Consider the following 71,721-nt stretch of genomic DNA (forward strand, 5'->3'; position numbering starts at 1 on the left):
TTAATAGTTGATCTGTCTTTGATCAAATATTTGGTAAAAAACTTTTGAATTTAAAAAATATTGATTCCTCAAACAATATTATTTAAATTCACCAACACCTCAAACACCGTGAATTTTGCATGCCACGTTAGTGTGGACGTATACAAATTCAACATTTGTAAAAGGAGGGTTTTAACCCATTAATTTTATTATCTTGTCAACCTAACTTTTTGACAAATAAAATTAATAGTTGATATCATTTGGTCACACAAATAATAGCAGTGACTCCGATGGGGAGGATACTATTAGATGTGTCTAAGTGTATACCATTACTTGACACTAAGTCCATTAATAAGATTATGCCCCTTCCGTTGGGGAAGATCACACGCTCTTAATTAACTTCCTATAGTCATCCAAAAATGGAAGTCTGTTCTAGTGATCCACAAACAAGCTCATCCGTTATGGAGGAAGGCACTCAGAGCCAACGCGCAAGCTTGTTTGTATCACTTACAAACCAAAGAATGGAGACCATGGGATTTACTTAAAATCCTCTCCCACTTAGTTATTTATAAATGAGGAATTTTAACTATGCTAGCCTACTAAATATGTAAACTAACATGCACACACAGCACAATATAAAAGCAATAAATAGAAAATCTAATTTTCAACTATTATGGCTTTTATCTCTTGTTGTCCTCCGTGTGTTGTCATCCCAAGCTGCTGCCATATTTGGCCACAGAAGGTTCTACGTTTGATCCATCTTGCTCCTAGTTCCGCTGCGCCTCTGGTCCTTAGAAGGTTCCACGTTTTGCAAGATTCGATCCGCGACATAAATAGAATTTTACATTTTGATCCTATATTCCTCGAAGGAATGTACATGTAAACTAGATCGAACATAAAATAAAATTTACATCCATCGATCCTATATTCCATAAAAGGAATGTACATGTAACTAGATCAAAAATAAAATCATAATAAAACTAAAAACAGCTCCTGCTGTATTTTATAATATAATCATACACACACAATAAAATGCCCTTGACATGTCCAATGGTCCAATCACACACATAATAACTATAAGCCATAATAGTTGGATCCTGCATCCACAAAGTTAGCACATCCTACTATTAACCTGCCTAAATTATGTATGACATGTGCATAATTAAACTAATACCAAATACACAGAGGCAAAACCCTAGCTCTGATACCAATTGTTGATTGCTACTCGGAAAACCTAGAGGTTCCACTGTATAAAAATTTGTACAAAGGTCTGAACCTTTTCCTAGCTACCATGTGTTCTTTTAAATTAAATTTTGGATCGCCTGCGGAACTTAACACGTTTGATCCAAAGTTTAATCTATTTGTTCTTTTAGGTTTTGACTTGGATCTCCTGCGGAACTTAACACGTTCGATCCAAATCACCTAAGTTATTAATTCCATTAAATATTAATTTCCATAATTGGTTCCCAGTACTGACGTGGCGAGGCACATGACCTTCTTGGATATGGGAGCAACCACCACCGACTAGACAAAACCTTTTAAGGAAAGCTAATATTTAATTTCCTAAAATAACTTTAGGTTAACCGAAAGGAACAATCAAATCACAAGGAAAAGAAAAAAAAAACAAAGAACACAACATCGAAAACAAATTCGAAATACTAGAATCGCATGTCTCTTGTATTTGGTATTATTTCCAAAAATAACTAGTATGATGCGGAAAGGAAAAATACTAGTTATACCTTTTAGAAAGACCTCTTGATCTTCTACCGTATTCCTCTTCTAACCTCGGACGTTGTGTGGGCAACGATCTTCCGAGATGAGAACCACCAAGCACCTTCTTCTTCCTTACAAGTTTCGGCCATCAAAACTTCTCCTAGGATGAAGAGGTTCGGCCACCACCACCATGCTCCAAGGGATGCTAGAAAAGAGGCTTCTTTTCTCTCCTTCTTCTCCTTCTTAGATCCGGCCACCAAAGCTATCTCCACCATGAGAAGATTTCGGACACACAAAGGAGAGGATAGGAAAGAAAGGGCCGGCCACACCCAAGGAGAAAAGAGAAGGAAAAATAGAATAGAGATGATCCCTATGAAGCCTCCTCTACCCCCTCTTTTATAATCCTTGGTCTTGGCAAATAAGGAAAATTTAATAAAAACTTTCTTAATTCTTTTGCCATTGAAAAAGAAAATTTATTTAATTAAAAATAATTTTCTTCTCATCAATTCATATGGTCGGCCATATTAAAGCTACAAACAAGGAGAGTTTTAATTAATTAAAACTTCCTAATTTGTCTCTAGAAATTTATAAAAAAATTCTCCAATAATTTTCATCCCTTCATGATTGGTTAATAAAAAAGAAATTTTATAAATTAAAATCTTTCTTTTAAACATGTGGATAAAAAGAAAGTTATCTCTAAAAATTAAAATCTTTTTTAATCTACAAATAAGGAAAGATATCAAATCTTTTCTTAATCTCTTGTAGAAACTTATAAAAGAGAATATTTAATTTTTAAACTCTCTTTTAAATCATGAACATGGTTAAAAAGGAAAGTTTTCTTAAAATTTAAAATCCACCTTTTAATCAACAAATAAGGAAAGATTTCAAATTTTAAACTCTCTTTTAAACATGTAGATGATTTACAAATAAGGAAAGTTTTTACCAAAAATTAAAACAATCCTTTTAATCTACAAATAAGGAAAGAGATTAATCTCTTCTCTTAATCTTTTGTAGAAAGCTATAAAAGGAAATTTTTTATTTTTTAAACTCTCTTTTAAAACCATGATATCCACATAAGAAATAATTTTAATAAAAAATCCTTTTTAATATTCTAGTGGCCGGCCACCTAAGCTTGGGACCCAAGCTTTGGCCGGCCACCTACATGACTCATCCACTTGATCTTGGCCGGCCCTAGCTTGGGTTCCAAGCTAGCTTGGCCGGCCCCATTGGATGGGTAAGAAGGTGGGTATGCGGTGGGTATAAATCTCTATATACTAGAGGCTGCGATAGGGACCGAGAGGAGGAATTGGTTTTGGTCTCCCGATGAAATTAAGCATCCCGTGTTCGTCCCGAACACACAACTTAATTTCATCAATAATAATTCATTCCACTAAAGAACTATTATTGAACTACCGCACCAATCCCAAATTACATTTTGGGCTCCTTCTTATTATGAGTGTGTTAGTCTCCCTGTGTTTAAGATAACAAATGTCCACTAATTAAGTAAGTTACTGACAACTCACTTAATTAATATCTAGCACTAAGAGTAGTACCACTCAACTTCATCATCATGTCGGACTAAGTCCACCTGCAGAGTTTAACATGACAATCCTTATGAGCTCCTCTTGGGGACATTCTCAACCTAGATTACTAGGACACAGTTTCCTTCTATAATCAACAACACACACTATAAGTGATATCATTTCCCAACTTATCGGGCTTATTGATTCATCGAACTAAATCTCACCCATTGATAAATTAAAGAAATAAATATCAAATATATGTGCTTGTTATTATATTAGGATTAAGAGCACACACTTCCATAATAACTGAGGTCTTTGTTCCTTTATAAAGTCAGTATAAAAGGAACGACCTCAAATGGTCCTACTCAATACACTCTAAGTGTACTAGTGTAATTATATAGTTAAGATAAACTAATACCTAATTACACTACGACCTTCCAATGGTTTGTTCCTTTCCATCTTGGTCATGAGCTACTGTTTATAATTTATAAGGAACCAATAACATGATCTTCTGTGTGTGACACCACACACCATGTTATCTACAATATAAATTAATTGAGCAACTACATTTATCATAAATGTAGACATTTGACTAATGTGATTCTTATTTCTAGATAAATATTTATACCAAAAGCTAGACTTTTAGTATACACTCTAACAGTGAAAAAGGACACTATAAAAGTCAATGTCCAAAGAACTGATCCGCACAACCAGAGGCAAAGGAGGAACTAATATCTAGTGTCCAGAAAAGGAAGGACCACATCGAATGCTTCAAGTGCAAAAAGATGGGACACTACAAATCTCAATGTCCGGAGAAAAGACCCAAGGATTCAGGGGGGGGCAATTATGATAAATAAATTTAAAATATATGAAAATTTGCATGCTTTAAATTGTAATATGAAATAAAAAATGCATGAAAAATCCTACATTAACATTACTTAACAAAAACAATCTAATTAATAAAAACTTAATTAGATAAATACTTGTAGACAGACTTCTATGAAAAAATAGCAAGAAGCCGGAGTAGTCAGAACTTCAAACGGATGTGTAGAGGATCGTAGAAGTGATGTGTTAGAAGCCTTGCTCGAAATGTTCTTTTATTGACCATGGAAGGCGTCTTCCATAGCCTTGAAAGCACCTCCAACGTATGAAAATTGATCCCGAACAGCTTGCTCATTATCTGTAATAAAATATGATTTTATCCATTGGAAGGAGCCTTTCATAGCATCGAAGACGTCTTCCATGAACAATATGAAAACGCCTTTCAATGCTTGAAGGCACCTAGGGTACTGCTCACCCGAGGCCTTTTTTTACTCCTTTTGCCTTGCAAGTTAGGTTAATCTAACACTGTTATATATAACCTGCAAAATAAGTTTTAGTACCATCATAATAAGGAGTTTTAATTAGTTCTTATCCTTTTGGGATCATGAACTAGTTAAGATCTCAATTTAGGGATTTAAAATGGACCTAAACTGGACTGACGCATACTGTCCCCTCAACCGGGACAGGTCCTCACTTAGTCACTCTCCTCCAGTGACTTACATTCACTTACCAATTTATAGTCCATCGATTAGCCTCTCGACCCACCAGGTGTTCATGCCAGTTGTCAGGTCCACAAACCTAATTGGACTTCAACAGCTGTTAGGCCCCACAGACCTAGCTGGACTTTCTGCCAAATATTAGGTTGGCCCTTTGACCTATCTATGCTTCATACCAACTATCGGGTTCTCAGACCTAGTTGGGTTTCATCCGAGTGTCAGGTCCCCTGGACACGTCAATCTCTGCACGCTCGGTAAATACATTAGATCACAATAACACTCTAACTTTAATCCCCTTGCCATTCATCAAAACACGAGTTAGATCATTAGTGCAAATTTCACCAACAATTTTATCCACTTGAAGGCGCCTTCCACCCACAGATAGGATCTTCCAGGGGCTATAACAGACCCCTGGAGTTAGGAAATATTAAACAACTGAACTACAACTTGTGTATTCACTTCCTAGTCTTTTTCTGAGCTTTTAAAGAGTGTAAGATGCTTATTCGCCTACAAAGGAAAATTTTAGTGCACTTCTATTTACCTTGGATTAACCACTACTTAGGTTGTAACCAAGTAATTTCTGAGCCTCTTTTTCATTAATTGTTCAATTTTATTATTATATTTATTTTAGTTGTCCTAGTCAAATCAAATCAAAAGAACAAGAAAGGGTTATTTTTTTGTAAGAAATTCACCTTCTCTTGCCGATCCCTGCTGCACCAACATTACGAGATTCTACACATCCGTTTGAAGTTCTGACTGCTCCGACTTCTTGTTGTTGTTCTACTACAACGTCACTGTGTCCGACTATTGCTAAAGAGTCGCTCGACATCGAGCCTAAGGCGATAATCTTCGAAAAGTGTTGGGTAACAAATTTAAATTTTGTATTTACTTTATGGAAAAAGAAAAGTGTAGTGTGCTACACTTGTTCCAATTTTCCTTATATTCGATCCCCTTTTCCGATAGTTTCGGAAGAAGTATTTTAGTTGATTACCTGTCAATAGGTCCACGGGACTTGAGTCTTGAAGTAAGATTCGTTAAAGGCTCCAACTAAATAAAACTACTTGTGTTCTTGTACTTTTTTATTTTTACTTTTTTTTCGCTATGCTCATTTACTTTATTTTTAAAAGTAATTTTTTTTTTTGAAAATCATATTATTCATCTTCCTCTCGTGTACATCTCGGTCTAATAAGACCCGACTAACATCTAAAATAAGATTGTTTAATAAATAAATTTGTTGTTAAATTAAGTTATGCTTACTCAATATGGAATCATTGTATCAATAGAATCAACTTAAAAAAATAAATAAATAACGAATCATTCTTCCCATTCCATTCGATTCCTTTTTCATTTTCATTCCATTCCCTTAATAGTTTTTTCCTTTCTACATTCCCTTTTACCATTGAAAAGGAATTAAATTATAATAAAATAATATATTTTTTTTGGAGCCTGATCTTAACCTAAAAACAATTCACTCCATTTATTTAATTATCTTTTCCTTCAATCATTTCATCCATCCCTTTCTCTTATCATCAACTTCATGTCGCTTTCTCCCTTCTTTCTTAATTCCGTTACATAACAAAACTCACCCCAATGACATATATAATACACGGTATATCATACGTTATTTTTGTCCGTTATATGTAGACACAACGTATTGGAATTATTTGGAATACGTTAATTATTAATATACCGCCAAATTAGGATTAATTAGGAACCGTACAAACCATTAAATTATGGAATTAATAGAGGCCGTCGTGGCTCTGTCCACTTGCGCGCTAATTAATTAGTTAGTTAATTAATTATATTTTTGAAAATATTATTTAATCATTCCAGTAAAATAAATTAAATTAATTAATAATTTATTTTTCTAATTAAACCCCATATTTGATTTAATGTCACATATTATTTGGCACGTAGATATTAATAAGTAATTAAATTCAGAGTTCACATCAGCGCCAGAAAGGACGAAGTGCAAATTGCCCCCTACAAACTGACTAAAGTATAAAAACTACGCATGCGACAAAATGGACCGAAATGCAAAAGTGCCAAGTATCATCCCTAATCTATATAAATTAAGAGCTGCTTAATGACATTCGTTAATTCCATTAATTAATCGTAGTTAACAGCGGAAGAGAATGCCGGGAAATGGGATCCTGAAATCCGCCGTCGCGGAAGACAAGTCGAAGTCAACCAGCTCCGGCGCCCGCCGCTTCGTGGGAGTCCGGCAGCGGCCGTCGGGGCGGTGGGTGGCGGAGATCAAGGACTCGTCGCAGCGGGTGCGGCTGTGGCTCGGCACCTTCGACACGGCCGAGGAGGCGGCGCGCGCCTACGACGAGGCTGCGCGGGCGCTGCGCGGCGAGAACGCCCGCACCAACTTCGCTGGCGCAGGCGCCGCCATCGGCGCCTCCGCTCTGGCCGCGCTGCGGGCGAGGCTGAGCGGGGGGATCCGCGGCCTCGTGGGCGGCGGCGGAATCTCTCGAAGTGCGCATGGACAGGGGAGCCGGAACAGGGTGAGCGACCAGTCGACGTTCGCCAGTATCTTCCACCGCCACGGCTGCGGAGGAGGCGAATTCCGTCTCGGCGGAGGCAGTGGACCGGCCACGGAGATGGCGGTGCCGCCCAGCATCATCGTGCCGGCGAAGACGACGACGACGCCGGAGGACCCAGCGGCGCTTCCGGCCGAAGGTGCAGAGGAGGAGCAGGGTGCCCTTTGGCAGGAGGGAGAGATAGCATCCGGTGTCCTCGGCGGCGGAGGAAGCAAAAGGTTCAAGGTGTCGTCGTCGGTGATCGTCCCGCCGTCGTTTAGTGGATTAGTGAGCGACTGAATGGAGTAATTAGTAATCAGATAAGGTAATTAAGCTTCCTTCCGAAGGAAAGAGAAGTGACAGCTGGCAATTAAATTCGTCGACTCGAAAATGTATTATATGCAAATGGGTAAAATACATTTAACCCCTCTATTTTCTATCCAATAGCATTTTACCCCCTTTATTGAAAGAATAACACTTAACTCTCCTTTTGACTAAAGGCCAATGTGAAAAAATTTATAAAATATAATTATGACCTTATGTTTTTAATATTTTTAATAATATTAAGAGGAAAAATATATATTGAGTTGTTGTTGAAAATAATTACATATATTTTTAGAATCTGACTCTTTAATTATTAATGAGTTGGATTGATGATGTATATTGAGAAAAAATATATATAGAAAAAATATATATAAAAAGATAAAAAGAATATAGAAGTATCTAGTGATAGTGCCCTTTGTCATTCGCTTGGATCTATGGTTGATGTCGATTTATCGGTGCGTAAGGATGACAATTTCACCTGAATCCGATGGGTAATCTGACATCCGACCCGAATGGAGGAGGATATAGAGAGAATTTTTATATCCGATTATAGTAAATGAGTATTCGGGTATGAGTATGGTCGCGGATGTGGTAAAATCCTACCCATATCCTACTCGATATCCGATATATATATATATATATATATATATATATATATATATATACAGAACTGCTATGCTGCGGATAAAGCCCGTGCGGACCGCTGCGGACATGCTTCCTGATCGGATAAAGCCTCATTTTTAGGAAACAAAAAACTTTAGCCCACTTTCTAACTTAAAAAAAAAATTTAGTTTGTCTCTTTATTCGATTATCAATACATATCTCATCTTCTTTTTTACAAGAAATATTCATCCGATCGAAAAAGCACGAGACAAGAAAGAGCTGACAAGTACATTGAAATTTTTTTTAAAAAAAAAAAATAGAATGGTATGGAGTAATAGGATGATGTGTAGGATATTGATATCCGAAATTTCGACGGGTATGAGGATGAATATGGATATAGATATAATAAATGAGGATGAGTACGGAGGATATGAAATCTTACCCATTGTCATTCTTATCGGTGCGTCTGCTCTCAATGTCCTGCAAAGCAAAGTTTGTCAGCTGAGGGTTGACATTGTCGATATTACACTATTTGATGATCAAGTCAGTGATGAACTGAGATGTGAGGCTCACGTGCATGCACGAGAAAACAAACGAGCTAAAAAAGACAAAGAAAATTTACCTTCGCATAAGAAAAGAAAATTAAACATTCACCTATTTTTACTGAACCTTATATAATCGTGGACAAAGGCGGATCTAAATTATAAATTTAGGAGAAGTGAAGAAAATAATTGATCCGGCGGTAAGAATGGGGGACCCACTTCCTGAAGGGTCCCAGCTTGAGGACAGATGGAGGGCTGACTAAGCGGTTAATGGCCGCGCCGAGCAGTTGAGTAGGTCCGAGCGGAGCCAAAGATAACTCAGCCATGGGCTTGGGTTTCCGACGCCAAGGCGGGAAGACTGAATGGCCGAGCGGGTGTCCGCCCGGCTGGGATCGAAGGGCCGAGCGGGTGGTCCGCTCGGCCAGGATAAGGGCGAGGATACAAAGATTAGCCGAGCGGCCTATTCGTTCGACTCAGGATATGGGATGTCAGCAAAGGCATGTATGATGATTACGCCGTACACAAGAGTGCACGATGGAGGATCTCGCCGTCACATCATGGAGAGGTTGATACAGTAGCGGTATGGCCTTATGGATGCCCTTCTGACAAACCCATACCTGAGCATGGTCGAAAGCAGGTGATTGCTTTGATTGGCGCACCCAGGCTCCTTCGAGAGGTCTATATAAGACCTCCATTTCTTCATCGGAGGTAGGCGGGTCTTAATCTCTGAAGCCACCTCTTTGTTATTCCTCGCCTGACTTGAGCGTCGGAGGGTCGTCGTCGGGACACCCCTCCCGGCTCGGTTTGTTGCAGGTTCGCCGGAGCACTCGAGGGTCCAGCAGGGAGCGCCACGTCCCCAGCGTCCGTTGACTTCTGATTCGGACAGGATCAATTTGGCGCCGTCTGTGGGAACGCACCTGCATCCGAACGGGAACGATGGACGAGGCTGGACGACAACACACGGTGGCGCTTTCAACAGAAGAACTCGACGCTCTGGTTGAGATGAGGGCCGCCAAACTTGTGAAGCAAAAATAGAAAGCAGCAGCCGAGCGGCCGGAGCAACAAGCAACATCTGCGTCGGGTGGCCGAGCGGAAGCACCTCCAGCCACCGTCGCATTCCATCGAGCCTTATTTCGCACCCCTGAAGCCGCACCAGCTCGAAGAGATAGAGGATCTTCTTCAGACGAGATGCCTAGGCGAGATGACAGAAAGGGGAAAGCCCCCCGAGCGGACTCATCTCCCGAGCAGATCAATCGCCAATTCTCGGAGGCTATTCTACGAGACCCTTTGCCCAAGCACTACGTGCCTCCGACGATCGGCGAGTACAATGGAACAACAGACCCGGATGATCATCTGGGTAAGTTTGATAACACGGCTACACTCCATCAATACACAGATGGAGTAAAATGCCGAGTTTTTCTTACCACTCTCTCGGGATCGGCTCAACGGTGGTTTCGGAGGCTGCCGGACGGATCCATCACAAGTTTCAAGGACTTCCGAACGACCTTCCTCCACCACTTCGCCAGCAGTCGGCGTTATCAGAAGACAAGTGTCAGCTTGTTCGCCATCAAGCAAGAGCCAAGAGAATCGCTTCGAACTTACATCCAGCGGTTCAACAAGGTGGCAATGGATATTCCAACGGCCACATCGGAGACCATGATGAATGCCTTCACACAAGGCCTAGTGGATGGGGACTTCTTCCGGTCGCTCATCAGAAAGCCGCCCCGAGATTATGATCACATGCTATATCGGGCCAACGAATACATAAACGTGGAAGAAGCGCAAGCCGCCCGGAAAAAGGAAACTCCAACCGAGAGGGCGCCTATTCATGTCGAACGGAGACAGCATGCCGCTCATCAACCGCCTAGAGGACCAAGGGCCGAAGCAATCCGCTCCCCTCGTGTGAGGTCCCAAGTGCAAGAAGTAGCTGCCGCTCGGATCAAGCCAAAGAAGAGATGGACCCCTATGTTCTGCTCCTTCCACCGGACGGATACGAACAACACGAAGGATTGTCGAAGTCTTCCCTTCGTGGCTAATCCCGTTCCCAGGAAAGCCGAACGACGGTCTCCTTCCATTGACCGGAGACAAAGGACCCATGAAACTGACCGGACCCGCACCGAGAGGCGACATCAACAGACGCCCGATCGGCACCGATCTCCAAGACAGGAGAATCGCCGAGCATCCAGAGAACGGTCCCGACCGTCCACTCGGGAAGAGGAAAATAGGAACAATACTTCCCGGGGCGAGATCAACGTCATTGCTGGTGGGCCGACCGGAGGAGACTCCAACCGAGCCAGAAAGGCGGGCGTCCGGCACGCAGTCGGTTGTAGCCAAGAGCGGGCAAGTGGACCGGAAGTCATTTTCGGGCCCAGGGACTTAGAAGGAGTTGAAGTGCCCCACGACGACGCTCTGCTCATTAAAGCGGTAATAGCAAATTATACCGTTCACCGCATATTTGTTGACACAGGGAGCTCGGTCAACATCATATTCAAGAAGGCGTTCGATCAGCTGCAAATTGATCGAGCCGAGCTGCTGCCCATGACGACCCCGCTCTACGGGTTTACGGGCAACGAAGTTCAGCCAGTCGGACAGATCCGGCTGGCTACTTCGCTGGGAGAGGAGCCGCTCAGGAGGACCAGGACAATAAACTTCGTGGTGGTCGACTCTCCCTTATCCTACAACGTCATTTTGGGACGACCGGCGCTCAGCGAATTCCGGGCGGTCATCTCAACTTTCCACCAGAAGATAAAGTTCCCCGTCGAAGATAAGGTGGGAGAAGTACGGGGAGATCAGTTAGCGGCTCGGCGATGCTACATCGAGATGGTCCGAGCAGAATCCAACTCCGCTCGGAAGGCGCCTCGAATTGAGGTAAATGCCATCATTGAAAAGCCACCCTCTCTAATTTATGAAGAAAAAGAGGAAGTGCAGATTCACCCGACCCGACCGGAGGCTACAACTTTTATTGCCTCTGATCTGGAGGAGAAGCAGAAGGAGGAGCTGATCCAATGCCTCCGACGAAACCATGATGTATTTGTCTGGTCGACACATGAGTTACCCGGAATTTCGCCGAGCATAGCGCAACATGAGTTGCATGTCCGACCGGACGCTCGGCCGGTAAAGCAGAGAAAAAGAGATTTCAGCGCCGAGCAGAATGCCATCATCCGGGCGGAGGTAGAAAAGCTTCTGGAGGCCGGCCATATACGCGAGGTGCAGTTCCCGAGCTGGCTGGCTAACGTAGTATTAGTCTCCAAGCCGGGCGGCAAGTGGAGAGTCTGCATAGACTTTCGGGACTTAAACAAAGCATGCCCCAAAGAGATAGATCAGCTGGTGGACTCTACGGCCGGCTGCGAATTAATTTGTATGCTCGACGCCTACCAAGGATATCATCAAGTGCCGCTCGCCCGGGAAGATCAAGAAAAAGTAAGCTTTGTAATGGCCGACGGCACATATTGCTATAATGTGATGCCGTTCGGATTGAAGAACGCCGGGGCCACCTATCAGCGCTTGATGAACAAAGTGTTCAGGGAGCAGATCGGGCGGAATCTAGAAGTCTATGTGGACGACATTCTTATCAAATCCGTCCGAGCGGCCGATCTCTTCAAGGACATGGAAGAAACCTTCCGAGCGCTGCGCAAATATGGAGTCAAGCTAAATCCCCAGAAGTGTCTGTTCGGAGCAAAAGGAGGGCGTTTCTTGGGGTACATAGTGACCGAGCGGGGAATCGAAGCAAATCCCAGCAAGGTGAAAGCTCTACAAGACATGCCGCCTCCAAGAAATACAAGGGAAGTGCAGCGGTTGACCGGTCGGATAACCGCATTATCCAGATTCATCTCCAAAACTGCCGACCGGAGCCTCCTTTTCGTCAAAATTTTGCACAAGGCCACTAAATTTCACTGGGACGAGGAATGCGACCGAGCATTCGAAGAATTGAAGACATATCTTAATTCCCTACCTGTACTAGCCAAGCCGATTGGGGGTGAGTCACTTTATATTTATCTGTCTTCAATTGAGCATGATGTAGGCTCAGCACTTGTAAGGTCCAGCAGTGAGGAGCAGCCGGTGTATTTTCTGAGCCACATTTTAAAAGATGCTGAATCTCGTTACACCGGGCTCGAGAAGTTGGCCTTTGCTTTGGTTCTAGCCGCTCGGCGCCTTCGACCATATTTCTTGGCTCACACCATCATTGTCCGGACGAACAGTCCACTAGGAAGAGTACTGTTGAATCCAGAAGCGTCCGGACGGCTCATCAAGTGGACGACAGAACTAAGTGAATTTGACATTCAATATCAGCCCCGCTCGCCGATCAAAGCGCAATCCTTGGCTGATTTTGTGACCGAAGTGCAAAGGTCAGAGCCGGAAGCTACGTGGAGAATATATGTGGATGGGTCTTCCACTCGGCTCGGAAGTGGGATTGGAATATTGCTGCTCTCACCTCAAGAAGAAAAGATGCACCTATCCGTCCGGCTAGATTACAAAGCTATCAACAATGAAGCAGAGTATGAGGCCCTCATAGCCGGATTGCAGGTAGCACGGCATGTGGGAGCCGGTCGGGTGACACTTTATTCGGATTCACAGTTGGCCGCTCAGCAACTTTCTGGCACCTTTGAAATCAACAACGTGCGGCTTAAACTCTAAGCTGAGGCCTTCGAAAAACTCAAAGCTACTTTCCGAGTGGTGCTTATTCAGAAGATTCCCCGAACGGAGAACCAGGCAGCCGATGAGTTAGCCAAACTCGCAAGCTCAATAACGCCGGCCGCCATTCAGCAACCAATTGAAAAAGTACTGCTGGTGGCGCACGTCGACCGGATGCAAGGCCTCACGTTTCCAAGCGACTGGAGGACACCCATCATAGAGTTCCTCCGCTCGGGAGCCACACCGGCCGATCGGGATGAAGCCCAGTTGCTCAGGAGGAGGGCCGGTCGGTTCACACTCATTGGCGATCAGCTCTACAAGAAGGCTTTCTCTCGCCCGCTGTTGAAATGCATAAGCTCGGAGGACTCGGCTTACATCCTCCAAGAGGTACATCAAGGATCGTGCGGAGGACATCCGGGCGGACGATCACTGGCTAGGAAGATCCTGCTAGCTGGATACTTTTGGCCGACCTTACAAATAGACGCCGCTCGGACAGTAGCTACGTGCCTTTCGTGCCAGAAGTATCACAACTTCTCTCACCGACCGGCAGAGGAGATGAAGGTATCAACCGTCTTATGTCTGTTCGATCAATGAGGAATGGATATTGTGGGTCCATTTCCGATGGCGACCGGGCAGAGGAAATTTTTGCTGGTGGCGGTCGATTATTTTTCCAAGTGGGTGGAGGCCGAGCCACTAGCCAAGATCACCGAACAAATGGTCAAAAAATTCATCTGGCAACACATCATCTGTAGGTTCGGTATCCCTCGCCGATTGGTTTCCGACAATGGGCGGCAATTCACAGGGAAGGTGCTAGAAGATTGGTGCAAAAGCTACGGCATCGAGCAACACTTCACGTCCGTGACTTACCCCCAAAGCAACGGTCAAGCCGAGGTGGCCAATCGGGAAATTCTCCGTATTCTGCGCGCTCGGCTCGACCACTTGGGAGGGAGTTGGCCGGATGAAGTGCCGGGCGTTTTATGGGCCATCCGAACGACTCCTAAGGAAGGAACGGGCATCACACCTTTTCATCTGGTGTACGGCGGCGAAGCGGTCATTCCGGTTGAAGTCGGCGTCGAGTCCGTCCGGGTCCAATGTTACGATGAAGGCAACGCCGAGCGAAAGAACATGGAGCTGGATTTGGTTGACGAGGAGCGAGCCAAGGCATCCATTCGGCTGATGGCATACCGTCAACGGATGAAGCAAAACTACAACCGGCGCGTCATTCCCAGATCATTCCAGGTCGACGACCTGGTCTGGAAGAAAGTCAAGCCGGTCGGTGACGTCGGCAAGCTTGAAGCTCCGTGGGCAGGTCCCTTCAAAATCATCGAGAAGCTCCGCTCGGGCGCGTATTATTTGGAGGATGAGGAAGGTCGGCAGCTAGATAGGCCGTGGAGCGCGAACCACCTCCAGGCTTATCGGGCGGGGTGAAAGGTGTGCCTATGTAAATCATCCTGTGTACTTTTTCGACTGAATACTTGAAATGCAGAAATGAAAAATCAAGAGAACAAATAAGGCATCGCCAACAGAGAAACGAAGGCCCCGCGCCGTTCGGCCGGAGGTAAATTGGTCGAGCCAAGCGCTCGAGAAACGAAGGCCCCGCGCCGTTCGGCCGGAGGTAAATTGGTCGAGCCAAGCGCTCGAGAAGTGAAGGCCCCCGAGCCGATCGGCCGGGAGGTTTATATATTTAAAAACTCTGTAAGCAAATAGCCCGTGCTGTTCGGCCAGGCATAAATATTGTTCGAGCACGGCATATCAAACGAAGGCCAAGGCCGCTCGGCCTGGTAAGGAGGTAGCCTTGAAAGGTCGACGAGCTCCGTCGTTAAAGATCGAGAGCCGCGCCGATCGGCTATAAATATCCGCGCCGACGAGCCCCGTCGTTAAAGATCGAGAGCCGCGTCGATCGGCTATAAATATCCGCGCCGACGAGCTCCGTCGTTAAAGATCGAGAGCCGCGTCGATCGGCTATAAATATCCGCGCCGACGAGCTCCGTCGTTAAAGATCGAGAGCCACGCCGATCGGCTATAAATATCCGCGCCGACGAGCCCCATCGTTAAAGATCGAGAGCTGCGCCGATCGGCTATAAATATCCACGCCGACGAGCCCCGTCGTTAAAGATCGAGAGCCGCGCCGATCGGCTAAAATATCCGCGCCGACGAGCTCCGTCGTTAAAGATCGAGAGTCGCGCCGATCGGCTATAAATATCCGCGCCGACGAGCTCCGTCGTTAAAGATCGAGAGCCGCGCCGATCGGCTATAAATATCCGCGCCGACGAGCCCCGTCGTTAAAGATCGCGAGCCGCGCCGATCGGCTATAAATATCCGCGCCGACGAGCCCCATCGTTAAAGATCGAGAGCCGCGCCGATCGGCTATAAATATCCGCGCCGACGAGCCCCGTCGTTAAAGATCGAGAGTCGCGCCGATCGGCTATAAATATTCGCGCCGACGAGCTCCGTCGTTAAAGATCGAGAGCCGCGCCAATCGGCTATAAATATCCACACCGACGAGCTCCGTCGTTAAAGATCGAGAGCCGTGTCGATCGGCTATAAATATCCGCCAGACGAGCCCCGTCGTTAAAGATCGAGAGCCACGCCGATCGGCTATAAATATCCGCGCCGACGAGCCCCGTCGTTAAAGATCGAGAGCCGCGCCGACCGGCTATAAATATCCGCGCCGACGAGCCCCGTCGTTAAAGATCGAGAGCCGCGCCGACCGGCTATAAATATCCGCGCCGACGAGCTCCGTCGTTAAAGATCGAGAGCCGCGCCGACCGGCTATAAATATCCGCGCCGACGAGCCCCGTCGTTAAAGATCGAGAGCCGCGCCGACCGGCTATAAATATCCGCGCCTACGAGCTCCGTCGTTAAAGATCGAGAGCCGCGCCGATCGGCTATAAATATCCGCGCCGACGAGCTCCGTCGTTAAAGATCGAGAGCCACGCCGATCGGCTATAAATATCCGCGCTGACGAGTTCCGTCGTTAAAGATCGAGAGCCGCGCCGATCGGCTATAAATATCCGAGCTGGGAGCTCTAGAGCGAAGGCCCCCGACTGTGAACTTACTGGACGGAACTAAGGACGCCAAATAACGAGCGTTCGCAAGTACTAAATTGATTAAGTCCGATCGGACATCGGTTTGCCAATACTTCGCATTCACTGAATACAAATAGTGCAGCCAATCGCTAAACGATTTCGAGGAAAACAAGCCAATTGATTAACCTGATCGGTCGTCCAGTGGGAAACACGTGGAGCTTAACTGATTCTACGAATAAGCACCAAACAGACTAAAAAAGGGCAATGAAAGGCAAACAAAAATACAGGCAAAGGAACACAATTTGGCCGATCGGCACATGCAAAAATTTACATCAGCAGAGCGGATGAAATACAAGAAGTACTTGGAAGAACTCGCCTCACTCCGGGTCCTCAAAATTAAAAAAGGCGTCCGGGATATCATCTATCATGCCCGCCAGGTCGGAGGCAGGAATGTGCATTCCCGCAGGAAGGTGGCCACCCTTCTTCAAGTACGCCATGGTGACCTTGACCGCCTCGGCGAAAGTTGAGGAGACGTTGCCACCGAATTTTGTGCCGAACCGCTCCGAGCGGAGGTATTCTTGGCGCGCTGCTGCAAGGCGACTCGGCTCTCCCTCCTTATATTTTCTGAGCGCCGCCCGGGAGGCAATAAGTGAATCTTGGAGAACTTTCTGGTCGACCTCCGCTTTAGTACGTTCAGCCGAGCGCCCCTCCCGTTCAGCAGTTAGTTGGGCTTCCAGTTTCTTAGATTGCTGATCTAGGGCTCAGACTTCAACTTTCATCTTATCCAGATCAGCAATCGCCCGCCTCTTCCGGCTACTGGCGCGCTTCACGTCTCCGTCGCGCTTCTTCACCAAGTCTTCGAGTCGAGCCACCTCTGTAGCCAGGTCGGCGGCCTTCTTCTGTTCGGCCTCGAGGGCTTGTTTCTCCCGCTCGGCTGATGGACCCCCCGAGACTTGGAGTTTTTCCATGAGATTCTCCAGCTCGGCTAGCCGATGGCTAGTGGTGATTTGCTCGGCCCAATGCTGTAAGGAAAATAATAAAATCAGGAACCGAACAGTAGCAGGGCACAAGAAGAAAAATGAACCTACCTGAGTGGCCTGCTGCATGTTGTTATCGCCTAGCTGCTTAGGCATCATGAGGGCCACCCGAATCTGGGCGTCCTCGAAAAGCTTGGCGAGCGGACCCGTCAAGGTTATTTCATGAACGGGGCTTGATGGCCAATCGACGGACAATAAATATTCCTCCGAGGGGAATCGAAGGGTAGTCTTGATGGTAGGGTGGCCGGCCGGCACTTCCTCAGACGCAGTCGCCTGGCCCGAGGACTCCCCTATGGTTGAAGTTTCGCCCAACCGTCGTAAGCGACGACGAGTCCGTGGAGGAGAGCCAGAGGGATGTGCGGTGGGCGAGGCCACTGGGGTCCCGATCTGCGATGACGTGCGATCTGGCGAAGCGACCCCGATCGGCGCTTGTGGATCGCCCTCTTGGGTCGGCGGAAGGCTGGAGCCTCTTCGACGTTTTCGCCGAACTTCCAGTGGTGAATCCCCGGCCCGGGGGACTCCCAGCTCGGCTGGAGCGGAGGAAACAGGATCCGCCTCAACCTCCGTTGAAGCGGACGGGGCGATGAGACCCCGCTCGACGAGTTCTTCTTTGGTAGCTGCCTCGATTTCCACGGCCTTCAGTTTCAGATGATCGGTAGCCTTGGAGCGCCACATGACTTCAGCTGCAGTGGAAAAAATTAAAATCAGTTAGATAAAAAAGGCGAAGGGAGTAAAGAGTCCTTACTCATGCGGTAGGGGAGATTGGCCCGAACGGGAGATAGTCCAAAAATGTACAACACCCCCTTGAGAAGCAACTGGTCGATTTTGTACCGCTGACCGGACAATTGCTTCTGAATTTGCCGAGCTCCGGCTGGGTCGGCACAGCGGTCTGCCATTTGGTTCGGAATGTTGGCCGCTCGGGAAGTCGCATATAGAAGAAGAACTCCTTCCAGTGCTTGTTGGAAGTCGGCATATTATCAAAAAATTTGAAGCCTATCCTACTTTGGAAAATAAAAGCACCCAACTCGGATTGTTTGGGGTAGAAGAAGTAGTGGAATATTTGGGGGTCGAGCGGGATACTGTGCAGCCTAAAGAGGACGACCACCCCGCTCAGCAGCCTGAAGGAATTCAGCACAAGTTGGCCGAGCGGGATGCGGAAATAATTACAAACCTCCAAAATAAAGGGATGGGTAGGAAATCTAAGGCCGCCCTGGAATTGGTCTAGAAAAAAATAAACGGTGCCGATCGGAGGGTCATGGGAACGGTCGGTCGGGTCGGCTATAACTATTTCATGGTCATCAGGGATCCCGTACGTCCGAACAAGGCGCCGAGCGCCCTCTTCATCAAATCGACTCTCCATGGTCAGATACCAAGGGCCATGAACATCAACAGTGGGTACGGAAGTGCTTGCCATGACTAAAGTACCAAGAAAAAGAAAGAAGGAAGCCGAAAGGAACTCGGAAACGGAGGACAGATAAAAGTTCGCAAGCAAGGGAACGAAAGAAGTCCCACGCGAAAGGGAAAGGCCGAACGAAAGGAAGGGAGAAGCTTACTGAGGGAAGATGAGAGGAGAAGATCACCAGAAAGCCGAAAACCACCAAGAGGCAAGAACTAGGACAGCCGGAATGAGGCAGCTGCGGGCACCTTCGACGGGAGACGCGGAATGAAACAGAGAATGCAGCGTAAAGGCGAAGACGAAGGCTTTATGCGAACGAGGCTGGTCGGCCTCGTCCGTCGGATGCAGGTCACGAGAGGCGAGGCCATCATCTAACCGTCCATTTCAAAGTGATCGGCGTCCCATCGTACGGATCATCACCGCCACGCAAGAAGAGCCACGTGGCTCTCTGTCACCAGGCGCAATTAATGCGCCCATACCGCGCATGCTTTGACTTAATAAAGAGGATTTGCGTGATTTTCGAGAAGATTTAGACAAGCAAACATCCACGTTGAGCGACAAGACAACCAAAACGAAAAGCCGAGCGGCTGAATTTGGCATAAGGGCCGAACGGCTCAAGGGATATTATAAGCGACGGTAAGGCGACGACCGCCCGCTCGGACACATAGTCCAGTCAGTCGGACTCACTGCCTCCTTCGACTAGACTTGAAGGGAAGACAAGTGATCCGGCGGTAAGAATGGGGGACCCACTTCCTGAAGGGTCCCAGCTTGAGGACAGATGGAGGGCTGACTAAGCGCCGAGCAGTTGAGTAGGTCCGAGCGGAGCCAAAGATAACCCAGCCATGGGCTTGGGTTTCCGACGCCAAGGCGGGAAGACTGAATGGCCGAGCGGGTGTCCGCCCGGCTGGGATCGAAGGGCCGAGCGGGTGGTCCGCTCGGCCAGGATAAGGGCGAGGATACAAAGATTAGCCGAGCGGACTATTCGTTCGACTCAGGATATGGGATGTCAGCAAAGGCATGACTGATGATTACGCCGTACACAAGAGTGCACGATGGAGGATCTCACCGTCACATCATGGAGAGGTTGATACAGTAGCGGTATGACCTTATGGATGCCCTTCTTACAAACCCATACCTGAGCATAGTCGAAAGCAGGTGATTGCTTTGATTGGCGCGCCCAGGCTCCTTCGAGAGGTCTATATAAGGCCTCCATTTCTTCATCGGAGGTAGGCGGGTCTTAATCTCTGAAGTCACCTCTTTGTTATTCCTCGCCTGACTTGAGCGTCGGAGGGCCGTCGCCGGGACACCCCTCCCGGCTCGGTTTGTTGCAGGTTCGCCGGAGCACTCAAGGGTCCAGCAGGGAGCGCCACGTCCCCAGCGTCCGTTGACTTCTGATTCGGACAGGATCAATAATCATTATACATTATATTCAAATCGAAACAATGAAAAAATATATTTTAAACTATTTTATTTTATTTTATTCTTATAATTAAATATTAATATTTATATATTGTTGGAGGTTACATATAATTTATTGATTTTAATTAATAAATTAACTGTAATATACTTATATACATGTTAAAATGATCAATTAAGGCATTGAAAATAAATTCAGATATCAACAATAAAGAAAATAAAATAGGTCTAAATTATCAATAAATTCAATATGATTTTTTTTCCTCCTGATTAAAAAAAATAATAAAAAAGACATTATCTTTTTATTTTTTTTCACATTTGATTTTAATCAAATGGGGTTAAATATTATTTTTAAAATATAGGGGGTAAAATACTACTTGTTAGAAAATAGAGAGGAGTTTAAGGTATTTTTCCTATGGAAATTTGCAAAACTAAACATTTGAAGCGTGTTTTAGTAAATTGCCCAAAGTATTCGATGGGCTTAATTAGGCTGAGTTGATCTTAATTGGGCCGGCCCGAATCTCTCGCCAGACGTCGGGCAGTAGGTTTAGGATCGGGATGGCGGTGGCGATTGCGAGAAGGACGAATCTGGTGGCGAAGCGATCGAGCAAATACCTGGCGGAGGCGCTATACTCACAAGAGGTGCCCTTCTCCATTTCTCTCTCTCTCTCACACTCTCTTACTGCGTTTCGAATTACGAATTGCTGGTCCTCTTCTTGTTGCTGTTGATTTGATCGGATGCGCTCGATGGATAGAAATGTGGTTGGTGGGATGGTGAAATATCTAAAATAAAAGAGGGATTTTGATCATTGGTTGGCCTGGAATTGATTTCTCCAAACACTCTCAATCCCAATCCGTTGTCGCCTTTGATATTGACTGATCTCTTTAAGGTTATCCAATGTTCTTCGTGCCAGTTAGGTGGTTGATTTGAACTCGATGACAGGTGTTGAGGAGCTTGTTTTCCTCAAGCTCTCAATCCTCAAGTTTGAGATGATGAATTCGTAACTGAATGAGGACTCCAAACAATTGTTACATAATTGATTAGAGGAAAGGTTCATCAATATCGTGGTAGTGAAGCACTCAAACAGAGACGCAGATTGAGTGCATATGCATTCTCAAGAGTTTCTTTGAATTTAAAGGTCATTTGTGTGACTGAAATATTCAACCAATAATTTGATGATATTGTTATTCAAAACCAGTGTTTTACTTCTGCCAAAATGATCTTCCTGGTTATATTTAGTGTCTTCTAAGAAACTGTAACGCCCCTAGTTTTTATTTTTTTATTTTTTTTATAATACATAAACTATAGACGCCACATACTCATACTTCCATAGCGGTTCTTGGTTCAAATAATATTACATAAACGACTTGAAGAAAAATAAACATAACTAAATGCAGAATTAATTAGAAGACCTTCGGGTTGATTCTAGCGCGTTCACCGGGCTTAGGTCCCCGGATCATACCACCATCCCAGAACATATCTTGTTTGATTTTGGCGCGCTCACCAGGCTTAGGTCCCCGGATCATACCACTATCCCAGAACATATCTTGTTTGATTCTGGCGCGCTCACCGGACTTAGGTCCCCGGATCATACCACCATCCTAGAACATGATTTGGCAAACTCCCCAGGCTTAGGTCCCCTATTCATGACTTAACCCATAACAAGATTTGGTACGCTTTCCCAGGCTTAGGTCTCCGGGTATAAGTAGCCACATTTATCTCATAAGCATAGACATAAGTGTAAATATAAACATAAGGATGATCACTGTATAGGCATGAATATAAACATGTACATGAGCATAAACGTAAGAAGGTTCATTTCAGGAGCAATTAAAGTTATCATGATGAAAAGAGGAAACATAAGCCTAACTAAACTAAATTTATAAGTACATATAGCATGTAAAGATATCATGAATGAGGAACATGAATCATCATAAGCCTACTCAAGCATGGAACATAAACACATGCATAAACTTGAATAGGATGGTTAAAATGGGCATAACCAAAAAAAAAATGCACTTAACATAAACTTACCACTTCATAAGTATGAACATTAACATAAAAATTTACATGAACATGAACATGATACGTATATAAGCATGAACATAAGCATGTACATAACCATAATCGTGATCCCTACAGAGGCATAAATATCAACATGTATATAACCATAATCATAATCCCTACATAGGCATGCATGCAACATGATTGTCCATAACCTATAAAACCCCCTTCTTAAGAAAAACATTTTTCATTCAACATGCATATGACATTCTCATAATCCCTATAGCATGCATGATGATTATAAATATAATCCATATGTACACGATCATTAAAGCATGGCATACATGCTCAAACAAAAAAAACTACAACTTATAACCCATCTTTTATATCATGCGTATTTGCAAGCAATAATTCCATATTCCTTAACATACATGGCCATCAAAACATAATTAATGCATACATGATTATTAAAACATACATGCTAAAAACACAACTTATTTAAAAAGGCGAACTAGAAACATTAATCCCATGATATTAATACGTGCATGATGAGGGATTTAAAACATAGAAAAGTGCAACATGAGGGGTTTAAAACGTGCATGATCCCATAATATAGTATAGAACAATTATCAAAACATGAAGATTTCATGACCTCCTAACGCCATTAAAAATCGAACTTCAAGGTATCTAAACATCCATAAATTTAGGGAACTAAAATAAAATATAATATGAGAAGAACATGCATAATTCATATGGTCCGAAACATGGTATCATAGCAAGGAAAACAAGTTAACCTTACAAGCTTAAAAAAAAAACACCCCGAAACGCACATGACATAGAAACTAAACTAAAACAATAACATGATTGAGAACATGCAAGTACTTAGCTATTACTCCTTGTCTTCCCTTGAAACTCTAGTACCGGTGGAGAAACAAAGGGTGGGGGAAATCTTCTTAGGGTTGGCGGCAATTGAGAACATGCCTTAAGTACTTAGCTATTACTCCTTGTCTTCCCTTGAAACTCTAGTACCGGTGGAGAAACAAAGGGTGGGGGAAATCTTCTTAGGGTCGGCGACAATGAATATCCCACGTTGGGTTCTATGTGAGGGTTTTTGTATAAAGTGGAGGCGTTAATTTTGTCTAAATTCTATCAACTATGCCGTATAAATCTTAGAGGACGGATCCTCTGGTCCGCAAATCACGGACCAGGGGATGGTCCACTTTTTTAGACTGTTGATTTGGATGGACCCTACCTATTTAAAGATGGGATCCATCCAAATCAAGGGTCCTCATGCAGTGAACCATCCCTTGATCCACAATTTGCGGACTAGAGGATCCCTACTGTAAATCTTATTATATGTATACCATGCCGTCAATTTGATATTGGATAAAATTTCCTATATATATATTATCTATATCATATATACATAGTAATATTTAATTCACATATTAAAATTTATTATACATACGTTTCTTATATAATTTATATTACATATTACATATACATATTTATAAAATATATTTATGATACTATAGTTTACACGTTTCCAACTATATGATTCCTATTATGTATTTTATATCATAAAAATATTTTATTTCCATATTAATTAGATATCCATCTATTATCATACATACATAGTAATAGTTAATTCACATATTATAATTTATTAAACATACATTTATGTTACATATTACACGTTATATATTTTATATCGTACCAAATATTTTATTTCTATATTCATCTTTAAAATTTTGACATATTAAGTTTTATCCCTAAATGCTAAGTCCTTTAATTCCTATTTATATTTTTATATAAAACCTCATACTAAATTTTTATCTCTATCCTTTATCCACATCATAATTATATAATTTTCCGTATATGCATATATAATTTGTATGTGATGAAATCTTGAAATTCTTAGTTATTATCTACAACATATTTCATTGGTTAGATGTTTACACGTGAGGCATGTAAATTGGCATATAAATTCATATACTTTTATTTACTTAGAAACCTATATATATTTATATACAAACTATACATGTATGTGATAAGTCCTATATATATAAATTGGCATCTTGATACAAAGTCTAAATTAGAAACCTATATCATGGTTATATAATTCCATTTAATAATTCCACATTTATATAAATCCATATATATTAGCTATACATGGTAATATTTGTAAGTCATTAATTTGATATTGAATCAAATTATATATTTCCATATATATATCATGTATACATAATAATTAACATATTATAGTTTTTTAAAAAAATACACCTCCATTACATTACTTTATATATATAATATATCATTTGTATTGATAGATTCTTTTTATGATTCACCGAGTAAAATGAGTTAGCAATAGCTTAGCTTTGCTTAAGAGCTGTGATGGAACTAATTTCTGAGGCATATAAGCTTCTCAAGGAGGGGTTCAACTATTCTTTGTAGGCACACAGCACAAACATGGACTCGAGTAGAAAAACTTGTTACGAGTAGCATGCGACATTGTTTAGGTGTGATGGTTAGATAAGAGCTAGGAAGTGCTTGTTTCTGTTACTTGTGTTTGATTTTTTGAGAATATGATCTCCATTTTAGTCAAGTGACACCTTTTTTATTTGAACTAAGTAAGAATTATGCTTGATGTTTCAAAGAGGAATATGACGAATCTGATGACTTACAACATGTAAGCATGCTATGCTTAGAATTGGCTGTTGGCACTTTTCTGCCTATGCCATACAACATGGATGTTATGATGAGAAAATGTCACCATCTTCCAAAAAAAATTCTAACATAGAATGATAATTTATAGAAATGAACTAATTAAGCTCCAATTGGTGTTTACAGTGAGTGAAGAATGTGTCACCTTTGGCACTGAAGCACCCTTCAAAGAATGGGAGCAAACATTCAACCTACGACGTCCATGTTGCTTACGCATCAATAAGAACTTTTCTCGATGAAGGAATGCTAGAAAAAGCTGAAACAAGTAGAGCATGCAAAGGTGCGGCGTAAAAGACTCAATATAATGGCAAATCATGGGAGATCTTCATGGATTATTTGATTGTTCTGAAGAAAAGGGATAAGAAAATGCACATTGATACACTGATGGCACAATGTAGAAAGGGAGAAGCTAAGGAAGAATTTGAACCTTTTATCTCAAACTGATTGTTATTTGGCAGTCTAATTGACTCTTTTTGGAGCTTGTATCAAGTAAATGACAACAGCTTGCGATATATATGTTTCATATAACACACAACTTTGAACTTTTAATTTTGCATTTTTATCAATCATGAGTAGTTCTTAGTTGTTGAAATCATTCTTAAGTTGGTTTTGTTGCGTATTCTTCGGTAATAGTTGCTTGTTTAATTATGGTTTTATAATCTTGTCAACTGTGAGAAATCAAATCAGATACAATGTTCATGAAAGCATAATCTTCCGACAGTGATCTTTTGCCCTGAAATGAATAGGAAGGTATGAGGAGGTGGATCACTTAGTGACCGGAAGGACGACATCGGGTCAGCTCCTTTTTTTCTCCCCACTACCATCGCTTATCTGTGTCGACAATGCCTACCGATCCGGGATCGGCTAGAAGGTTCTCCTTGAAGTCTCCTTTTGACGAAATTCATAGCTTTCGATGGGCAAAATCACCATCAACCACAAGAGAGAACTCGTGCTAAATTGATCGAAAATTCAAATGTTAACCTAACCAAGATATGGATTGTGACCTTGCAATAGTAATCCAATGTGGACCATATTAATTAAACACCATAGGAAAAAAGAGAAGACATCTACGAGCACTTCATGAACATTCCACATGTTCCAAATTTAAAGTAAGATATGGACTCATCATCTTTCCATCGTTACTTTAATTTTGGACCAAATGATTTCGAAGTATATTCTTTTTGTCATTCGAATATTCTTATAATATTCTCATATTTAGTAGCATTATATTATTTCCATTTACTAAAAAGAATGAATGTTTATCATTGACTTTATGGTAATAATTTATGCCGCTCAATTATTATGAACTTTATGGTAATTTTATTGATTGTATTTTCTTTAATTATTTTTTGAAAAAATGAACAAAACTTGAAATTCATAGAAAATAATATTATAATTTACCAATTAAATTTTCTTTTTTTATATAAAAGAGTCTTAATAATAATAATAATAATAATAATTAATTAACCTTTGAACTTAGTGTGCATGTGACGATATATAACTTGTTATCAAAAACACAAACAAATCGCTTCCACCGCCTTCGAAGACCTCTCTTCGCTCGTCCTCTCCTTCACCGGCGAATCCATTCCCCTCGCCGGCGCATTCTCCTCGCTTTCCTTTGGTGGGTCGTCCCTCGCTCTCCCCCTCTCATCCCCGCCAATGTATTGCTCGGGCATCGATTGCAAAGAGATCCAGTTTTTACCCTTTGGTTTGCACTTTTGTTGTTTTTTTTTTCACCTTTCTTCCGGAGTTTTCAAGAACGGCATTGCTTTGATGTTGTTGTTGTTGAATCGCCTGATTTGTTTAGCGTATAAAGGAATCGCCCTTTTGTGCCTTCAGTATGGTACTCATTGTGTCCGGAGCAATCATTGTGGTTATTGCAGCTGAAATTTCTCAGAGCGAAAAGGGGGTGAATCGCCTGGTTTGGTTTATCTTTATGTGTAGGAATTTTGTGGGCGTTCAATGGCTGCCTTTGGTAAGAATAAAATTATGACCTTTGTCGGTCTTTAGTATCGAGGTTGTGGAGGAGTTTCAGGTATGAGAATTGAAGTGAGGCAGAATGCTCAGTACATAGTAAATCATGAAGGAGGCCATCCGCTTCTATATCCACCCTTAAGCATGGGAGCTACTAAATTGATATTGCATGCACTTTCTTGTTGGATTTTTTTTTTCAAGGAAAATTGTTATGTTTTATGGTAATCTGCTAAATTCTGATAACTGGCCAATCTTTTGATACTTTGAAGGACTAACTTCTTTAGAAAAACTGAAGAAAATTATGAGTTTATGCAATGTTTAGGTTTTCTTTTGGGTCAACGACTGTAATTGAAGCATATCTTGCTTAGTTTGACTGTGCTTAAAGGTGAAGATTTGCAAGGTTGTATCATTTCCTGATTCCGTATGTTATTTTATTCAACAGAGTCCATTTGCCAGAATGGTCAACTTTGGGAAGAAGTTGACTGCGAATCGAGTTCAAGAATGGGAGAAGTATGCACTCTTTTGCTAAATTTAATTCTAATTGTCAAGCTTTTTCCTGGAGCTAGATTCTGTAAATTTATTCCTATACCTTTGTTGTTGAGCAAGAAGCATTAGTTAAAAATTATAATAATCTAACAGTTGTTGGTTTAGATTATTCGACTACACTGTTGATTATTGCACCTGACATTTTGGGTGATAGTTCAATTATATGTATGCACAGATTGTCATTGCATTCACAAATGCGGCATCTTGAAATTCATGGGTCATTCTTTTGACCCATCCTTGCTTATTTCCTCGAAACTAGGAGAGAGCCATTCAACCTTTTTGAAGCAACAAACATACATGCAACATTGCATTTGTGCATTCCTTCTAATAACCAGCAGAGTTTAAACTCTCGTGACCTTTTATTCGCTTGGAAACTCAACCTTTGTTCCTTTAGATTGATAAGCTATCTTAACAATGGTGAATTTGAATGCTTATTTTCAACAATTCATTGTTTACTCAGCAAAAAAGAGCAATCAAAATAATAGTCTAGAATCTGTGTTTTGTTACTTTAATAAAAATTTTGAGGCATGTTGCTCATTTCTAAATGTTGTAAAAGTAATCCTTCGTAACCAGCATGAAAGGGAAAATTGTGGTCCACACTTAGAAAAACTGATGTAAAAAAATTTCTGTTTGCTTACTCATGACTATGGATGGCAAAACAGTTAAAACGTATGCATTGCCTCTCTCACATGATAAATTCCCCTGCTCAATGCCTTGTGAATGGTAGTGCCAAGACTCTGGATTCTTTAATTTCTCCATGCAATTCTCAAACAGTTTTTCGCTCGGTAATGTTTTGATCCTAGGAATATGCATCTTTGGTGTTTTCAGCAGATTTGCTATTTATATATCGCATTCCTATGTTAGTATGTCAGTAAAACAGTTCGGTCGGATTGAATTTTTTATGCATTAGCAGAGACCTTTTTGAATCTTCCATCAATTGTTTAACAATCACCGTCATTTATGTACCCGAATCATAACTATACCACTTTATCATATATATGTTGTCGTCGTATTAACTATTTGTTATGTGAATGCATTCAGATGCTGACTTCTAGATTGATTTTTCACTTTAGCTGCTTATGGTTATGCTTTATATGTTTGTCATGAGCTATATGACATTTAGTACTGTTCCAGGTATTATATCAACTACAAATTGATGAAGAAGAAAGTTAAGCAATATGTACAAGAAACTGAACAAGGAGGAAAAGAGCGTCAATGTGTCCTAAAAGAATTTGCAAGGATGCTAGATGATCAAGTATGTAGATGGTGCATAGCTTATTTTTGACACGATTCCTTTACTTCTATCCTTGCAATAGGGGACTTGGATTTTAAAAGTTTCTGATACTTTCTCACATTCAATTGCCACATGTAGTTCTCTCACTGTTCAGTGAGATTATAGTGTCCCTATGTAGACAGGGCATAGTTTTGTAGAAGCTGGTACAAGCATGAGCTATGTCTAAAATCATAGATGGACTTAGTTTCCGAGAAGTGTTTCTTATTGCTATTGTACTCGGTAAGACATTCAGTAGACTCCTCTACTTGGTTTTATTAACTTCTTCATTCTATTTCTAGATCGAGAAGACCGTCCTCTTCTTTCTGGAGCAACAAGGGATTATCGCGCACAAGATCCAAGAGCTGGGAGAGGAGCGAACAGTGCTTCTCAAGTCACCAGTTATATCTAAGATATCTGAATTGCGAGAAGCATATATAGCAGTTGGACACGATCTTTTAAAGCTTCTCAAATTTGTAGATATGAATGCTACTGGAATTCGGAAAATACTGAAGAAATTTGATAAACGTTTCGGCTATAAGTTCACTGATTATTATATCAATACTAGATCAAACCATCCTTATTCTCAGCTACAGCAAGTTTTCAAGCACGTGGTATGTCCTCTCTTTTGCTTTTGTTCTTGATATTTTTCGTTCTAGCTGTGGTAGTTTCTGTTATAAAAGTCAGCATGATCTGTATTAATAGGGAATAGCAGCGGTTGTAGGAGCTTTGTCTCGCAATCTTGCTGAGCTTCAAGAGCGCCAAGGGAGCTATCCGTCGATATATGATCAGCCCTCAACAACTCTAGAGGTAGGATATTCGATCTCTATAACTCGAGTACCAAGTGCATATACAATGTGATACTTCTAGTCCCTTTTGCTACATGTTTTAATTCTATTTTCTTTTGCATCAGGTGCAAGACCCTGTGATTTACTTGATACATGCATCGGTAGACAAGTTAACTCGCTCTACGAATTTCCTGCAATTCTTAGGGAAACATGCACTCATACTTGAAGAAGGGGAAGACCAAGTCGACAAGGAAAAATATTATTTTGTGTCTCTTATGTTAAACTTGGTTAATACCTTTCTTTATATGGTCAACACTTATATCATCGTGCCAACCGCTGATGACTACTCGACGAGCCTTGGAGCAGCTGCAACAGTTTGTGGGATCATTATTGGGTCTATGGCTGTGGCTCAAGTATTTTCTTCAGTTTATTTCAGTGCATGGTCTAATAAGTCATACTTTAAACCTCTGGTATTCAGCAGCATCGTACTCTTTTTGGGCAATACTTTGTACGCGTTGGCTTACGATCTCAACTCCTTGACGGTTCTTCTCATAGGTCGTCTCCTGTGTGGGTAAGTTCAATCTTCTAATTTTCTTGGGTGATTATTCTGAGTTTGACAATTTACTAATGCGGTTTGTTAAGCATTATCCATGATATGTTTTGGTTTCTATAATCATTTAACAGAGATACAGAGAAGCTCGGTCACTTACCAATTGAATTGATCGATACTCAAATGCAGGATGGGGTCTGCAAGGGCTGTAAACCGTCGATACATCAGCGACTGTGTACCCCGTGAAATCCGCATGAAAGCTTCGGCAGGTTTTGTCAGTGCTAGTGCTCTTGGAATGGCATGTGGCCCTGCTCTTGCCGGCTTGCTTCAAACTAGGTTCAAGTTATACGTGCTGACGATTAATCAAGATACTTTACCTGGCTGGGTTATGGCATTTGCTTGGTTAGCATACTTAATTTGGTTATGGATTTCATTCAAGGAGCCAGTTCGTGATGCAGAAGTGAAGCATGTATTTCCAGATGATACCAGTATGTTTACAATTAGATCCATCTTAACTTCACACCAAATACATGTCCTTACAAAGTCTGGTGTTGTTGCGAAATTAGGACGTGCAGATAATGAAGCATTAGAAAGTGGTCTAGAGCAACCTTTGTTGTTAAGTTCCGAGAAGATGCAAAATGATGAAGGAGACGAGGAATGCAATGGTAGCGATGAAGGGCAAGAGGAATCTCATGAGCCCGCGACTTCAATTGCTTCAGCCTATAGATTGCTCACTCCATCAGTAAAGGTAAAAGAAATATCATCAGTAGCATCCATGTCTGAAAAGTTTCGTACGATTATTGTCTGTGCAAATGATCAAAGAAGTTCAATTTTTGAATTGCTTAAGACTATGTGTTATAGGTTCAGCTGTTGATATATTTTATGCTCAAATATGCAATGGAGATACTACTGGCTGAGTCGAGTGTCGTTACCAGTTTCTACTTCGGATGGTCTACAAGTTCAGTGGCGATATTTCTAGCAGTCCTCGGACTTACAGTTCTTCCAGTTAACGCCGTTGTTGGCACTTACGTCAGCAATTTGTTTGAAGACAGGTACCTATGATCTGGTTTCACCAATTTGACTCTACACGCTCTGTTTGGTTTTGTTTTAGGATCAAACTCGGTAGCTTCTATCAGTTTCCTATTATTGTTGTTGACCTTGTGATAATGTCAACTTATTTTTGCAGGCAAATTTTGTTAGGATCTGAAATCTTGGTGTTGTTAGGAATACTATTAAGCTTCAAGTTGACATCTACTTATACAATGCCACAATATGTGAGCTCTGCCCTGATCACATTTGTCGCCGCCGAAGTTCTAGAAGGTATTCAGTTAAATTTGTGATGATTACATTCAATTGCCGACGGCTTTTGATGTCTGTTCTCATCTTGCACAACTATTACCATGATTCTCATGGAACAAAAATGTATATTTCAGGTGTCAACTTAGCACTTCTTGCCCAAGTTATGTCATCGCGCCTCACACGAGGAACCTACAACGGTGGTCTACTTTCGACCGAAGCAGGAACTCTAGCTCGAGTGGTGGCCGACGGCACAATTACGCTTGCAGGCTATCTCGGTGAAAGCTGGCTCCTGAATGTCACCTTGCTCCCTTCTCTGATCATCTGCTTGGCTTCAATTGCGGCCACTCTCCTGACTTACAACTCTATGTTCTAACCGTTTCGGCCTATGCTCCCCTAACTTTCGCTCTTCGATTGATCGCACACGAGATGTATAGCTTCTTTATCATCCTCGCTTGCAAGATGTATCAAAATTGCCATGTTGCAGAAAGTTCTCTAGTCGATATTTGTAATCGACTTGCATGATGTTGATCTAGGCATGAACTTTAAACTACACTAATCTTAGATTTGTGTTTTGGTTTATCTTAATTTGTAAATCGACTTGAAGGTATTTTAGTAACAACAAAATAGAAAATTTAAGGGATTTTTAATATTGATGAAACCTTTATAATAAGTTTAATATTGAATGAAAAATCTAAATATACGCAACGTGAAACTAAATTCTCATTGGCGGGCTGAGTGGGGACCCATCGTAGACTCCCCGACTCACCATTTACTATGTGGGTGGTCCCGGAGCTTTTGGAGCTGGGTTGGCTCCAGCTGTCCTCTTTATCACTTGCCACGCGTACCTTTCCAGCCCCACCCGTTTTTATTACGCCTTTCCCTTACCCGTTAAAAACCACTCATCTTTCTGCGTAAAATAATGAACCCACTCATTACCACCAGTAGTCTCGCGACACGTTCTAGAGAGGAGTAACGAACCTGACCAGCCGGAGGACGTTCTGATCTGGGTAGGACACGGAAACGGAATCGACACCGAGTGATGGGGCCCGCACCGTTTGATCGAGGTCATTGAGAGAGATGGAGGACGGAGGAGCCGATTGGATCGGACGGGTCACGGCGCGAGAAGTCGGTGACGGGTGTGGTGATCTTGTTTACTGGCCGTCCGATTTCCGAGGGGGGACCATGGATGCGACCCAGGAATAAAAGGAGGGTGGTTCCCAGGGTTTAGCTGCTTATCTTCCAACCCCACTTGAGAGAGGAAGGAAGAAGCGACAGATCGCGCGGCGGGCGGCAGCGGCGGCCATGGATTCTCCGGCGAGGGAAAACGAGGACGGGGTGGGGAGAGAGAGTAGTGGCCCAACGGGTGGAAGCGGCGGCGGAGGAGGCGCAGCGCACCGTTTGATCGCGCCTAAACGGGAGCCCATGGCGTTCCTGGGGATCGGCGCGCTGCCCATCGTTCGGCGACCCACAGCGAGGACCAGAGACCGGCACACCAAGGTGGAGGGGAGGGGGCGGCGGATCCGGATGCCGGCCGCCTGCGCTGCTCGGATCTTCCAGCTGACCCGCGAGCTAGGGCACAAGTCGGACGGCGAGACCATCCGGTGGCTCCTGCAGCACGCGGAGCCGGCCATCATCGCCGCCACGGGGACCGGGACCGTCCCCGCCATCGCCACCGTAGTCGACGGCGCGATCAAGATCCCCACCGAGGCTCCTTCCTCGTCCTCGCAGCCGCCTCTGGTATCCACCTCCGGGGAGGAGGAATCCGCCGTGAAGCGGCGCAAGAAGCTCCAGCCGACGCGAGCGTCACCGGCGCAGACGACCAACGCGCCCGCGCTCGCCCCGCTCGCCGCGTTCTATCCGGTGCAAGACCCTCTGCTGCAGGGGGGAGGCGCCATCTCCATATCGACGGGTCTGGCGCCTCTCTCTCCCGCGGGGGTTGTGCCGATGTGGGCGGTCGGCGGCGCGGCCGCTGCGTCCAGCGGAGTGAGGCTGCTACCGCCCGGAGCCCTGTGGATGCTGCCGCAGGCGACTGGGGAGGCGTCCGGGCAGGCACAGATATGGGCGTTCCCTCCCACCTCGCAGTTCATCAACCTGGCCGGGACGCACTCCATAGCAGCGGCGCATCCAGGCGGCATGTTCTTCGCCGGAGACACAGATGGCAAGAAGCAAGAGCTGCATCTGATGGGAGGGGCAGCGCCGGAGGCGGAGGAAGAGGAGGAGGAGGCGCCGTCGGAATCGGAGGACGATGGCTAGGTAGGTATTCGTCCTTTCTCTCCGTCTTAATTTATTCCTAATCAAATTCTGAGTACCGAATTGTAATTTGTAGGCTTTGTAATGGGATGCAAAAATCCAACCATATTTTTTCAGTTTGGAAGGGTGGGTGCGCACGTGCGCGAGGGAGGACAATGTAATTTTGAACTCTTGAAATATTATTTGGGTTATTGCTCGGTGGTCCCACTCCTACACTGGTTGTGCCGTGAGTATGGTCAAAGCTGCTCTGTCGACAACGCTGGTGGACCAACACCTGTGTCTTCACGTGGGTGGCTTAGGTTTGTGCTCGGTGGGGCCAGCGGCCACGTCACTAGTAGTTAGATGGACACGAAGAATTACTGATTGTTGAGTTTTTTTTAGCGATTTACTAAAAAAAATTTATGCGTTTTACCACGTGGTTTTGAAAATGCAGTCTATCTTCCTTTATAATGTAAAAATTATGATCCTCTCTTTGCCTTTTCATTGTTTATCCGAAAAAATTCTGAACATTTCTCTCCTTTATATTTGATATGACGAGTAAGATCAAATCTCTAAAGTTAGATTTGATATTAAGAAAATTGGTTGATAGGTTAAAGTTAAAAAGAGATTAATTCTTGGGTTATAACGATGTTATGTTAAAATAAGTCCAATATCATCATCAAGTGTTATGGTTGATCGGACCAAAATGTTGATTGAACACGCTAGAAATGAATAAGTCCAATATCATCATCAAGTGTTATGGTTGATCGGACCAAAATGTTGATTGAAATGCCTATCGGATCAAAATGTTGATTGAACATGCTAGGCATTTCGTTCCTTGAAGTTGGATTTAACATTAAGAAAGTCGACTGATGTGACGGTCAAAATTAAGAAAAAAAATCAATTCTTAGGTTATATCAATGTCTTGTCGAAATAAGTTCAGTATCATCGTCATGTGCTCTGGTTGATCAGACCAAAAGACAATTAAACACACTAGACATATCGTTCAGTTGAATCGAATTTTATATTCAAATATAGCGGTCGAATGCAAGATGAACTCCTGACATAAAGTCCGACCGAACATACTATTCGAGCGGATTTCGAATTCCCAATATAAACTCGGTCGACCCAAAGATTGGTTGGACCTTAGGGGCTCAACTTTCTACTTCGTCAAATGCAAGACTCTCAATTTACATCTGTCCAGCCCCAGAGCTAGACATCCATGGCTCAGCTTCCTACTCATGGGCATGACCCTCAAATTACATCCGCCCAGTCCCAATGTTGATTGGACATCTGAGGCTCAGTTCTCCAAATGAGCATGACTCCTAGTCTATAGCCGGTCAGCCTTGAGATGGTTAGACACTCTCTAGGAGATAGCATTGTCAAAGAATATCGTAACAACCTGTCAGAGAATATGTCATTACGCTAACATATGCATGCAATGAAGTCTTCCTCCGCCTATAGGAAGATTGGCATATATACTCCACCACTCGACATACTCTGACATCAGACATTCTCTGTCGTATCATTAATATGAAGGTTATGAGAGGCGACATAAAAAGGGGTCATATCCTTTGGCCAGGTATGCGCATGAATGCATGCGCATCCACACTCGCACATTTATACTATTGTTCTACTATTCATGGTCTTCTCCATTTCACTCGGCTACTGTTCGAATTTGAGCGTCGTAGTACCAACGTCAGGGCACCCTTCCTTGGTTCTCGCTCTAACGTTCCCATTGGCTATGCCTGTGGTGTGCGCAGGTCCGCAGCTCTTAGCTCCAAGATCACTTTGCGCCATCTTCTTCCAGCTTAAAGTTTTCTCTCAGTGAACATATAAGCCACCTCGACGTCACCTATAGCCAACGCGCCACCTCCCTCACTTTCAGATAGGATCAATATTGTTCATTTGAAAACAAATTCTGAACAACTTTTGACTGTGTTGCTTATTTTAGAAAATCGACAACATAACAAATGATTTGGAATTTATACGTTAATGATAATCAGCATCACAGTGAAAATAATGTTGTTGATTTTCGAAAATCAACAATATGGGGTTGATTTTCTGTATTGCTAATTTATTATGTTTTTTATTTTTAAAAATCATCAACACACAACAACACAGAAAATTAACCATCATGGTGTTAATTTGTGTTTCTAATTCTTAAAATTCAATAACATAATAGTGTTGATTTTCCAAATTAACCCCATTGTGTTTGTGATTTATAAAAATTAACAACACAGCAATACAAAAAAAAATCTAACTTGTATAATATTAGACCCACGTTGGATCTGATATGAATTATATCAGGCTCATGTTGGAATTTAATGTCGATTCGACCGAAAATCACTTATGGACTTAAGCAAGTCCGATTGGATCCATTTAAGTTCTTGTGAATTTATGAGACTATAAGGAATCCAACGGTACCCTCCATTGCTTAGCTTCTCCAAAGTCGTTAAAATGTTAGGGGAAAAATTGACATTAAAACCGAATGTGAGTAATGCTAAGCATTAAATTACAATGGTTTCATAGTTACTACAACATATATACTAGGTAAATTTTGAGAGATGATAATTTTTTATTCAGATTGAAGCATGAGACACACAATTTATCAAATAGAAGATCTCTGAATGAGTTTCAGCTTGATGTATTGTGCACCCTGTGATTTAATCTCAATCAAAAGTTATGATCTCTTAAAATTTAAGTTAATAAAAATATTATTGTTGATTTTATGAAAAACAATACTATTGTGTTGTATTGCTGAATTTTGAAAATTAGAACAACACAATGGTGTTGATTTTGAAAATCAACATTATTGTATTGCTGGATTTTGAAAATTAGTAACACAGTGTTGTTGATTTTTGAAATTCAACAATACATGATTAATTTTCTATATTGGTGTGTGTTGCTAATTTTTAAAATTTAACACATGATTGATTTTCTGTGTTATTGTATGGTGCTAATTTTAAAAAAATTAATAACATTGAAAATCAACAACACAGAAAATCAATATTTTTAAAAATTAGTAATATTATGAAGTACAAATTTCAAATTACTTTTAATGATGATACAGATTTTTTGAAACCTATGTAATTAGAAAAAATATATATTCATTTAGGTTTGGTAAATCATTTTTTTATAGAAATATCTTAAATTGAGTGGAAGAAAAACAAGCAAACTACAACTATTTAAGTGAGATTTATCAATTTGGTTCTACTTAATTGGGCAAACACACACATTTGAGATCATTAGTAAGGGATTTCTAGGTTAATTGCTTGTGTAGTTGTGTATTAATCCATGATTATTGGATGAATTATTGATAAATAAAAGACATGATTTCCCTTGGTGTGGGCTCCTCTCTCACCATTTACTGAGTCGTTGGTCCCTCTTGCTTTGCGGCTCGGTTGGCTCCAGCTGTCTTATTTTCCGCTCGAAACGCGTACGTTTCCGTCCCACTCATCTTTTTCACCCACTTTCCCTTACCCGTTAATTATCTACGCACGGAGCGACCAAGTAATGAAAAGTTTCTGGGTCCCACTTGGGCGACCAAGGAATTAATAGACGGTGGTGGTTCCCAGGGTTTACTTTGCTTATTCTGCAACCCCGCTCGAGAGAAAGGAACGATCAAGGGCGGCGGCGGAGGCCGCGGAAATGGATTCTCCGGGCAAGGACGACGCAGAGAGCAGAGGTACGGCGGAAGGAAGCGGCAGAGGATCGGGATACCGTATGATCGCGCCGAAACCAGAGCCCATGGAGTTCCTGGGGACTGGCGCGCTACCCATCATTCGGCGGCAGGAGGCGAGGACCAAGGACCGGCACACTAAGGTGGAAGGGAGGGGGCGGCGGATCCGGATGCCGGCAGCCTGTGCCGCCCGGATCTTCCAGCTCACACGCGAGCTAGGGCACAAGTCGGACGGCGAGACCATCCGGTGGCTCCTCCAGCACGCGGAGCCGGCCATCATCGCCGCCACGGGGTCCGGGACCGTCCCCGCCATCGCGACCGTAGTCGACGGCGCGATCAAGATCCCCACCGCGGCTCCTTCCTCGTCCTCGTCGCCGGCCTTGGCGTCCACATCCGTGGAGGAGGAGTCCGCCGCGAAGTGGCGCAAGAAGCTCCAGCCGACGCGAGCGTTACCGGCGCAAACGACCACCGCGTCCGCGCTCGCCCCACTCGCGGCGTTCTATCCGATCCAAGACCCTCTGCTGCAGGGGGGAGGCGCCATCTCCATATCGACGGGTCTGGCGCCGATCTCTCCGGCGGGGGTGGTGCCGATGTGGGCGGTGGGCGGCACGGCAGCCGTGGCGGCCGGAGGAGGGAAGTTGATACCTCCGGGAGCGCTTTGGATACTGCCGCAACCAACAGGGGAGGCGTCCGGGCAGGCACAGATATGGGCCTTCCCTCCCGCGTCGCAGTTCATCAACCTCGCCGGTACACAACCCGAAGCCGAGGCCGTAGCGATCGCACAGGGGAAGAAGGAAGGACTGCCTCTGACGCGACCGGTAGCGGAGGGCGAGGAGGAGGCGCTTTCGGAGTCAGACGAGGACGATGGATAGGGTTTCTTTCTTCCTCCCACCTTTTTTTCCCCTTATTTTTTTCATAATTAAATTCGGAGTCCGGAATTGTAAGTGGGGCCAGATGCAAAAAACCACCAGCATTTTTCAGTTAGGATGATTCGCAGGTGCGTGAGGAGGGAGGTAGAGTGGGAAGTAATTTTGGCTATTTAGAATGCCCTTATAAATAGTCTAATATATATTTTTAATTATTAAGTTAATAATTTTTAATAGATGTCATTCTGTGTGATTAAATTTTATAGAAAATATCCAAATGTCATAATAGATATTTGTTCATACAGCAAGAGCATCTACGTTCAATTTACTATCTAAAATTTAAAATTGAGGCGCTTGTTCATTAAATTTAAATATTTATTTTCCACTAAATAATATATCAATATTTCTATAATTAATAATATATCAATTTTTCTATAATATACTCTATCTTTATATTTTACAATCTAATTCCTTTATTTGTTTTAACCTCTCAAATTAAATGTTATTTTAATATTTAATGAATAAATTTTATTTTATAAATTTAAACAAGTTTTATTTATGATATTTAAATATTGAAAATAAATAGGATACTGATGAAAGAAATTTTTTTTACATAAAATGTAAAATTTAAAATAAATTTTGTATTGAGGAAAACGAGTGTAAATATGTCTTGTGTTTAGGATGGTGGAAAGATTAAAATTAGCTGAGCTTCTTCGGTAGATTATCGTGCTATAATGAAAGAGTATGTAAGTAGGGACGGATCTAAAATTTAGAGATGGACTGGACTGATCCGAATTGAGTGAGTCCGCTATGCCAAGGACATCGTATAAGAGGTCTGAGTTCATGTGGTCAAGTTTCCATCTCGTCTTTCCTATTTTCATTGAATTTTAAATTTTATTAAATTATTTTTTTATTATTTATGAAATTGTTTAGTTAATTTAGCGATAGTAATATCTAATTTGTAGATATTGAAAACTTAGGAGTCATCATAGAAGGTTTGATCGTTGACGTCCGTGTTAAAGAGTGTGTTGTTGATGATGAGGTAGAGGTAGTATGTTCATGATTGCAGTGCGAGACCATGCTTGAACGTCTCACACGGGATCTCAATCTATAACTGCTTACCTCCTGCGTCGACGTAAGGGTATGCCGACGTGTAGGACACGTCAATCTGGTCGTGGCGACCATGGGCGAGAGCGATCGTGTTGACAACTATGCCTCTGGGGTGAGGGCCTGGCCACAAGTAACAACAATGAAAGGGCATGGGGAAAAGTAAACGAGGGGAGGAGGGAGGCGATATCGTCAGGGGAGGATGAGCAGAGAACGACAATGGGACAAGTGAGACAAGTGAGGTGAAGAATTGAACTGTGATTTCAGAGTCAAAGATGAGGAGGATAGAAATAATGGCTAATGTCTATGGCCGGAGTTGGCTGGTAGCTAAAGAAATAGTAAATATATATATTGCAAGTTTAATCTGAATGCATGGGAGAAAGTAGAGATCTGTATTTATAATTATAATAAAAATAATTAAATAAATATTTAATTGAATTAAAAATAAAATTATAAGTGCAAAAAAAAATTGTCATTAACAAAACAACAACATATGCATTTTTTTTATTCTTTACTTGTATTTACTTGATGGCTAAAAATTATTGTTTTTTATTTCTCTTCACATGATACATGGATGGAGCCACTCAGGAGTGGGCTACAACCCAGGATAACCCCTGAGTGGCTCCGTCTCTATACTAGGGACGAGTGAATAGCCTTTTGCAATTTTGTCATCATGGTATGCAAGGATTGATACATCAAAAAAACAAACAAATAAGAATAAATTAGGCTTTTAATGAATTATAATAAAATATATTTATAATTATTTAATAATTTTTTTTTCAAATTATATAAATTACAAATGGATTATTAGTTTGTTTAATTTTTTTTTTGAAATGAATATAATTTTGTATCAATTTCCGGTGCTACTTCGTATTTATTTTTATTTATAAAAATGTATTTATAAATTTTATTTCTAATTTATTTTAAATTCAATTTTAATTTTTTTATATTATTTTTTTAAAATGAAATGGATTATTAATTCCGTTTCAAATAAGTTTTTGATTTACTAAAATTTAAAATAAATTTTATTTCTATTTTAAAAATTTATTCTGTATCTTGTAGTCAATTATTCTTTTATTTGATTATGCTAAAAGTTACTTAAATTGCAGACATCTTTTAATGAAAACTTTGGTATTTATGAAAAGTTTACGAATTATTAGATTAGTTGTTATTTTAGAATATAATTATATTATTAAAATCATGCATATTTAAATGTTACGGTCGATCAACTTGTTATTATTTTCATTTTTTGCATTAGTAATTTTTTAAAAGTTAATGTTATAGTTAACCTATATATTCTTATATATATTGTTGATTTTATTTGTTATTTCTTATATTCATTTATCACGGGAGCACAGACAATATTTTTTTTTTATTAATTTACTATTTGATTATAAGACTAAATATTTTTCCCTCTTATTTATTATTGAAGGTATTTATATGATACCTTTTCTTATAGTGATAGTAGCATTACTCTGGAGTGCATTTCAATTGTGTAATACATATTAGTTACAATAACCCTAGATGAAATATTATTAAATACATCTTCAAGGAGAGTTACATCAAAATATTATTAAGAGATTTTTTTTTCCCCTTGAGAGTATGTACTCGCTTTATTTAAAAGGTGGATTGTCACCTTAGCAGCCCTTTAAAATTGACCTCATGAGTATGGATGGAGATAAATTCAGATACATAAGCAAGAGGTAAGTTCCTATGAGATTTGATCCTTGACTATTACATTTTATTTAAAGATAGATTCACTATCTTAGTAATCCTCTAGAGGCGGACCCATGAATAAAGAGGGAGGTTAATTTAGATACACAGATAGGAGATGTATGATGGGATGAATGTCAGATCATAAGTTTCTACAAAATTTAATCCTACTTATTATGTCAGAAATACTATTCGTCCACTGATAAATTTTATACACCAATTTACTTTATGTTTTATGAGTGTATTTAGATTATTGATAAGTTCCTTTGAATTGATTACATTCCATTTAAATCTATTTATTCATCCTATGTTAATCAACTCAATTCTTGTGTATCACTCTTGGCATAAGATAAAATTATCACCTTAGTGATTCTTTTAAAACGGTCCCATATATTCTAAAAGAGAGTAAATCACATAGACTTATTTGGCCTTAGCCAAGCGGCCACCTAGACAGGGAGACACAAGATAATTGAAAAATTATTTACAAAATCCAAATCATGCCTCTCTAATGGCAAGTTGAATATCCACTCGACTCTCCCGAAGGCAATCCTTGCATACCACGGTGGCAAAAGACTATTCGTTCGCCCCTAGTGTCTCAGTCAGTCCGTCCATGCCAATATAGAAAAGTTAAATCACGGATGACTTCTAGTCTTGGAAAGTTAAATAGTGCATGTGGAGGGTAGACATCCGACTATTAGCTAAAATTTAACCCCCAAACCTCATAGTGATAATACCATCATATGCTAGTCAATTGCCCATCCTGAGAGGACACAGTCCTTGCGTATTATGATTACATTGAAAGTGCTTAGGTATGTTATACTTTTCAATTATTTTTTTAAAATTGATTTTTACCTCAAACTTTAGCAAAATGTAATGATATTAATATAAAAAATTAGGGTGCGTTTGGTTTGTACCGTTTTCATTTTCTAGAAAACGTGCATTTTCTAGAAAACAGAAAACGACTTTTTGTCATTCTCTGTTTTTTAGAAAATGATAGCCAATTTTTTAGAAAACGCGCGCGAAAAATGCAAACCAAACACCGTTTTTCAGAAAACGTGTATTTTTCAGAAAATGAAAACGGAAAACGCGCTTACCAAACGTCCCCTTATATTTTCTGAAATCCATTCCTAAGTTGGGATGGAGAGGGAACAAGTATCGACGCCAACGCAACCTCTAACCGTAGCCATTGGAAATGCCGATGTGAGTCCTGAGTAGTTAGGTATTTGAGCCGAATGCACACAATTAAATCATTAATCTTAATTGGATGTGAACCCAACGCAACTAGTTCTGACCTTAGGCCGCCTAATCCACAATTCACCTTGAATAGGGTTAGATTGGGAATTTTTTAATCCGCATTGATCCGTCAAATGATGGAATTTTGACCGATTGACCCGCTCCACCAAAGGCTATTCCGCCTGATCGCTTTTAAACGAGCTCTAACGGGTATAAGCAACAAGAAAATGTAGATGGGCCAACTAAACAGATATTAGATATTTGGGTTGAAATTACACCATTAGTTTTAATGGGTCAGAAGCCCAACTTTTCAATTATAAGAGTTGACGCTAACACAAATAGCTCCGAGAAATGTCAATATGTGTAATTGATTTAGAGGGTGTTTGGTTAAGTTTATAAGCTCTCTAAAGTAGTTTATAAGTTATTTTGGAGTTTATAAGCTCTTCAAATTTGTTTGGTAAAATTGTTTTTGAACAGCTTATAAGCTGTCAAAATAAGCTGTTTTGGAGCTTATAAACTGTTTTTAAAAAAGTATGGAAGGCCCTACTTTTAAAAAAAAAATCTTATTTTAATAATTTTTTTCTCTAAAATATCCTTATATAATTTCATAAATCCTCATCTTATCCTTCATAAATTTTTATAAGCCTAATATCTTTTTATCTCCGCTGACTTTTCTTCCAACGCTGTGTCATTTTCTCGGCCAATGTCTCTTTCCAATTTTCTCTCTCCCGGTGAAAAAATTCGCCCAAAACCCTCTATTAATAAAAATCTCAAAATCTTCTATTAATAGTATTATACCCTTTTTGATAATTTTATTAATAAAAAGATCTTATAATACCAAACACATCAATACCTTTAAGTTGATTGTAATAAGTTCACCCAAATACTTTAACAACTTATTTTTAAAATAAGATCTAACAACTTATAAGCTCATAAAACAACTTATAAATTGTGCGAGCTTATAAACTATTTTTAATAAGTTTATCCAAACACACTCTCAGACACAAATATAATTTGCAGAAGGAAAATATTTAATATTTGGTCCAAATGTAAAAAATTAGTCTAGATCCAGAAGTTCAATTTGCGGGCAGGAATGGTTAGTGCCAGCACAAAGCCACTGGAATTGTCAATGCATCAATTAGATTTAGGCATAAATATAAATTGTAGAAAGAAAATATTATTATAGTAAAAAATGATTAGATTCATCCCAGATACTTCTTATATCTTGTTCTGAGATTAATATGAAAGAAAATAAATTATGAAAACAACTTATAATCGACTCAAATAGTAGAAAAAAAATACTAATGGACCAAAAGCCCAATTGACTAGCAAGATGGGTCGGAAAAAGCTAAAACATTAATTAGATTTGACATGAATATAATTTGTAAAAAGGAAATATTAGATATATTGATTGAATGAATGTTAAAAAAAAAAGCCAGAAGCCAATTTGTCAACAAGAAGGGTTGCCCTAACACAACTAGCTCTGCTTACTATTGGTTGGAAACGATACTGCAACAACTAGCAGATTTAGAGGGCACATGAATTTAATTTAAAGAAAGAAAATATAGTATACAATTGGGTGTTAAAAGCCTAATTTACCAGCAAGAAGGTTGATCAAGCTACAAATCACTGGAAATGGGGATGTATCAACCAAATTTAGAACAAACCATGGATCAATAATTTCAAATTGTGAATTGAAACTGTATTAGACGGTTAAAATTAAGAGTCGATCTCATAATTTTGAACTGTGGTCAGGGCTAGTATGGAGTTGCAGTCCCTGAAACATGTTCATTATTTATCCATTACAATTCAATTTCCTACCTGCTACCTACTACTAGGGGTGAATATTCGGTTAAAACCGAATTGAATCGAACTGAATTAACCGAATCAATTTTTTTCAAACAAACCGAACCGATTTGATTTTTGATAAAAACCGAACCGAACCGAATTTTCAATAAAACCGAACAAACCAAATAAACCGATTTTTTTTTAAAAAAAATTGATTTGACTTAATAAAAATTTGATTCGGTCTAAAATTTATGGTGTAAAAAACCGATTTGGTTAAAAAATTTGATCTATTCGATCAATTTGGTATAACTTAATAAAAAAATTTAAAACCGAACCCAAACCGAATTAATTGATTTTTGGAGAAAAAAACCGAATTTCCGAATAAATCGAACTGAATTTTTAAATTCAATCAAAAATTCGATTCGATTTGATCGATTTATTTGATTTAACCGAACTTTTTGTAACGACCCGCCTTCTGATCACTGGCTGTAAGGCCGATCGTCACAATAATGCTAAACTATACTGTGTGGAAAGCTGGGCTAATTAAAATTTTACTCTACTAAGGACGGATACAACTGATAAGAAAGGTCTAAAGACCTTCTTTGCTGGTGTACACATGCTAAGGAGGGGAAACTGAACATCCCAAGGGCCTGGAAACTAAACTTCCCAACTACCTACAGACCTGCCGATCGATCCACAGATCGATCGGAGCTGCGGTCGTTCTGTTCCCAACTGGATCGGTCGACAGACCGATCCAGGCACTTGAAACTCTCCTGGAACGCTACTGTATCGTGCTGGATCGGTCGGCTGACCGATCCAGGAGGATACAGTAGCATACTGTATCTGTCTGGATCGGTCGGCTGACCGATCCAGTGGCACTGCTCAGGCCTTGATCGGTCTGGAGACCGATCAGAGTTCTGATTTCAGCACTTTGGCGTGCCAAAACCTCACACAACAACTCTAAACCAATGCAAATCACACTAATATAAAACTACTAACATTCTAAACCTGGCATACTACATAGTGCATGGTTTTCTATTTCATAACACTTAACAATCAAAACTGAATAATGAAAACTAAAAACGCAAAGTGCTAATACTGAAGTAAAACTGTTTAGATCCCAAAGATCTTTATTCCAACTCCTGCCCACACACATCTTGATAGCATTGCCCTCCAGCCTCCGCTACTGATCCACTTTTCCTTTACCTTTATCTGCAGTATAAGAAAAGTAGTATCTATAAGCTAAAAAGCTTAGTAAGAAACCATCTACCTCACAAAAACATGCAACGATGCAAATATGATTTTAAATCATGCTGTTTAAAACACATGCTGGATATACTGAATAAACTAAGCATGGCATGGCATATAAGCATACAATCATGGCATATCTAAAGCTGAACATAAAGTCATCATGCATATTCACAGGGAAAAACTAAGCTGATACTAAGAACTGAGCTACGCTAATACTGAGCTACTGCTAAAACTGTACTGAATTCACGAACTAATTTGTGAAAGGTTGAAAATCATATACATATAATAAGTGAAAATACTAAACATGCTGCTGTGTACGTGCTATGCGCACATCTCTAACTAGACTCGGGGTTGCAAGTCCCGAATTTAGTAGAGCTACTAGGTTATCTAAACCTAGGGACCGACTATGGGAGCCCAGCCCAATGGATATCTAATCCAGTACAGTGCCAACTGAAAAGTAAAATACTGAGTATAGCTAAACTGTTCTAAATTGCTGTTTCTAGGTTATCTGAACCTAGAGCTAGGTTGTCTGAACCTAGAGGCGACTGTGGGAGCCCACCCATTGGACCGTAGTCCCATATAAGCTAGAATAAACTGATTTACTAATTTAGATGCTTCTAATGCATTCAACTGTGCTAATAAAAATGCCTAAGTTGCATTCTTTTCTAAGCTGGTTATTTAATCGAACACCTAGTGTGCTTTAACTCCCCTCTCTATTAGGAGACTACCTTTAGGCACCCAACAACATCTAAACCTCCAACTGAAGGAGAAAAGACGTGTCCGGCCCATCTAAAGGTACTCACTGAATCCCTAAACCTGCGAGGAGGGTTAAATACACCCTATGTGTCGAAAACATACGCATATAACTAAACTGATGCACAGAAAATCAAACGGTAGCTATTATACTGCAGGTGAGGGGTTTCTTACCTCCTGTTCATAATTTCTTACGATTCTATTCGCTCGAATTCCGGTGGAGATGACCTTCTCGACGATCCGCTCACGTCTTTGCGTTCCTCTCGCGGAGAAGAACCTCTTTCGTGTTGGAGTCGTCGCCGGAAGATGAACCTATGGACCTTGGGGCTTGGGCGCCGAGAGGAAGAGGAGGGAAAAAGAGGTGGTCGGCGGAACTAGGTTGGGGAGGAGGAAAGGTCACGAACCCAAATAGAAAATAAATCAAACCCCACTTAAATTTTCTATTTATATTAAGTGGTAAAGTTCCGCCCAAATCCAACTTAAATAAAATTGTTTCCCTTTCCTTTCAGCACGGCCCTGCTGGGTTCAACTGGTTACTAGCATTATCCCTAAGCCATAGGTCTCGGGTTCAATTCCCGCTAAGGCCGTTTTCGTTTTCTAATTATTTTTGCTACTTCCGCTACTCGAAAAATTCCGGAAAAATATCTAAAAATTCCAGAAAATCACAGAATAATTCTAATGCAAGTTTGAGAATTTTCGGGCGTTACAATCCCCCATACCTTATAAAAAGTTCGTCCTCGAACTTAGAACAATTCCGGGTACTTCTGTCTCATGCTGGCTTCTGTCTCCCAAGTTGCCTCTTCTGCTGTGTGACTGTGCTAGATGACTTTGACTAATGGTACTTCCTTGTTCCGCAATTTCTTAACTGCTCGGTCTATTATCTGAATAGGCCGACTATCATAGCTGAGGTCTTCGCGGATCTGTACCGACTGGGTGGCATCTGGGGTATGCTTCTTCAGCATAGAGACATGAAATACGTTGTGGACAGCTGACATTTCCTGGGGTAGCTCTAGCTCATATGCTACCTTGCCCACTCTTCTGCTGATAATGTATGGTCCCACATATCTGGGACTAAGTTTGCCCTTCTTCCCAAAACGCATCACTCCCTTCATGGGAGTTACTCTGAGGAACACTGTATCCCCGACTGAAAACTCTAAGGGTCTGCGCCGTGTATCAGCATAGCTTTTCTGGCGGCTCTGAGCTGTCTCTATCCTCTGGCGGATCTGCTGTATAGCTGCTGTGGTATCTGCGACTAGATCTGTCTGAAGCTCTAGTTCTTTCCGTTCACCACTCTCATACCAACAGATTGGAGATCTACACCTCCGCCCATAGAGAGCCTCGTAAGGTGCCATGCCGATAGTGGCCTGATAGCTGTTGTTGTATGCAAATTCTGCTAAACTCAGATATTTGTACCAACTTCCCTTGAAGTCTAGGGCACACGCTCGGAGCATATCTTCGAGTACCTGGTTTACTCTCTCCGTCTGACCATCTGTCTGAGGATGGAATGCTGTGCTGAACTTTAACTTAGTGCCCAACGCTAACTGTACACACTCCCAGAAGTGTGATGTGAATCTGCTGTCTCTATCTGAAATGATGGTTCGTGGGACTCCATGTAGTCTGACGATCTCCTGGAGATACAACTTAGCTAGCTTCTCCATGGAGTAGGATATCTTGATAGCTAAGAAGTGGGCTGATTTAGTCAACCTGTCGACTATTACCCAGATGGCATCAAAACCATTCGTGGTTCTGGGCAGTCCCACTATGAAATCCATAGAGATATCCTCCCACTTCCACTCTGGAATCTGTATAGGCTGCAGAACTACTCCTGGTCACTGATGTTCTCCCTTTACCCTCTGACAGGTGAGGCAGATGCTAACATATCTGGCGATGTCTCGCTTCATCTCGGGCCACCAAAAATGTTTCTTCAGGTCTTGATACATTTTAGTGAAACCTGGATGCATCGCATAGGGAGTTTTGTGAGCCTCATCTAAAATCTGTCTCCGTAGCTCCTCATGATCTGGAACACAGAGTCTGTCACTAAAATACAACACCCCGCTATCGGACACTCTGAATTCTCTACTTTCTGATTCTGCTAGCCCTTGCTTGATTTTCTGAATTCCAGGGTCCTGCTCCTGAGCTGACTGAATATCACCAAGCAAGGTAGACTCTAAGGTCATAGTAGAGAGCTGTCCAACGATGAGTTCGAGACCGAAATCTACGATCTCCTTCTGTAGGGGTGGTGACATGGCTGTAAGAGACAATAAGGTAGCACTGGATTTTCTGCTAAGTGCGTCGGCTACCTTATTGGCTTTCCCTGGATGGTAGAGGATGTCTATATCGTAGTCTTTGACCAGCTCAAGCCATCTGCGCTGTCGCATGTTCAGATCCTTCTGAGTGAAGAAGTACTTCAGACTCTGATGTATACACTCTGCACTGAGCTCCATATAAGTAATGTCTCCAAATTTTGAGAGCGAACACTACTGCTGCAAGCTCAAGGTCATGAGTAGGGTAATTCTTCTCATAATCCTTGAGTTGTCTGGAGGCATAGGCGATCACCTTGCCGTTTTGCATCAGTACTGCTCCTAGTCCCAACTTAGAGGCATCACTATAGATGTCAAAGCTGCTGGTGTTGTCTGGTAGAGCCAAAATGGGAGCACTGGTCAATCTCCTTTTTAGCTCACTGAAGCTGTTCTCACAGTCCTCTGTCCACTGAAATTTCCTGTTCTTTCTGGTAAGATCTGTCAGTGGGGAGGCTATCCTGGAGAAGTCCTCTACAAACTTTCTGTAGTATCCTGCTAATCCCAGAAAGCTCCTGATTTCGCTGGCGTTCTTAGGTCTTTTCCAGTTACTCACAGCTTCTATCTTACTGGGGTCTATCATGATACCATCCTTTGAGATGATATGACCCAGGAAAGACACCTGATCTAACCAAAATTCACATTTTGTGAACTTGGCATATAACTGATTCTGCTGAAGGGTCTGCAATACTGTTCTCAGGTGCTCTGCGTGTTCTTCCTGAGTTCCTGAATAGATAAGAATATCATCGATGAACACGATGACAAACTTATCTAAATATTCCCTGAATACTCTGTTCATGAGGTCCATGAAAGTAGCTGGAGCATTGGTCACGCCAAAGGGCATGACTACGAACTCGTAATGTCCGTATCTGGTTCTGAATGCTGTCTTGGGTATATCACCCTCCTTGACTCTGACTTGGTGATATCCTGATCTGAGGTCAATCTTAGAGAACACTGCTGCTCCCTTTAACTGGTCGAACAGGTCATCTATTCTGGGAAGAGGATACCTGTTCTTGATCGTGACCTGATTCAGTGCCCTGTAGTCTATGCATAGCCGCATGCTTCCATCCTTCTTCTTCACGAACAGTACAGGCGCTCCCCATGGTGAGTGACTAGGGAAGCCCTTGTCAAGCAGCTCCTGTAGTTGCTCCTGAAGTTCCTTCAGTTCTGCTGGAGCCATGCGATATGGCGCTTTGGAAATAGGATTGGTGCCGGGGAAGAGCTCTATCTCAAATTCAATCTCCCTGACTGGTGCTAGGCCTGGTTGCTGGGTAGTCACATACAACTCGGACCCCTGCTAGCTGTTGGTCCTTGTCCTGGCTGGTATTGACTACATGTGCTAGGTACCCCGTACATCCTGAATCCAGTAGCTTCTGTGCTTTCATAGCTGAGAGAAATTTTCTGACTTTTCTCTTTGGTTCTCCGATGTACTCGAACTGTGCTTCTGCTTCGGGTTGGAATACGACTTTCTGTTTACGACACTCTATGGAAGCACCGTATCTGATCAGGAAGTCCATTCTAAGGATGACGTCGTAGTCAGTCATTTCCAGCAGGATCAGATCACAAAAGAGTTCCCTGTCTGCTATAATGACCGTCACTGCTCTGAGCCAGTGCGTGGATACCATCATCTCTCCCGAAGGTAGTGCCGTCAAAAACTGACCACTGAGTACCTCTGAGGGTATTTCTAATTTTTCGGAGAACACCCTAGCTATATATGAATGGGTTGCCCCAGTATCAAATAGAACAGTAGCACTATACTGAAAAATGCTAATCTGACCTGTAACTACTTGTTGGAGTGTATACTGAAAGCCTAAGCTTTGTAAACATTCATTATGAATAAAGAATCACATTTGGTCTAATTATCTACATTTGTTTGTAGTTGTTCATTTAATTTATATTGTAGATAACATAGTATGTGGTGTCACATACAGAAGATGATGTTATCAGTACCTTATAAATTATAAACAGTAGCTCACGACCAGAATGGAAAGGAACAAACCATTAGAAGGTCGTAGTGTAATTAGGTATTAGTTTATCTTGACTATATAATTACACTAGTACACTCAGAGTGTATTGAGTAGGACCATTTGAGGTCGTTCCTTTTATACTGACTTTATAAAGGAACAAAGACCTCAGTTATTATGGAAGTGTGTGCTCTTAATCCTAATATAATAACAAGCACATATGTTTGATATTTATTTCTTTAATTTATCAATGGGTGAGATTTAGTTCGATGAATCAATAAACCCGATAAATTGGGAAATGGTATCACTCATAGTGTGTGTTGTTGATTATAGAAGGAAACCGTGTCCTAGTGATACTAGGTTGATAATGTCCTCAAGAGGAGCTCATAAAGATTGTCATGTTAAACCCCGCGGTGGACTTAGTCCGACATGATAATAAGGTTGAGTGGTACTACTCTTGGACTTAGATATTAATTAAATGAGTTGTCAATAACTCACTTAATTAGTGGACATTCGATATCTTAAACACGGAGACTAACACACTCATAATAAGAAGGAGCCCAAAATGTAATTTGGGATTGGTGCGGTAGTTCAATGATAGTTCTCTAGTGGAATGAATTATCATTGATAAAATTAAGTTGTGTGTTGGGGGCAAACATGGGATGCTTAATTTTATCGGAGACCAAAATCAATTCCTCCTCTAGGTCCCTATCGTAGCCTCTTATTTATAGAGTACTATAACCACCTATACCCACCTTCTATACCCAACTAAAGGGGGCCGGAAAAGCTAGCTTGGGAACCAAGCTAGGCTTGGGTTTAAGGTGGTCGGCCCTAGCTTGAACCCAAGCTAGTAGGGCCGGCCATAATTAAATAAAAAGAAATTTAATTTTAGATTTTATTATTATGTGGAAGATATAATTTAAAGAGAATTAAAATTAAAATATCTCTCTTGTAAAAGATTTACAAAGATTAAAGAAAGAGATTAGATCTCTTTCCTTATTTGTAGATTGGAGAGTTTTTTATTTTCTCTTTAAAATTATTCACATGTTAATAAAATTAAAATTATAGATATTTCCTTTTATTAACCATGAAGAGATTTTTAAAGAGAAATTTTATTTTTTAAAATTTCCGGAAACAAATAAGGAAAGTTTTAATTGTTGATTAAAACTTGTCCAATTTGCTTCCTCTTGATGTGGCCGGCCATTAGAGTTTATTTGGGAAATTTTATTTTATTTTTCTCAAATAAATCATGTCAAGGAAATTAAGGAAATTTTATTGTAATTAAATTTCCTAATTTGCCTAGGCCAAGGAATATAAAAGAAGGGGTGAGGGTGCCTTCACAAAAAAAAACCTCTATTGTTTTCTCTCCCTTTCTCCTTGGTGTTGTGGCCGGCCATTACCCTCTCCCTCTCTTCCTCTTATGGTGGCCGAATACTTCATCTCTCTTGGAGTTTTTGTGGTGGCCGGATACTACTTGGAGAAGAAGAAGAAGAAGGAGAGAAAGCTAGCATCTCTTGGAGCTTGGTTAGTATTTTGATTTTCTTCTTTGGTAAAGTTCTTCCTTTGTGGCCGAACCTTGCTTGGAGAAGAAGAAGGTGGTTGGTGGTTTCTCATCTTGGTAGATCGTTGCCCACACAACGTCCGAGGTTAGAAGAGGAATACGGTAGAAGATCAAGAGGTTTTTCTACAAGGTATAACTAGTAATTTCTATTTCCGCATCATGCTAGTTATTTATGGAAATAATACCAAATACAAGAGGCTTACGTTCTAGTATTTCGAATATGTCTTTCAAGTTGTGTTCTTTTGTTTCTTTCTTTTCCTTGTGATTTGATTGTTCTCTTTGGTTAACCTAAAGTTATTTTAGGAAATTAAATATTAGTTTTCTATTAAAGGTTTTGTCTAGTCGGTGGTGGTTGCTCCCATATCCAAGAAGGCCATGTGCCTCGCCACGTCGATCCTTGGAACCTTTATGGAAATTAATATTTAATGGAATTAATAACTTAAGGAGACTTGGGTCGAGCGTGTTAAGTTCCGCAGGAGATCCAAGTCAAAACCTAAAGAACAAATAAATTAAGTTTTGGATCAAACGTGTTAAGTTCCGCAGAGATCCAAAATTTAATTTAAAAGAACACATGGTAGCTAGGAAAAGGTTCAGATCTTTATACAAAATTTTTATACAGTGGAACCTATAGGCTTTCAGTAGCAACCAACAATTGGTATCGAGCTAGGGTTTTGCCTCTGTGTATTTGGTATTTAGTTTAATTATGCACATGTCATACATAATTTAGGCGGGTTAATAGTAGGATGTGCTAACTCTATGGATGCAGGATCCAACTATTATGGCTTTTAGTTAATTATGTGTGATTGGACCCTTGGACATGTCAAGGGCAATTTATATGTGTGTGCATGATTGTATTAAAATACAGCAGGAGTTTTATTAGGATTTTATTTTGATCTAGATACATGTACATTCCTTTTATGGAATATAGGATCAAAATGTAAAATTCTATTTATGTCATGGATCGAATCTTGCAAAGCGTGGAACCTTCAAAGGACCAGAGGCGCAGCGGAACTCGGAGCAAGATGGATGCGACAGTTAGACCCGGTGGCGGTGGCCAAATATGGCAGCAGCTTGGGATGACAACACGGAGGACAATTAAAGATAAAAGCCATAATAGTTGAAAATTAGATTTTCTATTTATTGCTTTTATATTGTCTTGTCTGTGCATGTTAGTTTACAAGTTTAGTAGGCTAGCATAGTTAAAATTCCTCATTTATAAATAACTAAGTGGGAGAGGATTTTAAGTAAATCCCATGGTCTCCATTACTGGGTTTGTAAGTGATGCAAACAAGCTTGCGCGTTGGCTCGAGTGCCTTCCTCCATAACGGATGAGCTTGTTTGTGGATCACTAGAACAGACTTCCATTTTGGATGACTATAGGAAGTTAATTAAGAGCATGTGATCTTCCCCAGCGGAAGGGGCATAATCTTATTAATGGACTTAGTGTCAAGTAATGGTGTACACTTAGACACATCTAATAGTATCCTCCCAAACGGAGTCACTGCTATTATTTGTGTGACCAAATAATACCAACTATTAATTTTATTTGTCAAAAGTTAGGTTGACAAGATAATAAAATTAATGGGTTAAAACCCTCCTTTTACAAATGTTGAATTTGTATCGTCCACACTAACGTGGCATACAAAATTCACGGTGTTTTAAGGTGTTGGTTAATTTAAAATAGTATTGTTTGAGGAATCAATATTATTCTAAATTTAGAGTTCGGACCAAAAGTTATTTGTGATTCTTAGGATGACTTTCAACCCATGTCCATCATACTTCAACAAAATAGACTTATTGGACCAAATTACATAGATTGGAAAAGAAACCCGGATATTGTTCTTACTGCTGAAAGCTATAAATTTGTCTTGACTGAGCATTGCCCTGATGCACCCATTGGTGAATCTACCCAAGAGGAGATTGAATATCATAGGAAATGGGTAAAAGCGGATGAGATGGCGCGGTGTTACATTTGGCTTCAATGTCAAATGTATTGCAACATCGGCATAAAGATTTACCAACGACTTATGATATTATGAACAATCTCAAGGAACTCTTTGGTCATCGGGATAGGGCTTCTAGACAAGAAGCTATGAGAAAGATAATGACCACCATGCAAGAGGGTACTCCTGTGGGATCATATCCTAATCATGATGGCTTATCCGAACGAATATAGATCCTTGGAGGAGAAATTGATGGGAAACCCGGATCGATATGATCCTCCAAACCCTACCTAGAAGTTTTGAGCAGTTCCGCTTGAACTATAATATGAATAAAAGATTTATTCATTGGAATTCAGGCAGTAGAAGGGTTATTTCGTCACAATGCTCAAATTCACTATCTTGAAAATGGTTCTACTTCTAAACCGAAAGGTAAGAAGAAGAAGAAACAAACTGGTTCAAAGAGAGTGAATAAATCTCAGTACAGGATTTAAAGTTGGAATGAAGAAGAAGGAAAGTGCTTCATCTATGACGGTGAGGACATTGGAAGGCGGTTGTCCTCGTAAGAACCAAAACAAAGGTATATCTCATACTCTAGTTGTTGAAACATGTTTAGCGGTGTTATCTACCAGCACTGGTGTGTAGATACGGGAGCCATGATCATGTCTGCAATTCCTTGCAGGGGTTCCAGGAAACCCGACGACTATCTGAAGGAGAGATTACTGGGCAATGCTACTAAAGTGGCAGCTGTTGCAGTGGGAGGCGTCTACTTATCTTTTAGTAGAAATAGAAATTTGGTTTTAAAAAATTGTCTTTATGTACCCAGTTTTAGAAAGAATTTAATTTCAGTTTCTAAACTGTTTTTAGATGGATATTCAGTTTCCTTTAGTAACGATGTAGTTATTAAAAGAAATAAAGTGATTATCTGTTCCGGTGCATTAGTTGGCAATTTGTATATTTTAAATCCAAATTCTTCCACAAAGCAAAACATGGAAATTTATAATTCATCTTCTAATTCTAATAAGAGAAAAGAACCTTCGGAAATGAACCAAGCATATCTTTGGCATCTAAGGCTTGGTCATATTAACTTAAGTAGGATTCAGAGGCTTATAGCCGATGGACTTTAAGTTCATTAGAGTTGGAAAATTTTCCAACTTGTGAATCTTCTTAGAAGGTAAAATGACCAAGAGGCGTTCAAGGCCAAGGGTATAGAGCCAAAGAAGTGTTAGAGTTGGTTCACTCGGATTTGTTGTCTGTCCGGGCAAGAGGAGGTTTTGAATATTTTGTCTCTTTCATGGGCGATTATTCAAGATATGGATACATTTACCTAATGCGCCGCAGTCCGAGTGCTTTGATGAGTTCAAAGAATACAAGGCTGATGTGGAGAAGCGACTAGGTAAAGTATCAAGACACTACTGATCGGATCGTGGTGGCGAATACCTCTTAGGAGAGTTTAGGAATTACTTATCGAAGGGGATTCAATCCCAATTGTTTGCACCTGGAACAATGGTGTGGCAGAGCGAAGGAATAGGACTCTTATGGAGATGGTTAGATCAATGATGAGTTATTGAGAACCAAATTCGTTTTGGGATATGCTCTGGAAACAGCATTATCGTTCCGAACTTAGTACCTTCTAAATCGGTTTCTTCTACTCCCATAGAATTGTGGAATGGCGAAAACCTAGTCTAAGATATATTCGGATATGGGGTAGACCAGCACATGTCTTGAAACCAGATCTTGATAAGTTAGAATCTCGTCTGAAGTTCGCGTGTTTGTAGGATATCCCAAAGGAGCGAAAGGTGGTTTATTTTATAGTCCTAAAGACCGAGAAGGTCATTGTTGGCACCAATGCCGTTTTTAGAAGAAGACTATATAATGGATCACAAGCCCGATAGTAAAGTTGTTTTAGAAGAACTTAGAGGACATGTCTACTTCAGTACCAACGATACAAGATGAAGTACCACAAGAGGCGCAACATGTGTCACACATGATACACAACCACAGACGATGCCTCGTCGTAGTGGGAGGTTGTGATGACTGAAAGATTCATGTTTTGGGAGAGTCTTGGACTTGATCCGGGTAAACATGAACCCGATCCCGATCATATAATGAAGCACTCCAAGATATAGATCGACATCTTGGCAAAAGGCAATGAATTCGAAATAGAGTCCATGTACTCTAATAAGGTCCGGGAGCTTGTAGAACCACCGATGGTGTAAAAGCCGTTGGATGCAAGTGGATCTACAAAAGGAAAAGAGGGACGACGGAAGGTAGAAACCTTGAAGCCTTGATGGAAGGTGAACTAGAACCACAAAGAGTTGTGGATTATGTTGTTCCACAAGGAGTTCAGGATACTCTTATCCATTGTTGCTCATATGGATTATGAGATTTGGCAAATGGATGTCAAGACGGCTTTCCTTAATGGAAGTCTTGAAGAGAACATCCATATGAAGCAACGGAAGGATTTATTGAAAAGGCAAAGAGCATCTAGTATGCAAGCTCAATCGGTCCATTTATGGACTAAAGCAAGCTTCAAGGTCTTGGAACATCCGGTTTAATGAAGTAATCCAGTCATATGGATTTATTCAAAGTCCGGATGAGTCTTGTGTATATAAGAAGTGTAACGGAAACGTGGTGGTATTTCTTGTACTATACGTAGATGATATTTTGTTAATTGGCAACAATGTCAAGGTATTATCAGACGTAAGGGTATGGTTGTCCAAACAATTTGATATGAAGGACTTAGGAGAATGTGCACACATTCTTGGGATCAAAGTTATAAGGGATCGCAAGAAAAGAATGTTGTGTCTATCCCAAGCTTCATATATAGATACAATCCTTGCTCGTTTTAGCATGCAAGATTCCAAGAAAGGTTTCTTACCTTTTAGACATGGAGTAGCTCTATCTAAAGAGATGTTTCCAAAGACATCAAAAGAGATAGAGGACATGAAAGTAGTTCCTTATGCTTCGGCTGTAGGAAGCCTAATGTATGCAATGCTATGTACGAGACCTGATATCTGTTTTGTCGTAGGCATGGTCAGCAGATATCAGAGTAACCCTGGACAAGGACATTGGACTGCGGTAAAGCATATATTAAAGTACCTGAGAAGGACTAGGGATTATATGCTAGTTTACCAAGCAGATGATTTGCTCCCTGTGGGTTACACGGATTCAGATTTTCAATCAGATAGGGACAATAGTAAGTCTACATCAGGCTATGTGTTTACTTTAGGAGGTGGAGTCATTTCATGGAGGAGTGTTAAGCAGAAATGCGTTTCGGACTCAACCATGGAAGCTGAGTATGTAGCAGGAGGCAGCTAAAGAAGCGGTATGGCTCAGGAACTTTCTAATGGACTTAGATGTGATTCTGGTTTGCCCAAGATCATCACAATTTATTGTGATAATAGCGATGCAATTGCAAACTCGAAGGAACCACGAGCTCATAAGGCAAGTAAACATATAGGCTAAGTACCCCGATACGAGATATCGTGAGCGAGGAGAAGTTGTCATCGCCAAGATTGCATCAGTGGATAACTGGCGGATCCTTTCACTAAGGCCCTTCCGTGAGCTTTCGATCGGCATGTGGAGGAATGGAATCGGATGTATGGTAGAAGATATGGCGGCTTAGTCATTAGTATAAGTGGGAGATTGTTGGGTGTATGCTGAAAGCCTAAGCTTTGTAAACATTCATTATGAATAAAGAATCACATTTGGTCTAATTATCTACATTTGTTTGTAGTTGTTCATTTAATTTATATTGTAGATAACATAGTATGTGGTGTCACATACAGAAGATGATGTTATCGGTACCTTATAAATTATAAACAGTAGCTCACGACCCGAATGGAAAGGAACAAACCATTAGAAGGTCGTAGTGTAATTAGGTATTAGTTTATCTTGACTATATAATTACACTAGTACACTCGGAGTGTATTGAGTAGGACCATTTGAGGTCGTTCCTTCTATACTGACTTTATAAAGGAACAAAGACCTCGGTTATTATGGAAGTGTGTGCTCTTAATCCTAATATAATAACAAGCACATATGTTTGATATTTATTTCTTTAATTTATCAATGGGTGAGATTTAGTTCGATGAATCAATAAACCCGATAAATTGGGAAATGGTATCACTCATAGTGTGTGTTGTTGATTATAGAAGAAACTGTGTCCTAGTGATACTAGGTTGATAATGTCCTCAAGAGGAGCTCATAAAGATTGTCATGTTAAACCCTGCAGGTGGACTTAGTGTGACATGATAATAAGGTTGAGTGGTACTACTCTTGGACTTAGATATTAATTAAATGAGTTGTCAGTAACTCACTTAATTAGTGGACATTCGATATCTTAAACACAGGGAGACTAACACACTCATAATAAGAAGGAGCCCAAAAATGTAATTTGGGATTGGTGCGGTAGTTCAATGATAGTTCTCTAGTGGAATGAATTATCATTGATAAAATTAAGTTGTGTGTTCGGGGCGAACACGGGATGCTTAATTTTATCGGGAGACCAAAACCAATTCCTCCTCTCGGTCCCTATCGTAGCCTCTTATTTATAGAGTACTATACCCACATATACCCACCTTCTATACCCACCTAAAGGGGGCCGGCCAAGCTAGCTTGGGAACCAAGCTAGGGCCGGCCTAAGCTTGGGTTCAAGGTGGCCGGCCCTAGGTTGAACCCAAGCTAGTAGGGCCGGCCATAATTAAATAAAAAGAAATTTAATTTTAGATTTTATTATTATGTGGAAGATATAATTTAAAGAGAATTAAAATTAAAATATCTCTCTTGTAAAAGATTTACAAAGATTAAAGAAAGAGATTAGATCTCTTTCCTTATTTGTAGATTGGAGAGTTTTTATTTTCTCTTTAAAATTATTCACATGTTAATAAAATTAAAATTATAGATATTTCCTTTTATTAACCATGAAGAGATTTTTAAAGAGAAATTTTATTTTTTAAAATTTCCGGAAACAAATAAGGAAAGTTTTAATTGTTGATTAAAACTTGTCCAATTTGCTTCCTCTTGATGTGGCAGCCATTAGAGTTTATTTGGGAAATTTTATTTTATTTTTCTCAAATAAATCATGTCAAGGAAATTAAGGAAATTTTATTGTAATTAAATTTCCTAATTTGCCTAGGCCAAGGAATATAAAAGAAGGGGTGAGGGTGCCTTCACAAAAAAAACCTCTATTGTTTTCTCTCCCTTTCTCCTTGGTGTTGTGGTCGGCCATTACCTCTCCTCTCTTCCTCTTATGGTGGCATACTTCCTTCTCTTGGAGTTTTGTGGTGGCCGGATACTACTTGGAGAAGAAGAAGAAGAAGGAGAAAGCTAGCATCTCTTGGAGCTTGGTTAGTATTTTGATTTTCTTCTTTGGTAAAGTTCTTCCTTTGTGGCGAACCTTGCTTGGAGAAGAAGAAGGTGGTTGGTGGTTTCTCATCTTGGTAGATCGTTGCCCACACAACGTCCGAGAAGAGGAATACGGTAGAAGATCAAGAGGTTTTCTACAAGGTATAACTAGTAATTTCTATTTCCGCATCATGCTAGTTATTTATGGAAATAATACCAAATACAAGAGGCTTACGTTCTAGTATTTGAATATGTTTTTCGAAGTTGTGTTCTTTTGTTTCTTTCTTTTCCTTGTGATTTGATTGTTCTCTTTGGTTAACCTAAAGTTATTTTAGGAAATTAAATATTACTTTTCTATTAAAGGTTTTGTCTAGTCGGTGGTGGTTGCTCCCATATCCAAGAAGGCCATGTGCCTCGCCACGTCGAACCTGGGAACCTTTTATGGAAATTAATATTTAATGGAATTAATAACTTAAGGAGACTTGGGTCGAGCGTGTTAAGTTCCGCAGAGATCCAAGTCAAAACCTAAAGAACAAATAGATTAAGTTTTGGATCAAGCGTGTTAAGTTCCAAGGAGATCCAAATTTAATTTAAAAGAACACATGGTAGCTAGGAAAGGTTCGAGATCTTTGTACAAAATTTTTATGCGGTGGAACCTATAGGCTTTCCGAGTAGCAACCAACACTCTTGTCGGGCGTTGCTACGTCCTCTCGGTGAGTGAGTAGATCCTCGCATTAGCCATAGTGGAGGGCTTCTAATCTGCACTGGCTGATAAGTGGACCTTCTAGAGCGGCCTGCATCTGATATAACCGAGTTGGCTGGCCTGCATACTGCATCTGCTGTGGCTGAGGAAGACCGGTCTTGTTCGGGCACTGCTTGCCATGTGCCCTTCTTGTCCACATTCAAAGCATCCTCGGGTGCCCTTGCGACAAACCCCGGATGGAATTTCCCACAAGTAGCACACTTTGGATAACTGGGTCGCTTGCTAGATGGTCCTCCTTTTGGTCACTCCCCGATTTGCCGTTGGAGTTCCCTTTCAGTTAGAGCTGTGGCCTTGCTGTTTCGAGTGTGAGAGTTTCCTTGGCCTTTGGACTTTGAGGAGACTTGCTTGCTTTATCTTTGTGCAGTAATGCTCGTGGTCAAACCGCTCACTAACTCCTCCGTGGTTTGTGGCCTATGTATGCCACCCGCCACGCTATCTCTGGCCTCAGCATCTTGAGCATCAACCGGATTCGTTCCTTCTCTGTGCTGACTAGCTCTGGGCATAGACGAGCCAACCTGTTGAATTTCTTCACGGCTTCCTCAACTGAAATGTTGCCCTGACGAAACTCAGTGAACTCGTCGTAGTGGCGGTTTGTGACCCGTATGTGAAAGAACTCCTCGAAGAACTCTTTCTCGAAGTCAGCCCATAACATCTGATTTACTGGGCGCTTTGTTCTGATTCTTTCCCACCACATGCGTGCGTCTCCTGTCAGGCAGAAGGAGGCACACTTCACCTTCTCGTGTTCTGGCCAGTCCAGAAGCTCCATCGTGCTCTCCAGTGTTTTGAACCAGGCTTGTGCATCCCATGGTTCACTAGTGCCTGAGAAGTTCTCTGGCTTGACTCGCTGCCACTGGATCAGATAGGCTTCCTTTCTTGGCTCAGCTGCTGGGGCTGCTGGTGCTGGTGCTGGTGCTGGTGCTGGTGCTGTAGGCTGAGCTGGTGGAACCTCTAAGACTACCGGAGTCGTCAAATTCGGTTCCGGGGTGACTGTGGGGGTACTCTGCTGATTAGCCTTTAAGGTGGCTATTTCCTGTTGCTGTTCAGCTAGCTGCTGCTGTAACTGAGCCACTAATGCTGTAAGGTCTGGAGGAGGCACTGAACTGCCTGCCTCTTGCTGGGGCTCAGTAGCTAGTGCCCTTCTAGCTGGGCGTCCTCGTGCCATTTCTAAAGACATAGAGAACATATGTATAACTAATGTAATCACAGTTATATCACTACTGATATCATGTTTAAAAGACTATCACATACCAACAGGCAGTAGGCATAAAAACATGAACTGTAATAACAAGCAAGGAGCATAAATTAAGTAGAGGTATTCTTACTTGGAAGCTGTAGGTTCAATGCTGATGTGTGTGTAGGGAGTATGGAACAGTACTGCTCTGATACCACTCTGTAACAACCCGCCTTCTGATCACTGGATGTAAGGCCGATCGTCACAATAATGCTAAACTATACTGTGCGGAAAGCTGGGCTAATTAAAATTTTACTCTACTAAGGACGGATACAACTGATAAGAAAGGTCTAAAGACCTTCTTTGCTGGTGTACACATGCTAAGGAGGGGAAACTGAACATCCCAAGGGCTTGGAAACTAAACTTCCCAACTACCTACAGACCTGCCGATCGATCCACAGATCGATCGGAGCTGCGGTCGTTCTGTTCCCAACTGGATCGGTCGGCAGACCGATCCAGGTGTGGCTGGATCGGTCGGCAGACCGATCCAGGTATGTCTGGATCGGTCGGCTGACCGATCCAGGCACCTGAAACTCTCCTGGACCGCCGCTGTATCAGGCTGGATCGGTCGGCTGACCGATCCAGGAGGATGGTCGGCTGACCGATCCAGTGGCACTGCTCAGGCCTTGATCGGTCTGGAGACCGATCAGAGTTCTGATTTCGCCCGGGAACTCTGATTTCAGCACTTTGGCGTGCCAAAACCTCACACAACAACTCTAAACCAATGCAAATCACACTAATATAAAACTACTAACATTCTAAACCTGGCATACTACATAGTGCATGGTTTACTATTTCATAACACTTAACAATCAAAACTGAATAATGAAAACTAAAAACGCAAAGTGCTAATACTGAAGTAAAACTGTTTAGATCCCAAAGATCTTTATTCCAACTCCTGCCCACACACATCTTGATAGCATTGCCCTCCAGCCTCCGCTACTGATCCATTTTTCCTTTACCTTTATCTGTAGTATAAGAAAAGTAGTATCTATAAACCATCTACCTCACAAAAACATGCAACGATGCAAATATGATTTTAAATCATGCTGTTTAAAACACATGCTGGATATACTGAATGATCCTGTCCGAATCGCTGAACCAAGGGACACTGGGCACGCGGCACGCTCCCAATCGTTGGAGTGAACCTCCGGCTGGTCGAACGAAGTTCCGGCGATCCTGCACCAAAGTCTAGCCGGGAAGGGGTTCCCGGCGACGACCCTCCGACGCTCAAGTCAGGTAAGTGGTGGAGAAAGTGGCTACCAAATTTATATTATGCGTACCTTCGGCGAAGTAATAGCCTCTTTATATAGGATGGAGAAGGAACTGATGCACGCCTACCGAGGTGCGTACGTGTCAGCAACCCATACCACGGTATGCACTTGTCAGAGAGCTTACCTGACACCATGCTACCACCGTCGAGCATGTCCTTTGATGGGATGGCAGGACCACCCGTTGTCAGACTAGAAGTATGGCATAGCCATACGACTTGACGGCTGTCAGCAGACGTCCCCGTCTTTTACCCACCGTCTGACTGGGGTGCCCGGCCCGCCGAGCGGGCGATGAACGTCATCCGGACGGGCTTGATTCTTTGCGCCGTCCGGGCGGCACCTCCTTCCGCTCGGTCATTACGCCTTTGTTTTATTTGGCGTGGAACCTGGTCCCTACCGGTGCATTTTACTATCGATTTCCCTTTCTTACGAGTCCGGTCGGCTCGCCCTTTTCCGGAACCACTGGACCCTTTGACCTCCCTCGTTGACTCCTTATGGGGTTCCGGATTTTTACGGATCACTTGCCTTCCTCTCGAGTCTAGTCGAAGGAGGCAAAGTCTGACCGACGATCTGTCGAACAATGATCATTGCCTTAGGCCGCTCGGCCATGCATAAGGATGCTCAGCCGAGCGGCGATATCTTTCCGTTCGGCAATACTCTGTCCATGCCTTGTACTTTCTTGGAATCGATGTCCGTTGTTCTCCCACACTACCCATCATGTGCTCTGCGCACGGTAAGAGGAGCTCATTAAATGCGGCTAGTAACCGGCTGACACGTGGCGACCGTGCATTTGTCAGAGTATGGCGGTTGCGTCACTTCCGATGGGACAGCCGCCGTTTGAAACGGACGATCCGATGACAACCTCGATATCGATGACCTGGATCGGACGGTGGAGATCGTTTCCGGGCGGCGATATAAGACCCTTGACTCGGTTTCCGCCGCATTTCGTCTTCTTCGTTTCCAGATTCCTGTCACTCCTCCTTTCGTCGGCGACTTTGTGCTCAGATTTTCCGACGATCACACGGCAACTTCCGATCATCTCCCTCGTTTGTAAGATCCTTTTTCTCGCTCCAGACGCATTCCTCTTTCTGTTAATCATCCTTGTCAGTCGGTTTTCTTCCATCGCTTGAACCATCTTCTTCTATCCCGCATTCTGGCCTTTCGATCATGACCAGTACCTCGCAGTCAACCGGCGGTGCTCCGGGTCTTTGGTACTCGAACATGGAAAGTCGGTTCGACGAGGAAGACTCCATGCGCCTTACTCGAGCATATGACCTACCGACCGACCACGAAATAGTGTTAGCCACGCCTTCCGATCGGCCTAACGATCCTCCGTCCGGCACTGTTGTCTTCTTCCGTGATCAATTCCTGGCCGGACTACGTTTTCCTCCTCACAAATTTTTCTTAGAAGTTTGCAACTATTTCCGCATTCCGCTCGGCCAAGTAGTTCCCAATTCTATTAGATTGCTGAGCGGAGTGGTAGTTTTGTTCAATGACGGCATTCCCTTAACCCCAAAAATCTTCCACTACTTCTACTATCCCAAGCAAGCCGAGTGGGGCACCTTTGTTTTCCAATCTAGGATAGGCTTCGTCCTTTTGATAATATGCCGAGCTCCAACAAACATTGGAAGGAGCATTTTTCTATATACGTTTCCCGAACGGCCAACTCGGACTGGGCACGTGACGCTCCAAGGCTCGCTGATGTAGGTCTCCAACTAGTGTCGAGATGCTCCGGCTATCCTGCACAGAAGTCGTTCCCGGCGGCGACCCTCCGACGCTCAAGTCGGGTAAATCACGATGAACAAGGTGGCTCGAGTCTCGGAGTACATACCATCCTCCCTGTCGATGAAACACGAGGTTCTTTATATAGAGCATGAAAGGTTCGAGCACGTGTACCAGGTGCATAAGTGTCCCTGTCCTATCCTAGGTATCGGTGTCGAAAGCTTACATCGCTTTCCTAGATGCAGGTGTCGGAAAGTTTACCGACCCATATCGCTCTGATCAAAGCATGCCTCGATGGGGCAGAATCCCTGTCACAAGATTTGGAGCATGACACACACGTGAAACCTACAGGTTGTTGGAGAAAGAAATCCTCTGGCCATTTCCTTTGCTCCAAACTTGTAGTCCGAGCGGAAAGATACCTAAACATCCGACCGGACATCCGCAGTGGTTTACTTGTGCTTTGTGGAGACTAACAAACAGGGGTGCTTTATGACTGTGATCGGTCAAAAGGTCAGCTCGGCCCATGACCTTTTTAACTGAGCGTCGGAACCCCGATTTGACAGGGTGCCTACCAACTATGAGTGCAAACCGGCCGGACCTTTCCGGGTACTCGATTCCATCGGCCGGCCGGCAGTCCAATCGGACCGGCCCTCTATGGCCGTCCGTCCGGTCGGACCACATTCTCCTCTGGGTGGGCGGCTGTTCCGGTGACTTCCACTTGGCGTTGACTTTGCAAGAAAAAAGGGGGGGGGCCCGCTCTTACTACCGGATCACTTGCCTTCCCTTCAAGTCTAGTCGAAGGAGGCGAATAGTCTGACTGACTGGACTGTGAGTCTAGCCGAACGGCTCATCCATGCTAATATTCTACGCCCGGTCAGCGGCGGAGATATCCTTGAATGAATCAATGATGGCTTTTGCCGGATCTCCTCGCGTTCTGCGTCAATCTTCGACATCAATGTCGATCATACCTTCAATAAATGCTACGAATGATTGACTGCCACGTGGAGCAATGCCATCAGAGGACGGAGGCGGTTGCATGACATTTTGATGTAACCGAAGCAATTCGAAATAAACGGCTAGATGTATGCATTGATTCCCGTGACCTGGATCCGACGGTGGGGGCCGACCGGCCCTCACACTATAAATTCTTCGTTTCCTTCTCATCTTCGCACGCCTCCGTTACCTCTACTGTTGCTCTCTGCGTTGCGGGGCTCCGGCGATCTTGTTGCTGCCTTCTGACGCTTTCCGGCGCCTTTCCTCGATTCATCTCCCCTCAGTAAGGTTTTAGATCTCTCATTTTTCCTTTCCGATATCTAATTCGCACTTCTGCTCTAGTTTTTGAAACTCCATTTCCCCGTCTTTGAAACTTCCTTTTTGATTTCTTCTGTCCCGATCATGGCCAGTTCTTCTCATCCCGAAGAACAATCCTTAGGCCCATGGTATACTACCATGCGATCTCGTTTCGAACAACGGGATTTTGATATTTTGGCTGACAATTTCGAAATCCCCGAGGATATCGAAGTTCGCCTAGCTGGTCCTGCCGCTCGGCCTCACAGACCACCGCGCGGCGGTTTCTGTGTCTTTCGCGACCAATTCACCGCCGGTCTGCGGTTCCCCGTCCATCCTTTTATAGCAGACGTCTGCAATTATTTTGGCGTGCCGCTCGGGAGTTTAGTACCAAACACCTTCCGTCTCCTCTGCGGCGTTGTCGTTTTGTTCAAGATTCACAACATTCCCCTCCGACCGGAGGTCTTCTTTTATTTCTATTATCCTAAGCAAGCCGAGCCTTTATGTTCCAAGCTCGGCGGTTTGGTCTTCTTCAATAAACTACCCACTTCCAATAAACATTGGAAGGACTATTATTTCTACCTCCGCATGCCCAGTCAGCCAAACTTTCCGACCCAGTGGCAAGTCGGTCTACCTCCCTCCCGAAAAGATTCAAGACCCGACGAATATCTTCACGCCGCCAAATGCTAGCCGGTCTGGGAGTGATGTACATTTTGGGCTGAGTCCTATACGGACCCGCTCCGAACGGCTGCGGTAAGAACTTTGCTTTGGCACTTGCTTTAATTGCTAACTGATTTCTTTTTCTCTTCATGCAGCTGACATCGTCATGGACTCGGTGATGGCCGGCGTTCTAAAGAGAAAGGCAGCAGCGCTGGAGGCTGTGGCAGCCAAAGAAATGAAGGCACTGGGTATTCAGCCGGTCGGTTCTCACGAAGGAGAAAGCGGCACCCAGGCTGAATCGGCCGCTCAGGCCTCTCAACAGCATGTGGACAGCGGCGCTACCCCCTCCAGGGAACCAACGGCCCCCGAGGAAGGGTCCGTTCGGGAGGAGGATCAGCCGCTGCAAAAGAGACGCCGAGTGGAGACCCCGCTACGCTCGGCTACCTCCGCGGTCCAACCCTCTGACCGGGCCGCCTCGACTGCGAAAGGGAAGGCGCCGGTGCCTGAGACCATTTCATCTGACCGGACGCCACCATCCATTCGCGGTCTTCTGCGCCAGCTTCTGATCCCGGTCGGGCGATCCCTGGTCACGGCCGCACAATACGGGTTACTCTTCATCTTCCGACTGAAGAGTTGCTGCCAGAAGCGGACCGGACGACCGTGCCCGAGCACACTGTTACTTTGAAAGGGCCCCTCGCCGAGATGTGGGCCGACGCTCGGGCGCGCGTAGCACTGATCCCTCTCCAGAACTTAGCCAATAGCCACATGCAAGCGGCTACGGGGGTAAGTTCTTCGTTGTTTTTTTGTTTTACCTAAAATATTTCCGCTCGGCTTCTAACAACTGCGACTTCTCGTTTCAGAGGTGGGTAGAAGAGATAGCAGTTTCCAACCGTCTGGCTATGGCGGACGAGGAGATAAGGCAACTGCGGGCGGCAGGTGGTCCGAGCGGCTCCCAAGGACCTTCAAAAAGAGTGAAGAAAACTCAAACTCCGCTGGTGCTGGCAGAAGAAAACAGTGATCAGGCCCACGCCCTAGCCGAGTCCGAGCGACAGTCAAGTCGCTTGACACAAAGATAACTCGGCCACCACCGGAAGAACACAGCCATCTCCGATCTGGAGAAGAAACGTGGAGGCCGGCCTGGAGTTGAAGATAAAGGAGCGAGCAGCTCGATCGGAGAAGGCAGGCCGCTCGGCCGATGCGGAGAAGATTGAACGTCTGAATGAGGCCCTGACAAGCTCCCAGGCAACCTTCAAGGAATACCAGGATGCCGAGCCGAGCCGAGTCGCCGCTCTCCGACAAAGTTACATCCGATCGCCCGAGTTCTCGGAAAAAATTTGCGAGCGGATGTACTCGGCTTCGACACAGCAATTACGGCCACTATGACCTATCTGAAGTCGAAGGGCCTTCTTCCGAGTCCACCAATATTCCGGCGGCGATCAAGTGGAGCTCTGAGCAACATTCCGAGGACCTCTCGACTACATCGAGTAATTTTGTAATTTCGCGTCGGTGAACATGAACCTTTTTGTACTTAGGCCGCTCGACCTAAGGTTCTAATTTTAATGAAATGCTTTCCTTTCGTGTACTCTATCTTTTTGCACTGTTCCCTGGCTGACACTTGTACGGTCCGCTCGTCTTCTATCACATCATACCTTGGGCATTCGAGGTGCATTCTTCCAGAATGAAGTGTTTTCCCCAGCTCTCCCGTCCGGCCGAATATCAATCTGGGCTGCTGGCCAGAATCGCTCGCTATAAGCCGATCCGAACCTTTTTTACCTCGAGTCCGATCGGAAAATAGCTTCGGTCTGACAATCGGCGGGGAATACGAATGATCGCAGTGTCGACGATATTCCGCTCGGAGGGTTTATAGACGCCGGCTCGTCTCTTGATCTTTAACGACGGTGCTCGTCGATCTTCCGCTCGGAGGGTTTATAGACGCCGGCTCGTCTCTTGATCTTTAACGACGGTGCTCGTCGATCTTCCGCTCGGAGGGTTTATAGACGCCGGCTCGTCTCTTGATCTTTAGCGGTGCTCGTCGGTATTCCGCTCGGAGGGTTATAGACGCCGGCTCGTCTCTTGATCTTTAACGGCGGTGCTCGTCGATCTTCCTTTCGGAGGGTTTATAGGCGCCGGCTCTCGATCTTTAACGGCGGTGCTCGTCGGTCTTCGCTCGGAGGGTTTATAGGCGCGGCTCGTCTCTTGATCTTTAACGGCGGTGCTCGTCGATCTTCGCTCGGAGGGTTTATAGGCGCGGCTCGTCTCTTGATCTTTAACGGCGGTGCTCGTCGATCTTCCGCTTGGAGGTTTATAGACGCCGGCTCGTCTCTTGATCTTTAACGGTGCTCGTCGGTCTTCCCTTCGGAGGGTTTATAGGCGCCGGCTCGTCTCTTGATCTTTAACGACGGTGCTCGTCGGTCTTCCCTCGGAGGGTTTATAGGCGCGGCTCGTCTCTTGATCTTTACCAGCGGTGCTCGTCGGTCTTCCGCTCGGAGGGTTTATAGGCGGCTCGTCTCTTGATCTTTGCGGCGGTGCTCGTCGATCTTCCGCTCGGAGGGTTTATAGGCGCCGGCTCGTCTCTTGATCTTTAACGACGGTGCTCGTCGGTCTTCCTTCGGAGGGTTTATAGACGCCGGCTCGTCTTGATCTTTAACGGCGGTGCTCGTCGATCTTCCGCTCGGAGGGTTTATACACGCGGGCTCGTCTCTTGATCTTTAACGACGGTGCTCGTCGATCTTCCCTTCGGAGGGTTTATAGACGCCGGCTCGTCTCTTGATCTTTAACGGCGGTGCTCGTCGGTCTTTCGCTCGGAGGGTTTAGACGCCGGCTCGTCTCTTGATCTTTAAGACGGTGCTCGTCGGTCTTCCGCTCGGAGGGTTTATACGGCGGCTCGTCTCTTGATCTTTAACGGCGGTGCTCGTCGGTCTTCCGCTCGGAGGGTTTATAGGCGCGGCTCGTCTCTTGATCTTTAACGACGGCTCGTCGATCTTCCGCTCGGAGGGTTTATAGACGCCGGCTCGTCTCTTGATCTTTAACGGCGGTGCTCGTCGATCTTCCGCTCGGAGGGTTTATAGCGCGGCTCGTCTCTTGATCTTTAGCGGTGCTCGTCGGTCTTCCGCTCGGAGGGTTTATAGGCGGCGGCTCTTGATCTTTGACGGTGCTCGTCGGTCTTCCGCTTGGAGGGTTATAGACGCCGGCTCGTCTCTTGATCTTTAGCGACGGTGCTCGTCGGTCTTCCTTTCGGAGGGTTTATAGGCCGGCTCGTCTCTTGATCTTTAACGACGGTGCGTCTTCCGCTTCGGAGGGTTTATAGACGCGCCGGCTCGTCTCTTGATCTTTAGCGGCGGTGCTCGTCGATCTTCCGCTCGGAGGGTTTATAGGCGCCGGCTCGTCTCTTGATCTTTAACGACGGTGCTCGTCGGTCTTCCTTCGGAGGGTTTATAGGCGCCCGGCTCGTCTCTTGATCTTCTTAAAGGCTGCTTTTGATCTTCCGTTCGGAGTTGCTCTTCGCCTTTCCCCCAGCTTGGATAATGCCCTCCCGGCCGCACGGCTCAGGATCTACTTCATCGAGTATTTTGGCTCGGATAATATACCTCCGTCTGAAGGGCACGGGGCCTTCGATCTTCGAGCGTTTGGCTCGACCCATTTACTTCCGGCCGAACGGCACGGGTTATTTGCTTACAAATCTTAACCACATAAACCTCCCGACCGATCGGCCTGGGGGCCTTCGCGCTACGATGATAATGCCTTATATTCGCTCCTTTGACTTTTCATCTCTGCATTTCAAGTATTTAGTCGGAAAATGAAATACACAGGGTGATTTATAGTGATACACCTTTCACCCCGCCCGGTAAGGCTGGAGGTGGTTCGCGCTCCACGGTCTATCTAGTCGTCCGTCCTCATCCTCCAGATAATACGCGCCCGAGCGGAGCTTTTCGATGATTTTGAAAGGGCACGCCCATGGCGCTTCAAGCTTGCCGACGTCGCCGACCGGCTTGATTTTCTTCCAGACGAGATCGCCGACTTGGAACGATCCGGGAATTACGCTGACGCTATGCCATCAGCCGAGCGGACGCCTTTGCCCTCTCCTCTTCTACCAAGTCCAGCTCCATGTTTCTTCGTTCGGTGTTGTCATCATCATAGTTACGGATCTGGTGACTCCCGGAATGACGACATCACCTCCGTATACCAAATGGAACGGTGTGACTCCGTCCCTTCTTTTGGCGTCGTTGGATAGCCCACAAGACGCTCGGCACCTCGTCCGGCCAACTCCCTCCCAAATGGTCGAGCCGAGTGCGAGAATCTGAAGATTTCGGTTGGCGACTTCAGCCTGTTGCTACGAGATAGGCCACGGACGTGAAATGTTGCTCAATGCCGTAGCTTTCCTCTGAACTGCCGACCGTTGTCGGACACCAATCGGCGAGGATGCCGAACCGACAAATGATGTCTTGCCATAAATTTTTAACCATTTGCTCGATGATCTTTGCCGTGGCTCGGCCTCCCCACTTGGAGAAGTAATCTACCGCCACTAGTAAAATTTCCTCTGCCCCGTCTGAAATGGACCCACAATATCCATTCCCCAGTCGAACGGACATGAGATGGTTGATGCCTTCATCTCCTCTGCCGGTCGGTGGGAGAAGTTGTGATACTTCCGGCATGAAAGGCATGTAGATGAGCGGCATCTGTTTCAAAAGTATCCGGCCAAGAGGATCTTCTTGGCTAACGAGCGTCCGCCCGGATGACCTCCACATGATCCTTGATGTACTTCCTGGAGGATGTAAGCTGAGTCCTCCGAGCCTACACATTTTAACAGAGGACGCGAGAAAGCTTTCTTGTAAAGCTGATCTCCGATGAGTGTAAACCGACCGGCTCTTCTTACGAGGTGCGTATTCATCGGATGGTGTGGTGCCCGAACGGAGGAATTCTATAATAGGTGTCCTCCAGTCACTTGGAAACGCGAGGCCTTGCATCCGGTCGACATGCGCCACCATCAGCGTTTTTTCAATTGGCTGCTGAATGGCGATCGGCGTTATTGAGCTCGCGAGTTTGGCCAACTCATCGGCCGCCTGGTTCTCCGTTCGGGGAATCTTCTGAATAAACACCTCTCGGAAGTAGCTTTGAGTTTCTCAAAGGCCTCGGCGTAGAGTTTAAGCCGAACACAGTTGATTTCAAAGGTGCTGGAAAGTTGTTGGCTGAGTGAATCAAAACCGAGAGTTCCGACATGCATGTGCCGCCTGTAATCCGGCTATAAGGGCCTCGTACTCGCCTTCATTGTTGGTGGCCTTGTAGTCCACCGAACGGATAGGTGCATCTTTCTTCTTGCGGTGAGATAAAATCATCCCAATCCGTTCTGCCGAGTGGAAGACCCATCCACATATATCTTCCAAGCGACCTCTGGCTCGGGCGTCTACACCTCAGTAACCAAGTCTGCTAAGGATTGCACCTTAATGGTCGTTCGGATCTGATACTGGATGTCGAATTCGCTGAGCTCCGTCGTCAACTTGATAAGCCGCCCGGATGCTTCTGGATTGAGGAAGACTCTCCCCAGGGAGTTGTTCGTCATGACAATGATTGTGTGGGCCAAGAAGTTCATGCGAAGCCTCCTAGCGGTGAGAACCAATGCGAAAGCAAACTTCTCGAGCCCAGT

General features: G+C 43.0%; 4 protein-coding genes and 2 long non-coding RNA genes across 8 annotated transcripts; 5 read left to right on the forward strand and 1 right to left on the reverse strand.

The window, feature by feature from the left end:
* The first annotated feature begins 6,854 nt into the window (after nt 1-6,854).
* LOC121989927 (ethylene-responsive transcription factor ERN2-like) lies at nt 6,855-7,755 on the forward strand. The gene has a single exon (XM_042544227.1). The coding sequence runs from the start codon at nt 6,889-6,891 to the stop codon at nt 7,576-7,578; it is 690 nt and encodes a 229-aa protein (XP_042400161.1). The 5' UTR covers nt 6,855-6,888; the 3' UTR covers nt 7,579-7,755.
* A 13,012-nt stretch (nt 7,756-20,767) lies between these two features.
* On the forward strand, nt 20,768-25,552 carry LOC121991904. Its single transcript, XR_006114766.1, has 2 exons — nt 20,768-20,899; nt 25,113-25,552. It is a non-coding gene; the product is annotated as an uncharacterized LOC121991904 (long non-coding RNA).
* A 959-nt stretch (nt 25,553-26,511) lies between these two features.
* LOC121991905 (SPX domain-containing membrane protein OsI_21475-like) lies at nt 26,512-31,932 on the forward strand. 3 transcript variants are annotated; one of them, XM_042545983.1, is made up of 10 exons: nt 26,512-26,607; nt 27,403-27,470; nt 28,641-28,761; nt 29,079-29,390; nt 29,482-29,586; nt 29,690-30,135; nt 30,304-30,862; nt 30,976-31,166; nt 31,301-31,434; nt 31,548-31,932. In XM_042545983.1, exons 2-10 carry the CDS (start codon nt 27,418-27,420, stop codon nt 31,784-31,786), a joined length of 2,160 nt encoding a protein of 719 aa, XP_042401917.1. In that variant the 5' UTR covers nt 26,512-26,607; nt 27,403-27,417; the 3' UTR covers nt 31,787-31,932. The 3 variants fall into 3 exon arrangements, with proteins under 3 accessions (XP_042401917.1, XP_042401918.1, XP_042401919.1); XM_042545984.1 differs by having other exon boundaries at nt 26,520-26,694; XM_042545985.1 differs by lacking the exon at nt 26,512-26,607 and having other exon boundaries at nt 26,704-27,470; nt 30,304-30,602; nt 30,681-30,862.
* Nucleotides 31,933-32,037: 105 nt separating this feature from the next.
* LOC121991907 lies at nt 32,038-32,523 on the reverse strand. Its single transcript, XR_006114767.1, has 2 exons — nt 32,392-32,523; nt 32,038-32,320 (listed from the first exon to the last, which is right to left on the reverse strand). It is a non-coding gene; the product is annotated as an uncharacterized LOC121991907 (long non-coding RNA).
* On the forward strand, nt 32,466-34,074 carry LOC121991906 (transcription factor PCF2-like). The gene is made up of 2 exons (XM_042545986.1): nt 32,466-33,666; nt 33,740-34,074. Exon 1 carries the CDS (start codon nt 32,716-32,718, stop codon nt 33,664-33,666), a length of 951 nt encoding a protein of 316 aa, XP_042401920.1. The 5' UTR covers nt 32,466-32,715; the 3' UTR covers nt 33,740-34,074.
* Nucleotides 34,075-37,078: 3,004 nt separating this feature from the next.
* Nucleotides 37,079-38,490, forward strand: LOC121991908 (transcription factor PCF2-like). The gene has a single exon (XM_042545988.1). It carries the CDS (start codon nt 37,294-37,296, stop codon nt 38,194-38,196), a length of 903 nt encoding a protein of 300 aa, XP_042401922.1. The 5' UTR covers nt 37,079-37,293; the 3' UTR covers nt 38,197-38,490.
* Nucleotides 38,491-71,721: the final 33,231 nt, after the last annotated feature.

This window comes from Zingiber officinale, chromosome 6B (assembly GCF_018446385.1).
Source record: "Zingiber officinale cultivar Zhangliang chromosome 6B, Zo_v1.1, whole genome shotgun sequence".
NCBI lineage: Eukaryota > Viridiplantae > Streptophyta > Magnoliopsida > Zingiberales > Zingiberaceae > Zingiber > Zingiber officinale.

What these genes read in the sequence shown, in the direction of transcription:
- LOC121991908 (XM_042545988.1), top strand. Translation starts at nt 37,294, where the DNA reads ATGGATTCTCCGGGCAAGGACGACGCAGAGAGCAGAGGTACGGCGGAA.
- LOC121991906 (XM_042545986.1), top strand. Translation starts at nt 32,716, where the DNA reads ATGGATTCTCCGGCGAGGGAAAACGAGGACGGGGTGGGGAGAGAGAGT.
- LOC121989927 (XM_042544227.1), top strand. Translation starts at nt 6,889, where the DNA reads ATGCCGGGAAATGGGATCCTGAAATCCGCCGTCGCGGAAGACAAGTCG.
- LOC121991905 (XM_042545983.1), top strand. Translation starts at nt 27,418, where the DNA reads ATGGTCAACTTTGGGAAGAAGTTGACTGCGAATCGAGTTCAAGAATGG. An exon ending in AGCAAGTTTTCAAGCACGTG is followed by an intron (nt 29,391 to 29,481) that starts GTATGTCCTCTC and finishes CTGTATTAATAG; the next exon opens with GGAATAGCAGCGGTTGTAGG. An exon ending in ATAGGTCGTCTCCTGTGTGG is followed by an intron (nt 30,136 to 30,303) that starts GTAAGTTCAATC and finishes ACTCAAATGCAG; the next exon opens with GATGGGGTCTGCAAGGGCTG.